This window comes from Eschscholzia californica, unplaced genomic scaffold, assembly GCF_041429995.1.
Source record: "Eschscholzia californica isolate CP2 unplaced genomic scaffold, dmEscCali1.0.p SCAF_5, whole genome shotgun sequence".
In the NCBI taxonomy this organism is placed as follows: Eukaryota; Viridiplantae; Streptophyta; class Magnoliopsida; order Ranunculales; family Papaveraceae; genus Eschscholzia; species Eschscholzia californica.
Genome location: NW_028238472.1, coordinates 1,430,721 through 1,502,809, shown reverse-complemented (window position 1 = coordinate 1,502,809; position 72,089 = coordinate 1,430,721). Strand labels below are relative to the sequence as shown.

The window sequence follows — 72,089 nt, the reverse complement described above, 5'->3', positions numbered from 1 at the left end:
TGATGGAGTTGCCCGGGGGTGGTGTGGAAGTGGTGAAATGTTGGTGATGGTGGTGGAATGGTGGCAGAGGTAGTGAGGTGATGGCCGGAGGTAAGGGTGGGAATCGGGCGGGTACGGTCGGGTTCGGGCTCCTAATTTCGCGGGTTCGGGTGGATCGGGTTCTATATTGTTGTGTCCGATCGGACTATTGGGCGGATCAGCCTGGACACATGCATTATTGTGTGCCTGCAACCCGGTTTTGCCCGAAAACAAAAAAATTAATTAAAAAAGTTAGTAAATTAAACTGAATTTATTAATATTTTTCTTTTGGAATTTTTTTTAGGGTCGTAAACCTCTTTATTTATCAAATACTTGTCGTACTTAATCAACCTTTGAAATTCAAACAACACCATCAACAAGCATCTTCAGCGTCGAAAAATGAAGAACACTCTTCATCTGCATAATACGGAAAATCCACCCCACATAAATTACCATCCACATAAACCTTACTACTGATAAGATGACAATAAGGATTCTAAGAGCATCCCCAATGGTTAGCATAAAAAAAACACGAAAAAGGAATCTTCACCAAAATTTTAGTGTTTCCAAATGTTTGAATCCAAAGACAAAACACTAAAACTCCCACCGAATCACTGTTCATCACACTAAATGTCATTTTTATCATTTTAACACTCATTTTTTAAATAAAATAAGATTACATAAAAACTAATTGAAATTACACGACTTAAACTACAAATTAAAACTAATACGATATTTTGATAAAACTACAAATTGAAACTAATACGATATTTTACTAAAATTACGACATTTTACGAAAACTACAAATTAAAGCTAATACGACATTTTACTAAAACTACAACATTTTACGAAAACTACAAATTGAAACTACTTCGTCAATACGGGAGTAAATCATCGCCACCATAGTCACTTCCGCACCCACCGCTGTAGCCACCTCCATCTTCACCTCCATATGCACTTCCAAACGAGCTACCACTGACTACACTATTTCGTTTCCCAAGCAATATTTCTTCTTGTTCCCTACGAAAGTATTCTTGTTGTATCGGATCCAAAATAGAATTGACGTCCATTTTCATAATGTTATACTCCATCTCTTTCCATTCTTTATCGATTTTTTTCGTTCATTAATAATTTTTCCCATCTCAATTTCATGGCCATTTTTAATAAATTTATCTTTCACAACATTCCTTTCAAGTCGTGCAATAATTGAAATTTTTGGTACTGAATACCTGAGAACTCCTAATGCTAATGATATTGCAAGGCTCTTGCAAAAAGGAGAAGAAAGAGGTTTTCCTGACATGTTGTGGAGTCTTGATTTGCAAGCACTGGGTTTGGAAAAATTGTCATATGGCTTGGGTAAGACAACACAATAGACGTAGTGGAAATCCAACTATAATTTTAGAGGCAGTTGCCTCTTACGACCTCTGGATATGGCATGCATACTTTGGAATACTGGGTTCTAACAATGACATTAATGTACTACAGTCTTCTAATTTATTTGCAGATTTACCAGAAGGTAAAACTCCTCCAATAAAATATAATATCATGGGAAAAGAATATAATACAGGATATTATCTTGCCGATGGTATATATCCGAAATGGTTGACTCTTGTTCAAACTATCTCTCAGCCTCTAGGTTTGAAGAAACAACATTTTGCAATAATGGAAGAAGCATGGCGCAAAGATGTTGAACGTGCATTTGGAGTTCTTCAATCTCGATTAGGCATTATCAAGGATCCAATGCGATTTTAGGATAAAAATGTCCTCCATGATATAATGTTTGTTTGCATTATAATGCATAACATGATTGTAGAGGATGAATATAGCGATCGTACAATACCCAACATTTTCTCTGAAATTCCAACGGTAGAAGTTGTTGAAAATGAAGCTGAACGTTTCAAACGATTCTTAGCCAGGCACAAACAAATTAAAGATAAAAAAGTTTATTTTGAACTACGAGACGCTCTTATTGATCATCTATGGAGAAAAAAAGGCAATGATGAACATTATTGATTTTTCAATAAGTTGGTCACTTTGGGACTAATATTTATAGTAATGTCTCCGAGAGCCCGGAGCACACAAAATGGAAAACGGTGGAGATGATAATCATAATACTTCGATTATATGTTATTAAGGGTATAAATAAAAATATGTAAGGTAGTTTTTTTTTTCGAATAATTTAGTGAACTGTTTAATTTTCAGTTTTATTATAATTTTTTAAGCAATTCAAATTTTTACTGGGAGCAAACACACAAAAAGTAACATTAAAAGAGTAAAAATGTAGAAAACAAAAAGAGAATGGGGGTTAAAACTAAAAAAAAAATGAAGGATAAAAAAGAATATACAAACCCCCTGGCCACCACCCCACAAATCTAGTGAGGGTGAACAGTGTCCGACCAAATATGCTCTGACACTAGGGTGGCTCCCCAACTGGTGATCTCCAGTGCCATTGGGGATGCTCTAAGTAGGTAGGTTTCACTCCATCCTCTGATACCATTTTAAGCTTCTGGAGGAAGGGTTTCCTCAATCTCCTCCTCTGAAAGATCAGAAACTTCTTCAGAAAGGGTTTCCTCCTCCATCTCCTCCTCCTCCTCCTTTAACAGTTCGGCATATTCTTCAGGAACGTCTTTCTCGACCTCATCCCACAACAAACTGTCGTCCGTAAATTTCTTTATTTCCTGAATAACTTCTAGTGCTTGATCTAACTCATGAGCGGAAACAAGAATATCAACAAACCTACGTAAAGCCCGAAAATCATCACAACTCTCGTTCTTCGGCATAATACGAAAAATCATCCTTGCTTCGGTTAAATCATGTTCGAGACAAAACCCCTTAAGAAGATGAATATAAGTTTCTGGAGTAGGTTTCACTCCCTTTGATAACATTTCCTCAAACAAAGAATATGCCTCGAAAGGTCTCCACAATCTACATAAACTCTTAATCCTAATTTCATAAATAATATCAATGTCATCAAGATGATCTTGTTTTTTTTCCATAATTTGTAACACTTTCTGAACATCAATTAACTTATTTTCCTTAAACAATCCATCAATTATATTATTAAAAGTATCAGTATCTGGTTTACAGTTATTTTTCTCCATTTCAGCTAAAATTGAATAACAAGAACTAGAAGAACCAGTTTTAAAAAGAGTCTTAAGAACAACATTATAAGTAAACAGTTCAGGCTTAAGATTATAAATTTTGGGGAATTCAAGAAAAACCATCTTTACCTCCTCATATCTTTTTGCACGAATACAACATAAAATAAGATGTTGTAGGGTTCTAGCTGATAGAGAAATACCCATTTCTTCCGTTTCCTGAAAAGTCTTGATAGCAAGATTGATAAATCCAGTTCGACCATATAACCTAATAAGATTAGACAAAAATTCTTCATTTTGAAGATTAGAACGAGATTTTAATTCTTCAAGAAAACGAGGAACTCCATGAAAAGGTTTGCGATCTTTGTGTTTTGATATTACAATTGGAAAAGAGGTTCCTCCGAAGAAACCATTGGGATGATGGATAAATGCGTTTCGGAGGCAATCGATAATTTGTTCTGGATCATTTTCATCGTGGATTGGTGAATCAAAATATTGGGGTTCTTGATAAGTAAGTTGTGTTGAATAATCACGATGAAGAATTGATGAGAAATAACGAGACTTGATGGGAGAATTGAGACGGATCATGCGGGAAAGGGAAGCCATTTTTTAGGGTTTTAAGAGAACAGTAGGTCGGGCAGAGAAGTGAACTCCTAGGGTATATATAGGGCTGGAAAAAAAAGTGTGATAACCCTAAGCCTTAAGCCTGTCATGGCCATCCAAGTCCGTTAGAATCTATTGGTACCCGAAATCCGAAGGCAGGTTCAACCCAACTGATCCGGTGGAATTAACATAACGTCGGATTTTGAAGGGTTACCCGACATCCCATCTGAGTCTGTCTCGTTAATATTTACCTAATATAACCCGCTTACTAATCTCATACATTTACCCATCAATACCTATGTCTAATGTGTGTATGTTTGTAAATATGTATTTAAGAAAAAGGGTTATTTTCCAAATAGCCCCTAATTATGTGACCGGTTTCCTGCCTAGTCCCCTATTTTATCTAAAATACCTGGATGACCCTCTTTTTCAGATTCCGTTATAATACCGTTAACTAGTCTCTGCCACCTCATTTCTCAAATAACCCCTAACTTTGTGACCGGTTTTCCGCCTAGCCCCCTACTTTATCAAAAATACCAGGATGGCCCCCTTTTTCAGATTCTGTTATAACACCGTTAACTAGTCATCACCTCTCTCTCGTCAAACTCATCGCCTCTTTCTGCAACCTTCAAACATAATTTTTTTTTAAATCTCATATCTCTTTCTAAAAAAAAATTTCCTCTTTCTTTAACCCCTCTCTCACTCCCTCTATACAACTCAGTAAGGATTTCTGGACAATATCAGTAAGGATTTCAGGACAATATCCTTAATTAAAAAATAAAAAGTATACTCAACCCGCCTCTAGGGACTCCCACTTGAATCGCCTGTGACTGTGAGAGAAACAAGATTTTCTCTCTCCTCTCACATGTCCAGTCACGTGGAGAGAGAAACCGTTGTTTCTCTCACAGGCAGTTCAAGTGGGAGTCCCTAGAGACGAGTTATGTAGTCTTGTTGATTAAAAAAGGATGTTTGTCCCGGTCAACATTTTTCATTTCTATTTTATTATATAGGTCTTTCTTAAGAAAGATAAGAAACTCCTATAAGTTTGAAGCTCTAGACTTTAACATCTAAATAAAAAAGTATAAATGAAAATTAAAATCGAAATTGGGTTGTCAATGAACATAAGGCCAATCAAAGTGCAGCTCGCAGTCAGGACTTGAACTTTCAACACACCAACCCGTTTTAGATGAAGAACACCCGTATAAATGTTATTACTTACTATGTAAGTTTTAACCATATTCAAGAAAAAACTAAAACATGTGCATAAGTTTTTCATGAACACCAGAAGTTAATGAACATCTTTACCATAAGTTTTCATGTACTTATCTCTACCATGAAACTAAGCATACCATAAATTAATACAATAAGTTTTCATATACTTATCTCTACCATGAAACTAACCATACTATAAATTAATGAACATCTTCAATACCAGAAGTGTTCATGTACTTATCTCTACCATGAAACTAAGAATACCATTTTTAAGCTTCTAATTGAGGAAGGCCTTCCACAATCACCTTCCATGAATTCGGCATTCTTCTTAAACCTCTTTATTTATCAAATACTTCTCGTTCTTAATCAACCTTCGCAACTCCAACAACACCATCAACAAGCATGTTCAGCGTCGGAAAATGAAGAACACTCTTCATCTGCATAATATCGAAAATCCTCCCCCTGTAAATTACCCTCCTCATAAAACCACCTACTAATAAAATGACAATAAGGATTCTAAGTAGGTTTCACTCCCTCCTCTGATACCATTTTAAGCTTCTTGAGGAAGGGTTTCCTCAATCTCCTCATCTGACAGATCGGAAACTTCTTCAGAAAGGGTTTCCTCCATCTCCTCCACCTCCTTTAACAGATAGGCATATTCTTCAGGTTTCCTCCATCTCCTTTAACAGTTCGGCATATTCTTCAGGAATGGCTTTCTCGACCTCCTCCCACGAACTGTCGTTCGTAAATTTCTTTATTTCCTGAATAACTTCTAGTGCTTCATCTAACTCATCAGCGGAAACAAGAGTATCAACAAACCTACGTAAAGCCGGATAATCATCACAACTCTCGTTCTTCGGCATAATACAAAAAATCATCTTTGCTTCCTCTAAATCACCTTCAAAACAAAACCCCTTAAGAAGATGAATATAAGTTTCTGGAGTAGGTTTCACTCCCTGTGATAACATTTCCTCAAGCAAAGAATATGCCTTGGAAGATTTCCGCAATCTACAAAAAATCTTAATCCTAAGTTCATAAATACTATCAATGTCATCAAGATGATCTTGTTTTTTTTCCATAATTTGTAACACTTTCTGAACATCAATTAACTTATTTTCCTTAAACAATCCATCAATTATATTATTAAAAGTATCAATATCTGGTTTACAGTTATTTTTCTCCATTTCATCTAAAATTGAATAACAAGAACTAGAAGAACCAGTTCTATAGAGAGCCTTAAGAACAATATTATAAGTAAACAGTTCAGGCTTAAGATTATAAATTTTGGGGAATTCAAGAAAAACCCTCTTTACCTCATCATATCTTTTTGCACGAATACAATCTAAAATAAGTTGATTTAGGGTTTTAGTTGATAGAGAAATACCCATTTCTTCCATTTGCTGAAAAGTCTTGATAGCAAGATTGATAAATCCAGTTTGACCATATAAATTAATAAGAGTACAGAAAAATTCTTCATTTTGAAGATAAGAGCGAGATTTTAATTCTTCAAGAAAACAAGGAACTCCATGAAAAGGTTTGTGATCTTTGAGTTTTGATATTGCAATTGGAAAAGAGGTTCGTCCGTAGAAACCATTGGGATGATGGATAAATGCGTTTCGGAGGCAATCGAGAATTTTTTCTGGATCATTTTCATCGTGGATTGGTGTATCAAAATATTGGGGTTTTTGATAAGTAAGTTGTGTTGAATAATCACAATGAAGAATTGATGAGAAATAACGAGACTTGATGGGAGAATTGAGACGGATCATGCGGGAAAGGGAAGCCATTTTTTAGGGTTTTAAGAGAACAGCTGTTTTTGATCTTTAGGTCGGGGAGAGAAGTGAACTTCTAGGTTAGAGCATGTCCAACCCCAGCCGGGCTAAGGCCATAAATTCAAATTTATGGCCTCAGCCCCCCGCTCCAAGCCCAGCCGCTTGGAGCGGAGGCTGGGGCTCGGTGTTCAGTCGCCCCTAACATTAGGGGCGACTGAACACCGGCCCCAACGGTCACTTGGGGGGCATCCCCTAGCTGTTGGATTTGCTCCAACGGCTAGATCTAGCCGTTGGAGCAAATCCAATGGCTAGAAATGGATCCAACCCCTATAAATAGGGGTTGGATCCATTTTCATCTATCACCCTCTTCTCATCACTTTCTTTCTCTCATTCTTGCAACTTCCTCTCCATTTCTATCTCTCTTTCTTTCAATTTTTTTTTTGATCTTTTCACTTGTTCACCTATGGATCCATTAGACATCAATGAATTCGATAACCAAAGTTATATGGAAATGTTGTCCCCTAATTCTACTTACCCGTCGGCTCAATTAGGAGTTGATGATTATGAAGTATGTGAGGATTCTTGTGTGCAAGGAGGGACGTCTTCGACAAAGATAACTAAACGGGAACCGTATAAGCCGGATGAAGATATTTTACTTACTAATTGTTATTTGAAAATCACATTTGATGCGGTTGTCGGAAATAGCCAAAAATATAAAGTATTTTGGCAAAAAATATCGGATGAATATAATGCGAGTGCAAAGTTTCAACGCACACTTAGAAGTTGTAAATCTCGTTTCAGTGAGATAAGCTCGGAATGTCAAAGTTTTATATCGACTTTGAGGATAATAAATAAAGTTCCAAAAAGCGGAGAAAACGATTATGACCGGGTAATTGTTTCTAACTTTTTAATTTCTTTTTTCTATCTTTTCACTTCAATCATATAATATACTTATATATATATTTTGTTTATTTTAGTTACAAAGAGCTATCGAATTGTATAAAAAAAATCATCAAGGTAAAGGGTTTAGGTTCCTACATGTTTACAAAATTTTGATGACACACAACAAGTGGATGGCAGACATGCCAGGAGAGTCAACATCCGGTAAAAGAGATTCTAATACCAATCCATCGGAAGAAAGACCAATTGGCCGTAAACAAGCCAAAGCAAATGCAAGAGTTGGCGAACCATCCACACATTCTACCGCTTCAAAAACTCTCAGTGAGGGATATTGGGAAAAAAGAGACGAAGATTCCCAACAAAGATCAGTAACTTTGAGTGAAGCAGTACGGGTTCAACAAGAGACCCTAAAGGTGCAACAAGATTTTCTACGGGTGCAAACAGAGGTGGCGAACCGACAATATGCGATGGACTTAATGAAGATTGATATTAGGTCTCTCGACAAACATGCTCAACAAATGCTTTTAGCGGCGCGAGAGGCTTGGTTCAACGGTGCACCACGAGACCCAAGAAACCCCTTCTAGTTATTTTTAATTAATTTTTCTAGTGTTGTTTAGTCGTATTTAAGTAGTTTTAAATTTTTAATCAATTATTAGTTGTAATCGATGTTTTTTTAATTGAATTTTATTAGTAAATTGGGAAATTCCAAATTCAAATTTTCGGTCTCAAGAGAGGCTGGGGCTGGAGCTGAATTTTAGAGGCTGAGCTGAGGCCAATAATTTTAGGTGAAAAAGTGGTTTTTTCGGCCTAAGACAGGCTGGGATTGGACTTGCTCTTAGAGCAAGTCCAGCCTCCGCCACCCGTTCCAAGCCCAACCGCTTGGAGCGGAGGCTGGGGCTCCTCCTTCAGTCGCCCCTAATGTAATTCTAATTAAAAAATTATAAATAACTTAAAAATCAAAATACATTTTTTGTAATTCTAATTAGTTTTAATTTTTTTAAAAAAAATCTGGAAAAACATAAATATTAGTAATTAAAATATATCCCACCAAATGTCGGTCCCCGAATAAATTTTTTTTCGAAAAATAGTTCAAACACGTATTTTATATATACATAAAATCACACACGTTTTTCGCACACCAACTAAAAGTGCACACACGCGTTTCCCACGTGAACAAATTTTTGGCCTTAAGAGAGGATGGGTCTGGAGCTGAATTTTATAGGCTGAGCTGAGGCCAATAATTTTAGGTGAAAAAGTGGTTTTTTCGGCCTAAGACAGGCTAGGATTGGACTTGCTCTTAGAGCAAGTCCAATGTGGTGGGGGCTGGGGCTCCCAATTTGAATTTGGGAGCGAGCCCCAGCCCCAGCCCCAGCCCTTGGCCTCCAACCCGGGAGCCCCGGGGCTGGGCTCCCGGTGGGGCTGGGAGCCCCATGCTCTTGGGCTCCTTTTTAGCAAGTCCAATGTGGTGGGGCTGGGGCTCTCAATTTGAATTTGGGAGCCCAATTTGAATTTTATTTTTAAACTAATTTTTTTTTAATATTCTTATTATTTTAAATACTATTTTTTTTAAGTATTTTTCTCTAATTTTTGTTTTTTTTGTGTTTATCTTTTTGAAATTATCTCTCTCGAATAATATCACATTTTAATTTATAGTCGAAATTTAAAATCAAAATTTCGCACACATACTTCACACACGTATAATATATTGATTTGGGAGCCCCGATTGGGAGCCCGACGTTGGAATTGAGAAAAGTCCCGGGGCTCCCAAAATTCAGGGGATCCCAAAATTGGGAGCCTGAGCCCCACATTGGACTTGCCCAAGGAGGATAGATAGAGGGCTGAGAAAAAAAAGTGTGATAACCCTAAGCCTGTCATGGCCATCCAAGTCCGTTAGAATCTATTGGTACCTGAAATCCGAAGGCAGGCTTAGCCCGACCGATCCGGTGGAATCAACATAACGGGGATCGGATTTTGAATGGTTATCCGACATCCGGTCTGAGTCTGTCTCGTTAATATTTACCTAATATAACCCGCTTAATAATCTCATACATTTACCCATTAATACCTATGTCTAATGTGTGTATGTTTGTAAATATTGATTTCCTGGGTGGCTAATACGTGGACAACTATTTTTTTTATATGGACAACAATTTTCGGGCCCGTTGCGAGTCAATTATGCTTGACTTAGTTGACTTTGATTTAATAAGGGGACAACTCCATAAAATCTTAAATACTAATAGGTACTAACTTGTGGACCATTAACAAAATAATAATTCAAAATTGAAAACCTAAGTTGTCTTCTATCTTTCTTCTTCTTAGTCTTAGTCTTGTACTGCTACTAAAAGTAAACTATAGTTTCTACCACTTCCTTTTATTTTTTATCAAACCCTAGATGAATGAAGAAGATAAAACTCATCAATCTACACTTCCCTTATTTTTTAGTAAACTATAGTTTCTACCACTTCTCTTTGTTTTTTAGTGAACTATAGTTTCTACTACTTCCCTTTGTTTTTTATCAAACCCTAGATGGGTTTTAAACAAACCCTACATTGATGAGGTAAAATTCTAACTTTTTAAATTTTATTTTGTATTTTCGTTTGGGTAGTTTGAAAGAATAGAAAACGATTTCAAGGCAAAAAATCGAAGTGAAGAAGAAATTCCCAGAATTTCGTGAGAAATCCACGAAAATATGCTACATTTTCGTGGCAAGTTTCCTTCTGTCTTGCCAAATTTTCGTAGGAAATCTACGAAATTGGCAAGTCAGATTTTTTTATTTTACAAAAACTCAGAAATTAAGATCTCTCGTGTTTTGTCGATTTTCCACGAAGCACGAGCAACTCTACTTGTTTGTAAAAAATCTAGAGTTTTGAAATTTTTGATTTCTGGGTTTTAAAAGTTTAATGGATTTTAGGATTTTTAGATCTGATCTTTCTGGTTAGGAATATCCTTCAACAATTCCCTTCCCTTTGTTTGATGTCATAATCTTCTCCAAAAAAATTCTCTCTCTAGAATTTTGAGTTGATGATGAAGAAGAAGTAGTAGAAGAAGACCAAACTTACTTAGGATTTATGGGAAAAGAGGGAGGTGTTAAAATAATACATCTAATTCTAAGAGGACTTGAGTGAATATAATAGAGAGTTGTCCCCTTAAAAACTGGTGTCCATATAAAAAAAATTAATTATTTTGGTTGTCCACATAAGATAGTTGTCCATATAAGAAAAACGGTTGTCCACGTATTGGCCACCATTTCCTGTCGGCGACCTTCGCCGGTGAAGATGATGAGGTTGCGAGAAGATGTGGTGGTAAAGAGAGGCGATGAGTTGGATGAGAGAGAGGTGATAACTAGTTAACGACGTTATAACAGAATCTGAAAAAAGGGCCATCCGGGTATTTTTGATATAGGGGGCTAGGCAGGAAACCGATCACAAAGTTAGTGGCTATTTGGGAAATAACCCTTTAAGAAATGCTTGTTTAGGTTAAAAAAGTTCTCATAATAACTAAAAAAAACCTACTACATTTTTTTTCTATAAACTATAAGTTATGAAAATATTAGGCTTAATAACAGGTTATGTTTAAAATAATTTGGGTAATTATTATTCAGATAAAAAACATATCATGATTTCTTCTAAATTTCAGAATATCCTTTTTATTTTTTCCTCGCTCTCTCTCTCTCTACTTGGCTCGATTCTAAGGAAATCCTAAATGGAGAATCTCTCGTGCTGAAGATAGGCGGTTGAGGTTGAGGTTTTCCGTCGTGATATCTTCATTCCTTGATGCATATGTTGTTCTAGGTCTTCATCTTCTATTATTGTTCGCTTTATATGAAGAAATTATCTATTTAGACTGCCGAAGTTCTGATTATACGTTTCCTAACTCGTTCGTTTGTTCTTCATCCAGCCTTCATGTTCACATTCATTTTCTTTACTGCTAACCTAATATGTTCGTTTCTTCATCTTGATGTTTCTGTTCACTTTTTTTTTGTAAATCAAATTGATTAATCTTCATACCGAAACTCAGATTATATATTTGATGTTAACCTATATTTTTGTTGTGTTTTGATGAATCTTTAAACATAGTTTAGTTATTTAGTTTTGATGTGTTCCGCAATTTTTGTTTGCAAAGCGTGTTTGCAAAGCGTGTCTGCAAATAGTGTTTGCATTTTGTAACATTCTTAACTTATATTTTTCTGATGTTGTAGGAAATGGATTTAGCTGAGTCCTCTACTGCTTCATTATGTGTTACTCAAGTTGTGACTTAATCTATGTTATCCCAACATCCTCCTAGGTCTGATGCCATGAGATCTGTTTTCACTTGTGTTGGTCAGAAATTTGAAGGAGGTGCTGATCAATTGAAGTTTGTAAAATAGGTAATCCACAAAATTTGATTTTGGTTGTCGAATAAAGAGGAATCATGCTAATGGGTAGTAGTAATATGTCTAGTTGACGGTTGTGGGTGGAACGTTCATGGTCGAATAAAGAGGAATCATGCTAAAATAGGCATTCCATGAAATAGGTATTCCAAGTTATTATCATATCTTTATTCGATCTATATTGAATTGGTGAAGGATAATACCTGTTGTCATTGCTTGAAAAAGAGAAAATCCAGTTTCTCTATGTTTTCGAACTGACGAATCGATCATATCGAAATATAAGAATCTTTTGGTTTTTCTTTCTTAAAATGACTCTCTTAGAGGTATCAGACCTCTCCATTCACGACATCTAGTGGAATTCTTCCTTTAGTCATCGAACGGTTGTGTATGCATCTATGCCATTAATCTCTTCGAAAGAGAAAATTTATAGATGTTCATAAAAGATTTTACTGATAATCATATCCTGCATTTATCCTTAGTCGTTGAGGTATCAATGAACATTAAGAATGGGATGATCTCAGACATTTTCTTTGTTTCGAATCTGAGAACGTTTCTCGGATTCTTTTTCCAATCAAGGAAATAACTTTCGTTTAGTTCCTTCTCAAGGAATGAACAAAGGTTAGAAAACTATTTTTAACACTCATATACAATACATTTAAAGAGAAAGCAGAATCCTAAAACTTATAATCTTAGCAAAAATAGTTTTCGCAACATTATTCAACGAAAATCGTTCGTGGTTGAAATAATCCAAGACCCCATTTCTTCGAAGTTAAGCGTACTAAGACACTGCCCTTAACCTCGTCGCCCTGGGTGAGTAACTCTTTACTGGTCATACTCTTATGACTCTTGGTTGATGAATAACACATTTTTGTGTTAAATTCATCCTTTGCCTCGAAATCCAAAATGTTTTTGCTGATTCGTTGAGAATAACCATGTAGACGTGTAGACCTCTGCCAAAGGTCCACCTGTATTGTCCCGAGGCAAAAAATGGCACTCTGCGGAGGCAGATCCACCATCGATGAACAAGGGTGCAACATGTGTCGTAATTTGGGTAAGCTTTACTCAAAATTCTTTTTAGGGACTTTTACGTTTTTGTCATATATGCATTATTGTGAACTCTAATATTATTATCCACGACATAAAACGTAAATAAATAAGTAAATGCGCGTGAGAAAATAATTCAAACAGATAAGATCCTAGTATGACCCTTAACCTAAGTGATATAATCTTCTTAGGTAACTTCTTGTTTGGCCTTACTTTGTCTGGATCTCCATCTTCGAACCTCCATTGATTTCTCCCACTCGAACCAAGATCTAATCCTTCGGTTCTTCAATGGAATCTTTAGACCATAAACTCTAATTACAAGACTGAACGATTCACGGATCGTATAAAACTTGAAATTAAAATTAATTGTTACATCGGGTACACGTTTGTGCTTAAAAACAAGAATAAAAGATCTTCTATTGCCATACTAGTCCCCGCATTCACATTCATACATACACAACAACATGACATTCATAATATTTAAAGCATGCCTGGTATATAAGATTCGTCTCTAAGGTCAAATGTAGGTTTTCTATAATCTAAATAGTTAATCGGGAGAAAATATTACCATCTATATGCCAAACAGGCCCAATTTCGTAAAATTTGGAGTAATAGGCCGTTTTAGTTTTATCTTTAATGTTTTCCAAAATTAATTTTAGGAAAAGTTCCGTTTGGGCCCTCAGACGGTCCGGGTCAATATCGAAAAAATCTGTGAGAAACCGAGAGAAAAATCGATGAAAAGACGGAAAACTCCCACTCCGTCCAAGCCCAAAAAAATTTAGCCCACAATTCGAGACGGATCTCGGAATGGTCCGGGAAAAGCCTCGGTTAAGGCTCGAGGCATTCTCGAGTCAAGGCCCATAGGGGCTAGGTCAAGGCATGCCTTGGCATGGACCGAACATGTTTTGGCCGGTGCCAAGTGCCCCTTGGCCTAGGCCAGACTTGTTTTGGCCCATCATGGCTAGACGCGTCTGAAGCAGGCAGTCCGTGCGCGTCTCAGACACGTCTCATACTCCCATTCCGTCCCGATCAACGTCAGCGTCTGGCCCAGATGCGTCCTGCGTCCTGGCAAGACATAACTGCTGCTGTCCCATTTTTTTCTATTTCACCTATTATATTTTGATGATTCATTCATTCAAAATCCATATTTCAAAACTTTTATTAAAAAAACTTAAATCCTTTAATTTTCTTTTCGAAAACTATTTCCAAAATCGAAAATTTGAGGCCAAATCTATTGAAAACTCTTTTCAAATTTTGAGATCGGAGGAATCCCCTCTCGGATTTTTCCTTCATATCTCAATTCTACTGCTTTATTTACAACTTCCGTAAAAATGTTTGGAATATTCCGAACTTAGAGCAATAAAACAACCCTTTTTTCATGCATAATGGTTTATTATGTTAAAATTTAAAAGTTTATTTTGGTTGGCTTCATGTATTTATTATTGTTATAATATTATTATAATTATTGTTGTTATTTCTGAAAAAAAGTAAATTATTGTTGTTATTATTATTATTATTATAAAAGCTTGCAGATTATGAAACAAGATTTGAAGATGATAAACAAAACAATCTTACCTCCCTCTGTCAATATAATGAGATAACTAAGAAAGTGAGAATTTCTACTTTTTTTTTGATGAGACGTGACAATTTCTACTTAACTTCACAAAATTCATCTCTTCTTATCTCTATGTTATGAATTTATTGAAAATCATTCTTACATATACTCTTACTTCCACTTGATGATCAATTACTCTTTAAGTTGTAAGCTCCATTCGGGGACCCTATCGTTTTTATCAGGTATTTCTCATCCAACTAACACCACCATCAAGATCATATTTGTCAGGCGAGAATAGTATTACGACCACAAGTAAACTTGTAATACTAAAGTACCCGTTTATTAATTATTATGTCCACTTTGATTTGTCACTGCCCATACAAGTTCTAGTAAAATTTTATACGTTGTGTACTTTAACTTTTTTTTTTTTTGTTGAAAATTGTGTACTCTAACTTGATGTGATATTATTCTTCATCAAAAAAAAAAAAAATTGATGTGATATTATGAATGGGTTTGAAATCTAAGTAAAAGACTGATGCTGCTTGTGAAGGGTGGGCCAACAGCACTAATCAAGGGCCTCTATAGAACTACCCAAACCTATATCTACCTGGTTACGGAAAGAGTAGTTTCTAATTTTCTTTTTCTTTTTTTAGAAAGGAAATAACATCAATTTCTGATTATAAAAGAAAGGGGATGGAGAGTAAACAAAAAAAACATACCAACCGTTAGCAGCTAGGTTTCCTTTTCTTAATACAGAAAAATCTGAACATTCTCAATCAAACCCTAGCTTCTCTCACTGATCTTGTAACAAGATGGATACATCTGTAGCTAAAAGAACCAAGAATAATTATGGTGGTTTTGTTTTTGATGAAAATATGGTAGTACATGAGATACTACCAAGATTACCAATGAAGTCACTTATTCGTTTCAAATCCGTCTGTAAACTATGGAATTCAGTTATTCCTAACCCTAGTATCATGATGGTACTAAAACATCTACACCAAAAATCGACCGGAAACGAATATTCCATATTGACAGGTGAGATTGAGAGTTGCACACAAGGAGAAAAACTAACAACAATGGTAGCTTCCATTGACAGTACTACAAAGATGATGGTATCAAACCGTCACGATAAAGCGACAAACTTTGTTAATGGTTTGGTTTGTTTTAATGACTCAGGGTTCAACAGTGATCCTAGTTTATATAATCTCATTACTGGAGAAGGAACACCATTGTTGTTATCCCCGGAACTAAAGAAAGAAATGGGTGATAGACTTTCTGACTATCAATTGGGATTTGATTCTGTTACTAATAAACACAAATTAGTTAGTATCTGGTCGAAACTAAATAGTTCTGGTAAATTTGAACAAGTTTGTGACGTCTTAACCCTTGTAAGCGGCGACACAGTCAACAAGAACAATAATAGTAAGATTAATGCATGGAGAAGGATCGATCAAGTCATGCCAGATATAGCTGAAAATCCTTCTATTCATGTGAATGGTACTATATATTGGAGCACTAGTAAACTCAAACATGGTTATTGGAGGCGGGATGTATTCATAATTGCATTCGACGTCGGAAGTGAGAAGTTTAGATATATTCAAGTCCCCAAGTTTATACTTGATTTGCCTAGGATACATTCTAAAAGAAAGTATCATCAAATAGAACGTGCCCCTAACCTGAATATTGATTTATTAGAAGTGGACGGACGTGTAGCTCTTCAAATCAAACCGAGTAATTATATTGTCAAGCTATGGTTGTTTGACGACGACAAAAAGGAAAATACAACGACAAGTGACGAAAATTGGACTGAGGTGACTATCAACCTACCTTTCTTTTGCCCCGACAATTTGGATCTTCGTCTTCATACAATATTTGATCAAATAGTCATAAGAGCTTATGATCGTACAAGATTGAATAATTTTAATGAACACGAAGATATGAAGAAAAGCCATAATGTCTATCAATATATTTTTGATAGGAAGAAAAATACCTTGACAAAGTTTGATATTGGAGGAATCCCCTCTTGGATTATTCCTTCCTATCTATATTCCGCTACTTCATTTACAACTTTCGTAAAAATGTTTGGAACAGTCCGAACTTGAGAAATATTAGTTGTTTTAGTGACCATAAATAGAAGGAATTACCAATTTTTCAAGCATTATTGTACTCAGAGTGAAACTTAAGTGGCTTACTTCTTAGTCTTTTGTTATTAAGAATGATTAATGTACAATGATACTTAATGATAATGATACTTCTTTTTATTACCTGAAAACTGCTTTGATATTTGAATAGTTATAGGTTCGTGTAACCAACGTTGTTGCTTGAACAGGATTGCTTCTCATTGTTAGCAAGTTCTGAAGCCAGAATTTCGTATTCATTTTATTGAATAATTTGATTGAATTAAGAAAAGGGAAAGAATTTACAAACCCCTAGGGGTTAAAATAAGCAAAAAATTACAAGAAGAAGATAAAAGCATCCCAATTCTTAACCATATCCACAAATTTTAGATTAACGCCCGGAATGGATCTGCTCCAATGGAACAGGAAGCATTTCGAAGAGAAAATGATATGCTCTGCTGAGCTAGTTTTGTCGCAGAAACTGACCTCATTCCTGGCTTTCCAAAGCACTTCAATTTATTGAATTTGACACCAGTTTGCTCTCGTTCCGAAATTGTAGATTGGTAGTCATTATCACTTCATCGAGGTAAATCCATATCTGGTTTTTGATCGAAGAAGAGCATATGGTATGTGATTGAATATACCAGCTAGGGGTGAAACTGAAGACCACGATGACCGACCGGTGAAAACCGAAGCAGACCGGACCAAATAAAACTGTAATCGTCTATACTTTATACATATATTTGCCTGAATAGTCCTAACTGTGGCTTAGGGGATTGGACGGGTATGTGTTTGTTCTGTTTTTCATCTGTTGAAGTTTCTCAGGTTATCAAGGTCATGGTAGAGGCTGCGAGTGCTAAAAGATTTGGTCCGAAGAAGTTAATGTTAGGTTTAGACATTCAACTGTAATACTGTCCCTGGAATCTTGTCCCGTTTTGTCCTCCCATATTGTATTAGCAAATAGTAACGATTGTTCACGTCTCCCTGACCCCATAAGAACAAGAAAAGTATGCCTATATTCCGAATTTAACTCTTCAGTGAAGGTACCACAGGAGAAGATTATTTTTTTACTAGAAAATTTTCTCGTGAATCTTGTGCAAACATGTATGGGCCTCTGAGAAAATCCGCCTTGGTGATACGAACTTGTATGCAAAAATTAAAAGAGACATTTCTGTATATGGTGATGAATGCGTATTTGGAGGTGGGAAAGTGATAAAGGGATGGAATGGGTCAAGCTTCGGTCTATCCATCATCGGATTGCGCAAACGCTGTGATAATTAATTATACGGGAATCTAGAAAACACATATAGGTATCAAAGATAGAGTGATTGTTGGTCAGGGAAAGCAGGAAATCCAGATGTAGTGGATGGCGTTCGCTTAGTATGATATCAGGGTATATACTTCTATCGTTAGCACTAGAGTAAATATGAACTCAAATCTTTGTTCTTGCATATTCGTATTCTTCCATCTCTTGAATTCAGGTTATTGGTGGAGAAGGACTTATCGTGTCTGCAGGCAGGGGGCCGTAGATTGTCATGTCCACTTTATCTGTCCTCAGTTAGTAGATACGGCAATATCAAGCGGTTAGGCATCCTAATTCTAAATCTGAACTCTGTGGTATATAAGAAAACTTTGACACTTTATTCTAAACCATAGTTAATCTACTTTGACATAGATCTTGTAAGGAATTCATGTTAGCGGGTAGCTTCACCTGTGATTCCATTGTGAACTGTCTGATATACGAACAGAGTCCAGTTCCCGACACTTCTAAGTTGTAATCACCAGTCTTCCCACAAAACGTCACTACCGTGTTGTGAATACTAGTACAACAATCCTTATACCCATATTGGTAGAGATATTATGAAAAGCTTTGTCCAATTACCATGATTCTCATAATGCTTGAGATATTCTTAATACGATTCTTTACATTCAATTGCCAAACGGATAAAAATGACAAATAAATGTTCGGAAAAATTTGTCAAAACTCCCTAGGCCAACTTTTTCGTCTTTTCTTTTTGACAAAAAGGATCACCATTTTTGTAGGCATTAACTCCCTAAGTAATGTTTCCACCACTGCTTTGCACATTTTTGGACATAGTAAGTTTTGCGCAAGCTCGGCAAATAGTAACGATTGGTCGGCTGAAATAATAAAAGTGGGAGCAATGGGTTTAAAGCTGCATGAGGAAGCACCCCTGCTGCAATAGATAACTGTTTGAGTGTTGCTTACTAATATGACATTCAAGTACTATATTTCAAATCTTTTGAGCGTTCATGATGTTGTGCTGCTGAAGCCTTCTCCAATTCTTGTTTCTGTTTATCCACTGATAATTTAATTTGTCTGACCTCGTTTTGTAACATAATATTATTAATTTGCGCCTCTGACAGTTTCTTCGTCCAGGAATGTTTCTGCTCTTCGATTTTAATCTCAAGAAGACCAATCTGTATTTGCAGATCTGTCACACACTGCAAATTTAATTTTGATTGTAGCTTCCAGGTATATTCATCTCGTGTAAATTTAATTTTGATAGTAACGTAAAAATTTATACCTCGTTCTTCGTTCTATATATTACGGTCGTAAAAATTAAAATTTCGTTTCGGAAAACAGAACTCACTATGGGTACAAAAAAAGACTACATTTGTGTCTATTTGTTATAAAACAATTAAACAAACCAAGCGAGTACCCACCAACCAACAAAACTCTATCTCAAAACTCGTCCGAACAAACCACTGGAAGTAAATTGTGGTGCCAGAGACTTCTCCACAGGTTATTATCCGAAGAAAAAAAAGCTCAAAGATTTGGACAAAAGACGGGCGAAGTTAAAGGATCAGTTGATGCTGGAGTCACAAATATAGGCCAATTTTAACAGATGGATAGACCAAAACTAAGTAGCTAACCAGTGTTATTACAACATATTTAACCTATTAGGTCCCTCAAAAGGGAACTTTTAGTAGGTGAGGCTACAACCTAAGTTAGCTTACTATGGAGTTCAACCATGATCCCTGTTAATATAACATCCATACAGGAAAAAAAATCACCATTGTTTATATCACTATTATGAAAGCAAAAGATCAAAGGAAGGGGTGGTAGCTTCAACTACTCAGCCTCTCGATTTGGATTAGAGATCATGTGAATGGTACTATATATTGGAGCTCTGTTAGGCTTAGTTGTTGCACATGTTTTGGTAAGGTATTCATGGTTGCATTTGATGTTAGGAGTGGGAAGCTTAGATTTATTCGAGTCCCCAAGTTTATACTTGATCAGTCCAGAAAACACTTGGGAGATGCAAATTGTTCTAGCCGATTATTGATTTATTGGAAGTAGACGGATGTATTCGATTATTGATTTATTGGAGTAGAGATTTTTTTTAGAGAGAGAAAGGAGGAAGAAGAGAGAGAAAGGTGATTTTATTTTATTTTATTTTTTTAATAAGGTGGCGGCAACATTCCGCCGGAGAAGAAGGGTGAGGTGGAGAGGAGGTGGTGTGATGGAGGAGAGATTAGATGAGGTGGACAAACAAAAAGAGAAAATATAAATTACAGAAATGCCATCGGGGTAGAATTGGAAGGTTGGATAAAATTTGGGGCCAAATAAGAAATTTTTTGGGCCAAAACGAACTGCCGGACACTTATGGGGGCCAAAACGGCGAGTTGGTCACAAATCGGGGGCCAAAACGGAATTAACCCATCTTCTTCTGCACACATAGTGAGCCCACGGTTATTTGAACGTAAGCGACAGATTTGACTAGGAATCAGAGGTGTAAAACGTTGAAAGTTTTTGTTGGAGCAGACCATCCTTTTAGCTCCAAACTGATGATGTCCAAAATTGCCTTTAGGTTATCATTCAGATAATGAAGAATCAACGAACCAAACAATGAATTTCTCTTTGTAATTTGAGGAACAAAACCTGCAAAAAAAACTTAGAAACCACTCTGCTGCTCAAGTTAGTAGTGTGCTTTTGTAGTTAAAGAATTGGATTGAAAAGCTGATTGTAGAAGTTAAACCTTTGATGATTGATTGGGGCGAATATGATATGTTTATATAGGCTTAATTGACCGACTATGATGATCGATTGAGATGATGCGGTGGTGAAACACCGGCTTAGATGAAATCACACTTTGATGGTCAAAAGGATAACTTTTCTTGTTTGCATACCTTTCAGATTTGATAGATCCTCCTTTTGTAATTCGCGGATCTCATATAGAAGGTTGATTTTAGTCTTTCACGCCCCTTAGCTATGTACAAGCTTTCCTTAGGGCTCAGACGGACCTCGTTTGTTTAGTCGATTATTCTTTTATCTTTTCTAGCCCTCATATTAGGTCAGGGTTTAGGTTGGGTAAACCTTGACTCAAATTCGCCTTCCCATGACTTGAGGCAAGACGGGCTTATCGTCTGAGCTGATTTTCAAGACCTCACTTACTGCTTTAAAATCCAGAGGAGAGCCTTAACAAGAGTTGACTTGGTTTCTTTTAGAACCATAGAAACAGGCAAGGCACATAAGAAATTCGTGTCGACCTCCCACTTCTACGGCTTAGGTGATAGATCTCTTTCGAGTTCACCTCTCTAGTGACTTAGGCATGAGTTGACCTATTAGTTTCTTGGTCTTTTGTGGATTTTTTGACTTGGTCAAAGTTGCTTACTTTTTTTCCATCTGCAATTCCCATATAAAGTAGATATAATTAGTGAGAGAAGTCTCATAATGTATCATGCACCATAATGGGATTTTACTTATTAATATCCTAAATACATAATTAATTAAGATAAACTTTTTTAGTTAAGCAATTTCCATTCAGAGTAGTTGAAAGCTGGTAGCAAGGGGTCTCTCATGTCTTTGTTTCCATTTACAAATTCTGATTGTATCTATAAATATATACTTACTATTAAATATTAATGGCCTTTGGTATAGGAAGAACAATGTTTAGTAAAGGCAGTGCGCTAGAAAGGTCATTTTTTGTATTTGCTCTTCTTTTACCAAATTAGTTGAAGGAGAGTGTTATAAAGATCATTTAATAAATAGTGCTAAAATATAAGGACTTCGATAAAAATTAATAATAAATCTAATATTTTATTCACTTTTAGTTTTCTCTCACATAAACAACTCAACTCTAATATCGTCACTACTATCAACATCATCATTAGTATTAAAAAACTTGCAAAGTTTACCAACACTATAGTCTTAGTTTCAAGTTTTTAATGATGCCTCAAGATTCCATGGATGAGGAGCCACCATAAACGAAGAAGGAGGCAACCTACATCAAGAAAGAATAGTACTTTGACTTGAATGAAGACATCGACTCAAACAAAACCATCGACTTAAACTAGGACTTCGACTTAAACGAAGATATCGACTTAAACAAAAACATATATAATGAAGATAATGTGTCTCAGGTAAAGAAAAATCATTTTCTTGTCTTCCTCTATGATTGAACAAACGTTTTAGGATTTAAGGTCGTTTTTGATTCGTAAAGGATTTTCGGTTGGGTCGACTGAAAAAGACTACAAATTTCGGTAGGGCCGGCTGAAAAAGACAACAAATTTCGGTCGGGTTCGCTGAAAAAAATAATAAATTTCGACCGAGCCAACTGAAATTATTTTGTTTTTTCATCCGCTCTGGACGAAATTTGTTTAAATTTTCAGTTGTTTTGGATGAAAAGTTTCACTATTTTCATTCATGAATTTTTATTTATGCTAAGCGAAATTTCTTTTATGAAGAAGAACTCTTACCTTTTTCTTCATTGCAATAGTGATAATTAAAATCTTCAAAAGTTACTTTAATCAGTGTTAAAACCCTAAAAATGTATGGAGAAATCAAACAATAACAAGAATTACAAACCCCTCTATGGGGATGAGTGTTGTCTAAGCCATCTGGGGTTTTGGTTTCCATCTGTATCTCTCTATCTCTCTCTTTGATCGAAACGAACATATTAGGGTTTTATTCTCTCTTTTGGTTGAACAGGTTTTAAGGGTGTTTATCTCTCTTCTCTCTCTTTGATCGACGAACAGATTTTTGGTCGAACATGATTTTTCTCTGTTCTCTATCTTTTGGTAGGAAATAGTTTGAGGGGACGGACCAAAGTTTAAAGTTGGAATATTTCATAAAGTAGTGTTTATCTCTCCCTATACTAAAAAGAATGCTCTCCATATCTAATACACTGCCTTTACTAAAAATTGCTCTTCTTACACCAAAGGCCATATTAATTTATCAGAAAGACTTGACTAATTATATTTAACCATTTTAGGTGCTTAATTAAAGCAGTTCTAAATCATCTATAAATATATACTTACTAGGTATGACCCGTGCCTCCGGCACGATACAAAAAAATCCATTGAACATGTATCTAGATGAATTTATGTGGCCATGTAATATATTTGGATGGACTTTTTCATGATTTCTCACTGAGAAATAAACCTTAATTAGTTTTAAACGGATAAATAGTTCAGTTTAAAAAGTAACAGTACAATCTAATTTCAATATTGAAGAACTTAGGGAGGGACATGGTGATGGGTAGATTAAAGTAAGTACCAACCAATTAGATCATTACAACTTAGTTACATATAAAAATATATCTAAATATAACAACACGGTAAAAGAAAATTTCTGAAGTACAATAAACTAATAAACTACGGGAGCGTAAACATTGTTAAAATGTCCGTGTAAATATAAATACCATACAACAAACATGAATTAACTTCAGTTTAAGTTCCACCATGGTGCACAACAAAAACTCAATAAGAAACAAACATCTTATGTGTTTAACATTATGTTATAATGCTATACATAAATATATGCAATTTTGAGAAATGAAGCTTCATGTATCTTTCTATGGATCATCACCCTTAGTTGTTCACCTCGCTTCCACAGTAAAACTCAATAAGAACAAAAATCTTATGTGTTTAAGTTTTCTCTTATGCTGCTATACACAAATATATGCAATTTCTGTACCCATAAGATATGAAGCTTGATGTTTCTTTCTATGGGTCATCACCCTTAGTTGTCCACCTCACTTCCACCCAAATATATAAACTTAAAGTCAATACTAAGAACTGATCATAACAGGTAATAAAACACTATTAAGATGATGGGTTAAAAATAATTTAGGCTTTATTAAGATGACATGATATTTATCCAGCTAGAATTGTTAAAGAGATAAGGGGTTGATCTATGGGCTTCCTAGACGTTTAGCTCTTACACTTATAAATTATTTACTTTAGAAGCTTGAATTCGTTGATAGAGGAGAGATAAAAAAATTCATTCTAGAATTGTGTTGGGCCACAACCAATAACATTATACCTGGAAATTATTCTCCCATTATTATTACGTTCCAATGGGTATTATTATTTAGTGGTTAGTATAAAATGAAGTAGGTTAATTGTCTAGGCAGGAGTCTGCTACTACTGATTTGACTACCAACAACGCCAAACACTTTGAGTTCCTCCAAAGATGATACCGTTAATACTACAACAAACAATTAAACTCCACCCATTCTGTAATCAATCTCAAGCCTCGCTTAAACAATATTCATTGTAAGCTATGCTGTAGTAGGTAGCGAATTAAGTTAGAAATTCTTTACTTATCTTGACATTAAAAGTATATCACTACTTATCTACTCTCAATTCAAAAATCGAAACTCTTCTTCCACTTGTTACAAAATTGATATCAACTCCATTCAAAAGATTAATATTAATTGACAGAAAACCAACCGAATCCCTTGTATGAGAAATTTGCAAATGAGAAATTCGTATTTTTCTTTTGTATTTCATTTTCTAGTAAGTTTGTTGAAGATTTACCACCACATAATATTATAAATATAATCAGTGCCTTCAAAGCACGTTCACCCAAACACAAATATAAACTCAAGAAACAAAGAGGAATAGCATACCTGTTACTTCTATTTGCAGAATCCTTCCAGTGAATCCAAGCACAACAATCATAACCAAACATAAAATTTGCTCCAAAACCTAACATAGTTAAACATCTACTAAAGAAATATAAAAATGGAGATGAAACTATAAGAAATTGAGATGAAGAATAAGCTACAGCGATCATGTAACAAATAATCGAGAAAATTAATTAAGCTCGAAGAAGAATAAAATATGAATAAGGAGCTAAATTATCTTGTCATGCGAATCAAAATACATGGACACCAACATACAACAATGGATAGGTTATAGAAAATGGAAGGAGAAAATTCAAGTCATTTTTTGAAACCTAAATCTCTACACTCAGATATGTCTCACCCAATCCATCCTTCCCTCTAACATGAATGACGGATCATTGCACTGGTTGCAACTTCGGGACGACGGTGTCTTGAACTTACTCTTCTATCTCGTTTGTGTTACCTTCCTAGATATGTAAAGAAATATCGCTTAATTGAACCATGGTGTTTGGCTACACTTCTTTGAGAGCATCTAGATGATATTACAAACATTTCTTCGACTTTAGTATCCGATATATTTGCCACACCAAGATAGAATTCAAACATTTCTCATTAACGTAGATGATATTACATATCTTAGTTGACAGATAATTATATATTATTAGATGGAATAAACCTATAGAATTAGCAGGGAATTGCATACCTTCCTCGTCAATGAAACCAGGCCGGCTTATGCCCTTTTTAGTTGATTGCCTGACATTATAGGTTGATCTAATGTTTTTTAGCAAATAAATATATATTATTAGATTAAAAAACTAACATAATAGAAGTAACCACATACTCTTAACAAGGGTTTTATCTCAGCCACATTCTCATTGTTGTCCTCCTTCTGCAAAATCTATCAAAATTTTACTAACACTTTGAAGTTCATCCAATTACACATAGAAAGCAATTAAGGAATACCAATACCATATAACCAAATCTTGTAAGTATAAAGATATAAAAGAATAGGGAACATATATAAGTGAATCTAGTTGGTACCGTATGAAGATGCTAAGAATTATTGGTCACAACTCCACACCTATATATTCATACAACCACACCTATATAAACTAAACAAAAATCAAGCTGAGTTTTGTTATTCAAAAGAACCCAACTTCTCCAATGGCATAATGATGATAGATTCCAAAATTTGACGGCTCTCCAAATTCTAGAACCTAGATCAATTGAAAATACAGATTTATTGTAATCTGAAAAGGATTTCAATTTAAACATCAAACAGACCTACCAAAACCCTAAACTTAAATCTGAAAGTAAAAAAAATAGAGAGTTAAAATCATTACCCTAAGCATCTTGAAGTCGGGACAACAGAGTAAAGAGAGGGAACACGAAATCAAACTGACGACCTTTTTTAGACCGATCAGAAAGGAAAGAGACGTAGAAGTCTAAAGGGTAACGGTGAAGGGTACTTCAATGGAATTCAATTCATATTAAATGAGGGGGGTATTACGTTTCATGGATGGAGAGGATTTGGTGCACAAGGACGTTTTTCTTTGTGTTGGTGAACTTTCTTTTTCAGGTAGGTGATGAATCAAACGGTTTAGATGTTAGAGCAAACAGACAAACGACCAGATTAAATTAGACTAATTTAACGTGTTTTCATGATCTAAACGTTGATTTGAAACGAACGGCCAGATTTATCTCTGGGTTTGTCTTTGGTTTGTCCAAAACTTTGTCCTAGTCAGCACTCGTCATTCTGTTTTATATAATAGGTAATTAAATACTTATTTAATACCAAGAGTAGTTGACTAGTTATATTTAGGTGGTTAATTAAAGGAATTTTAGATCGCCTATAATTAAATATTTATTTAACACGAAGACTTGACTTGGCTAGTTATATTTATGTAGTGAAGTAAAAGAGTTTTAGATCATCTATAAATATATATTTGTAGTTAAACATTTATTTAACACGATTTCATGACTAGTTTGATTTAGGTGGTTAACTAAAGGATTTTTAGATAATCCTACCATACCAATTGGTAATTGATTCTACCCCTCAATAATGGAATTTTAGATTTCCTATAATTAAATATTTATTTAACACGAAGACTTGACTAGTTATATTTAGGATTATCTTTTAAATGAGCCCCAACTTTGTGACCAGCTTCCTGTCTAGCTCCGACTTTGTCAAAAATACCCATATGATCCCTTTTTCAATTACCGTTAACTTTTTCGTTATTCTCTCTCCTTCATCTCATCTCCTCTCTCTGCCAAGTCACCTATCACGCCACATCATCATCTTCTCTGGCAGGCTTCGCCGGGCAGTCAAATTTCCGGCCGGCGACATTCAAACCTAAAAAAAATAATTTCTCTTCTTCCTCTCTCTCTCTCTCTTGCCCTCTCTTCTCACTCTCTTCCCCTCTCTTCTCACTCTCTCTCTCTCTAAAATGGCCGGTGAACGGGGAAACCCTTCGCCGACCGTCGGTCTGGTTATCCCAGACCTTCGAAGGTCTGGTTTTCACATACCTTCGAAGGTCTGGGAAAAACCCAGGCCGACGAAGTTCTGGGATAACTAGACCAGATCCCGATCTAGGTTTTTCCCAGACCGACGGTCGGCGAAGGGGGGAGAGGAAGAAGAAGAGAGAGAGAGAGAGAGGAAGAAGAAGAAGAGAGAGAAAGGAAAAAAAAGAGAAAACAATTTTTTTTTTAGGTTTGAATGTTTTCGCCCGGAAATGTGGCCGACCGGCGTCCCCTGCCAGAGAAGATGATGATGTGGCGTCATAGGTGACTTGGCAGAGAGATGAGATGGAGGAGATAGAGTAACGGAAAGTTAACAGTAACTGAAAAAGGGGTCAAATGGGTATTTTTGACAAAGTAGGGGGCTAGGCAGGAAGGTGGTCACATAGTTGGGGGCCATTTGGAAAATAACCCTTATATTCATGTAGTTAAGTAAAAGAGTTTTAGATCATCTATAAATATGTATTTTTTTTGTTGAAATGAATTACATTAACATTAAGAGTCTATTACAGTATCCAAAGTACAAACACAAAATTACAATACATAAAGTAGTAAACCAAAATAACAAAGCTGAAGAAGTGCAGAAAAGAACTTCGCTTTGTATAGCACTATTCATTCTGTGAGTTGCAAGGCTGGCTTCTCTTCTTAAACATGAAGAAAACTTTGATCATGATAGTCCGTCTGGTTGTATTAAAGATAAAACCCTTACCTAACTTCTGGTAACACTTAACATGGATTAAACATACACCCATAGTTTCAAGAAGAAACAAAGGTGTCTGCAATATGGAACCATAGAATGATTCAGGGGTATCCCACCAGTATTCTCTATACTCAGAGACCATATCTGATCGAATTCTACAAAGTAGACACAGGTCAGACACCTGGAAATTGGGATCGCCGTTATAGCCCAAGTATAAATACTCCGCTAACCCGACAAATGCACGCAATAAAATTGCGAAAAGGGGTGGAAGTGAACATGTTACAGAAATAGTCAACAGAGTTAAATCTATAAGGTCACCATAGCCCAATGCTATCATCAAAAGGTGAGTAAGAGTATAAGCAAGAGAAACTTCATGATGAGGATAGAGATTTATATTCGAAGTCTTGTGTCGGTCTGGGTCAAACGGAAAGTTAAGATGAATGAAGTTTATTTCAGACCTGATTGAAAGGCATAAGGGTTCAGCAATAGGATGATTATTGATCTTAACCTTATGCCAGATAATTAAGATGAACACAAGCTTAACTCTGCTCATGGAACTAAGATCGTACAACAACAAAAGATAAACGATAATAAAGAATAAAACCGGATCTGTGATTAAGGATAACAGTGGAGAAATTATATGCTACTTGAAAAGTATATGATTAAATCGATATTGTGTTGTAGAACCCTAAAGTACAAGTACAACTGCCTAGTAACTATTAAAAGGTGAAAAGGGGGAAATACTGCCCTGATTCAGATCCGAGTTAACTCCAGCCACAGATTTTCGCGGCACACTGATGTTGTTGGCTCTTAGTTCATGTCCCTGGTTGATGAAAGTGAGATATTTGTTGCTGATTTTTGTTTTTGAGGCTTTGATTTGATCTTTTTTTGGAGTAATTTGGTAATCTGAGTTAGAATAGCTAGTTGCATGTGAGTTTTGTGGTTAGATTGATAGGATTTGAATGGAGATTATTGAGATTTAGGGTTTTCGTTTTGGGTGAAAAGGGGGTGGAAAACGGGACTTTCTCTCTCCTCATTCACATGTCTTCCCCAACCCTAGACGTGTCTCTATAAATATGTATTTGTAGTTAAACATTTATTTAACACGACTTCATGACTAGTTTGATTTAGGTGGTTAACTAAAGGAGTTTTAGATCGTCCCACGATATCAATTGGTAATTGATTCTACCCCTCAATAATTAGTACTTTAGTTTACCACCTTTAGACACTTTTTTTTTTTTTGTTAAAAGACCTTTAGACACTTGTACTCGACTAAATTTATGAAACTGTGCATGTATTATCTTCTCATCTCTCCCGACATAAGAGAAAGTAGAGAGAGAAAGAGAGAGAGTATTATCTAATGGATTCAATGTCTACAACTCTCCCATATCTATGGGCTCGATGTCTTAAAATGTCTTGAAATGTCTTTATAAATGTTTAAGTAAATTTTGTATATGAGTACCCACCAATGTCTACCTCCAATGTCCCCTTAGTTTAATTCAATTTTTTCATATCTAGTTTGGTTTTGATATTAGATTTACATACACGTTCTCTCTTTAGAATTTTTGTTTTCTTTGATATGGCGAGGTAGAAGATGACGCAGGAGTAGTTTTAAAATTTTAGTCGAGGAAAAGTACATTGGCCACTAAATTTACTACTTCACGGAAAATTGTGGGAAAAGCATGTGGGAGGGGGTAAGTTAAATTACCCATTAATAACGAGGCTAAACTCAATTAACAATTAGTATTAGGAGTGAAGTAAATAACTACTGCACGGGAAATTGTGAGAAAAGAGCTTGATTGTTTAGAGGGAGATTTTATGGGCCCCTCAATTTTGTTAAAAGGCTCCCCCCAATGATAATTTACCAAGTAAAATGGTTCATAGGGAGGCCTTTTAACAAAATTGGGGAGGCCTTATAAAACTTCCCTTGTTTAGATTACTAATAAACTTAACAACTGTATTAGTAATATTTTATTTAAGTCAAGAGACCTATGTGTGATGATTAATTATTTTAGTTTATATTTATTTAAATATTTTATACCATTATTGCAAAATTGACTTTCATCTAATGTAGGAGTAACTAAGTCTATGGTTTTCTATTTAAGTATTTTATACTCCGTATCATTATTGCAAAATTGACTTTCATGTAATGTGATTATGTTAGTCTAGGGTTTCCTATTTAAGTATTTTATATCATTATTGCAAAATTGACTTTCATGTATTGTGATTATCTTAGTCTAGGATATCCTATAAATATGAAAAATAAAAAAGAATGACTCTTTTTTTGTGATGAAATAGAGAATGACTTGAATGTAAGAAATGAACATGTTCTATGTATTATATAAATATTTATTTGAATATTGGAAGATCTACATTTTATCAAAATTTTCGGTATAACGGACACGCTATTTTGTATCGTAGCTAAACAAAAATTTATAATATTTTCTCAAAACCGAATTAAGTTTCTCTCGACAGACTTAACGCGTAACTTATCTTTTATTTTCAAGAGTTGATTTTGTGGTTTGGAAGTTCTATATTAAGAGAATGTATTTTCTTATATAATGGTGTATTTAGTAGGTGACGTTGTTATAGTAGCTTTCAAGTTTTGTCGCCTCCACTAGGGCAGCTCATTGCATAGTAATATAAAATTTTACGTGAATTAATTAACCAAGAGTTTTAAATTAAGGTCAACTAGGGTATATCCCGTGTCTTAGGGCACAGACACTTTTATTAATCAAATTTTACGAAATTTATTGTTAAATTTTATTGAGAGACAGAGAGATTTTATTAGTTATTATTTTTTTGTTTCTTTTTTCCAAGGGGCATTGAAAATTGGGGCCTTATATAAGGCTTAGAAAATTTTTGTAAAAAAATGTTAATGGGAGGAATAAACCCTTGACCTCTTACACATAACTCAAAGCCTTAACCATTGAGCTGCAACTCAATTTGTATTATGTAATAGTATAGAATGTTATTAAAATATTAAACCCTCCGTCACGTTGGGGCCCGCCCCTGAGTGTACCACTAATCAAATAGAGTAATTTTTTAGGTAATGTCCTTTATTGTTAAAAGTAATGTATTTTGTAAGTTTGTCTTGGTCAATTTATTATGACCAAGTTTGATTAAAGACAATGTTATCTTTGATGGTTAAGTTCACCCATCCGACAAAAAGTCGTCTGCTGACAATCTTCGGTCGGTCCACCGACGACTTTAATTTAAAAAAAAATCCTTCTTCATCTTCTTCCCTTCCCCGGAAATAGAGAGAGATGAGAGGGAAGAAGAAGGAAGGACAAGAAGAAGAAATAAATAGAAGAACAAGAAGAAGGAGAAGAAGAAGAAAAAAGAAGAAGGAAGGAGAAGATGAAGAAAGAAGAGAGAAAAAATTCAGTCAAGAACGCCGGCCGGCGACAACCTGACGGCAATTGACGTCGTTAGGTCAAATATTGCTCGAGGCATTCCCTCTTAAACATACATTGCCTTTAACCAAACTAGGAATTTCCTTTAGCAAAATTACCTGTAACAACTTTAGACATTGGATATAAAATCTCCCAATCAGATGTAAGAGGAATTAATCTACTCTTCTGAAGTCATGCAACTCTATTCAGACGATCTATTATGTCGACTAAAAGTTGTTACGAATCTACCTTAAAGTGTTACTTCATAGAATCGAACTGTGACCACTCAACGAGTTGTGTCACACTCCTACGCCATAACCATAGTGATATCACGAGTAGCATCACTTTTACTTTCATCACGTTTCTATGTTATACTTGGTTGCTAACTTGACCTTCCGAGCTTCTTTGGTCGGTACCACTTTGGTCTCTTTGGACTTCACTTTTCTCTTCGTCTTGTGCACCTTTACCAGTACTCATCTGCATCTAGATACTCGTCTACCTAACTACCTAACAGGACCCTCCCAAACATTTGGAAGACCTCAATCCAAATTAAAAGGTTGGGGCCCTATGTATATATACTAGGGTATAACCCGTGCCCTACGTGCACAGATTTTCTATTAATTATATTATAGAAGAGTAATAAATGTACAGTAAAAATGATAAAGATGTTTAAAATGGAAATATGATATATAGAGAGATAGGTTTAAATATATATACATATACAATAGGTAGTTATGGGAGATTGTTGTGGTCGTGGGTAGTTTTGGATGAGGTAGTTTCAACCGAATTTGATAGAGAGATTTTAGGGAGAAAGTTAAGGGATTATTGATTGTGGGTAATTGAATTGGTAGAGAGATTGGGTAGTTAGAATCGAATTGGTAGAGAGATTTTAGGAAGAAGAAGATGTGGGCAGTTTTTTGTTATTATTTAAGACATAAATAACTTTTAACATATATCTAATTACGAAATTTGTTATAAAAATCTGACGGATACGAATATCTCATAGATAAATCGTACGGTCCATCTCAAAAAAAGCCATTGCGCTATATATAATAGACATAATATATATATGTTAACATAAATATGTTAGAAAAAAATTTCGAATACTTTTATGGGAAGATTTGAAATGTTGACCTCTTATACATGATCTAAAGTCTTAACCATCACGCTAGAACATAAATCATGTTCCAAATCTGTTTGGAATATAATTATTATTTCAAAACTGACATACAAACTAAATTCAAACATGAAGCCTTTCTTTATGTTGGGGCTAAAAATGGTCGATATGGTTGCTTTAGGGTCGGGCCGCCCCTCCTACCCGATTACCAGGACCAGCCTTCCTCTTAATTCCCCGTCAACTTAGAACCCACCGTCTAAGATGTTGGTGTCCACGTACAACTTTTTAACCGTGTGACTTTATACTGTCCACAACTGTGATAATGCAAATAGAAAAACAAACATTCTATGCATTTGAAGAGATTATGGTATATTAAAAGGACAAGTAAAAGTTCTTTTCTTTTGCTTGACTCCTTTAACAAATGAGTTATTTTATTATTTTATATATGGCTACTTAGTTTACGATCAACTACCTGTGTGGCCCCTAAGTTTTACAAAATATTGAAATGGTCCCTTTCTTTTGTTTATCCTTATTTTATGGTCTAAAAACTGTCACTTAGTAAGAGTTTAAGATGTATGATTTAAAACATTATCTTTTTTAATAAGGAGAAAGAAGATCATGTAGAAGTGTCTGATTACAATAAACTCATTATGCTAATTAAGACATTATATAAGAATCAAACCTTAGCTAAGATTCCTCATCTTCCTATTCGGTTAGAGAAAAGAGAGAGGGCTTAGAGAGCATTAGAATATCATGGAAAACTATGAAGAAGAAAATCTATTGAGTGAGAAGAAGGTAATGAAGATTAAAGGAAAAGTAGAGCTTATGAAGAAGAACACCATGGAATATACTGCCCCTGGTTCTTCTTTCATTGATAGAGTTTTGGAGGTGTTCGGTAAAGGTGTCTCATTGCAGCTTATCTCTGCAGATCATTGTGATCCAGGTAGTACTAAGTTATTGAACGACTTCCAACTCAACTAATATTATGGACTATTTCCGTATGATATTATATCGTTTCTCCACTTCGATTTTCCATGTGGGACTATTCTTGACCATCTAATTACATTGGTTTAATTTAATAGAAGTTCAATTAGATCATACTTCTTCCAATGTTAAAACATAATAAATTGAGCTTAACTGATAGAATCAGGCAGAACAATTGATACATAAGGGGGTTGAATTGAGCCTAGGTCTATTGTCGTGGTTGATATATAGAGCGAAATTCTTGAGTTTTTTTTTATACGTTCGGATCAACTATCTAGCTAATAAAATCTTGCACTTCGATCTTAGGGAATAACTATTAACATGCTCGAATATGTTTTGAAATTTGAATAAATATAGCAGATGGAGAGAGAGGGAAATTGGGAAAAGAAGCATACTTAGAGAAATGGATCACGAAATTTTCGTCAACCAAAGCAGGATCATCTGAATTCGATGTAACATTTGATTGGGATGAAGAGTTCGGGTTTCCAGGGGCATTTTTAGTAAAAAATCATCACTGGCACGAGTTCTTCCTCAAAACCTTAACACTTGAAGAAGTTCCAGGATTCGGTACCATTTATTTTATTTGCAATTCGTGGGTTTATCCTACTTATCGTTACAGTTACTGTAAGAGGCGGTTGGTTTCAATTTGTTAGAGGCGGTTTGTGATGGATTGGCAATAGGCGGTTTCACTTTGGCGGTTTGTGATGTTTCTAAAAGATTTAGAAACCAATGCCTAAAACCAATTTCCTAATTCCCAAATTGGACCGGCTTATAATAATATAAATAGGGGTCTTGAGTTCTTTGTAACACACCAACACAAGCAACAACAACTCTTCTTTAGAGAGAGCTAAAGAGAGAGAGCAAGAGTGAGAGAAATTTTTCATAGTTTTTGAGCGGTGTTAAATTTCTCGGTCGTCGAAGATTTAGTATAGAAGGTTATTACTATACGGTACCATCTTGGGACGAACTTGCGGGTTGTGTTAGTCGTCTTCATCTATCCTTCAATAAAGATTTCTTGTTCGCCCGAGGACGTAGGCTTTAAAGCCGAACCTCGTTAAATTCTGTTCGCATATTTGATTTTGACTTAGCTTTTCGATTAATCTTCATAATCGGATCAATTTCTAGGATAGGTTCGATAGCTTCCGCGACTTTCAGTTATAACAATTGGTACCAGAGCCTTGTTGAGATTGAACGAAGAGAAGATGGGATCGAGAAGTGGTACGGTCAAAGCAGGGAAATATGAGATAGAGAAGTTCAATGGGAAAAACGATTTTTCTTATTGGCGGATGCAGATGAAGAATCTGTTAATCTCGCAGAAATTACACAAGACGTTGACGGGAAAGAAACCAGGAGATATGTCAGATGAGGATTGGGAGGAGTTAGATCTCGAAGCACGGGCTACCATTATGTTGTGTCTTGAGAGGGACGTGGCGTTCCTAGTAGACGGAGAAACAACGACGGCGGGTGTGTGGTTAAAGCTAGAAAGCAGTTTCATGACGAAAACTTTAACGAATCGGGTCTACTTAAAATCCAAATTATTCACATGTAGAATGGAAGAGGGTTCTTCTATTCAGGAATATGTGAATAGGTTTGACAGGATTATCTCAGATTTGAAGGATATTGATGTTAAGGTTGAGGATGAGGACCAAGCCCTCATATTGTTACTTTCATTACCTAAATCCTATGAGAACCTTGTTCAAACTTTGATGCTTGTTGGTGATAGTCTAACCATGGAAGAGACGAGAAATTCGCTATTAGCGGATGACCTTCGTAAGGTTGCTACTAGCAGTATGGCGTCGGGTGGAGTAGACAAAGAACAAGCACAAGGGTTGTTTGTAACGAGGGGGAGGAGTAATGAAAGGGGAAAGGGAAAGGGCGGGAAATCTAGATCCAAATCTAGAGGCTCTTTCAAGAAAACGTGCTTTAGTTGTGGTGAGCTTGGCCACTTTAAAGCGGCTTGTCCAAAGAGAAAGTTGAAGCAAAAGAACGAAGGCTACAAGGAGAAACAAGAGATGCAAGAGGCGGGATATGTGTCAGAAGAGGCGGATGAATGTTTCTCGGTGACAGAGGTGTCTGAGAAAATCTTCGATAAGTGGATGCTTGATTCAGGGGCGTCACACCATATGTGTCCAAATAGGGAGTTGTTTACTACCTATAGGAGTATAGATGGTGGTACAGTTTTACTGGGTGATGATAGTATATGTAAAACTGTGGGACTCGGAACAATACGTATCAAGATGCACGATGGAGTGGTGAGAACATTGACGGACGTAAGACACATACCCGATTTGCGGAAAAATCTAATTTCCCTTGGTGTGTTGGAGCGAAGCGGCTGTAAGATAATTATAGAGAATGGCTCCATAAAAGTAGTTAAGGGTTCTTTGGTAGTAATGAGAGGTACTCGTTACGGTAATTTATACAAACTTTTGGGGACAACAATTACGGGAGATGTAACAGTAGGAATCAGTGGAAGGGATCCAACGGCTAGTACGAGGCTTTGGCATATGCGCCTTGGGCATATGTCAGAAAAGGGTCTATCTTTGATGTGCGGGAAAGGCTTGTTGAAGGACATGAAGAAGCCTTGCATGGAGTTTTGTGAGCATTGTGTGTTCGGGAAGGCACACAGGGTGACGTTCTCTACAAGCAAGCACAGGAGCAAAGAGGTATTAGACTACGTACACACCGATGTCTGGGGACCGGCAAAGTTACCTTCCAAGGGTGGTTCCAGGTATTTTGTTACATTCGTTGATGATCATTCGAGATTTGTCTGGCTTTATTTTCTGAAGCATAAGAATGAGGTATTCAACACATTCCTGGTGTGGAAAGCAATGGTTGAGAACAAAACTGGTCGAAAGCTGAAGACGTTAAGGTCGGATAATGGGACCGAGTACACGGATGGGGCATTCAAGGAGTTTTGTAATCAGGAAGGCATTGTGAGGCACTGGACAGTAGTAAACACACCTCAGCAGAATGGAGTCGCAGAGAGATTGAACCGTACACTACTTGAGAAGGCTAGATGTATGCGCTCCAATTCGGGACTAGGCGTAGAATGGTGGGCAGAATCTGTTGCTACAGCTTGTTATATTGTGAACAGGTCTCCACATTCTTCTTTAGATGGCGGCATACCTTACGAGGTGTGGTCAGGTGAACATGCAGATTACGGGAGACTTAAGGTTTTCGGTTGTACGGCCTATTACCATGTTAAAGGTAACAAACTTGACAATAGAGCATAGAAGACAATTTTCTTAGGATATGCTACAGGAGTCAAGGGTTATCGGCTATGGTGTACGGAAGACAAGAAGTTTGTAATCAGCAGAGATGTGGTGTTTGATGAGTCATCTATTGTAGCTATGGCGAAAGCTACGGTGCCTAGTTGTGGTGATGTTGGGTCTACTAAAGCTCAAGTAGTGGAAGTAGAAGCCGAAGACCAACGGGTTTCTAGGAATCATGATCAGGTGGAGCATCAGGATAAAACTCAGGATGAGGAAATTGATGAACCCGATCATGAGGAGGTTCAAGGGGAAGGTACACAAGTTTTACAACAACAACAGCAGGATGTTTCGGTACACACTAGGCCGAAACGGTTATATAAGCCGGTACAGAGGTTAGGGTCAGACAAACCTCTTAGGCATTACGGGCAGGCAAATGTGGTTGAATATGCACTCTCGGTGGAAGACGACGAGCCGGTCACCTTCAAACAAGCTATCACCGCGGCGGAAAGAGAGAGTTGGTTGGTTGCTATGCAAGAAGAGATGGAGTCTCTTCACAAGAACCAGACATGGGAGGTTGTCCCATTGCCCGAAGGTAAGTCTGTTATTGGTTGTAAATGGGTGTACAAGAAGAAAGAGGATTCTTCCGAGATCAAGGGTACAAGGTATAAGGCAAGACTAGTGGCCAAGGGTTATGCACAGAAAGAAGGGGTCGACTACAATGAGATTTTCTCACCGGTCGTGAAACATACTTCTATTCGGGTGTTATTGAGTATTGTTGCTCACAGGGATCTTGAGCTGGAACAACTCGATGTTAAAACCGCCTTCTTGCACGGTGATTTGGAAGAAGAAATTTATATGGCTCAACCTGAGGGATACAAGGTTGAGGGCAAAGAAAATCAAGTATGTCGTTTGAGGAAATCTCTTTACGGATTGAAACAATCCCCTCGCCAATGGTACAAACGATTTGATTTTTTCATGCTAAAGCATGGTTTTCGCAGAAGTGACTATGATTGTTGTGTATACATCAAAAAGCTTCGCGAAGGTGACTTTATTTATCTCCTTTTGTATGTGGATGACATGCTTATTGCTTCTCGAAGCATGGTGGAGATAAATAAGTTGAAATCTCAACTCAGTCAAGAGTTTGAGATGAAAGACATGGGCGCTGCAAAGAAGATACTGGGAATGGAGATTAAGAGAGAGCGGTCAAGTAAGAAACTGTACTTGAATCAGAAAGGTTACATCGAACGAGTAGTTTCTCGGTTCGGGATGCAGAATGCGAAGGCGGTGTCAACACCTTTGGCACCACACTTCAGGCTCTCGGGAAAACAATCTCCCACTACTACGGTGGAGAAGGATCATATGGATCGTGTACCGTATGCTAGTGCAGTTGGCAGTTTGATGTACGCTATGGTGTGTACTCGTCCAGATATTTCACAGGCGGTCAGTGTGGTTAGCAGGTTTATGGCAAACCCGGGGAAGACACATTGGGAAGCTGTGAAGTGGGTCTTGAGGTACTTGAAGGGTACCGTTGATACGGGTTTGTGCTTTGGTGGAGACACATGTCAGGTAAGCGGTTATGTTGACTCGGACTATGCTGGCGATCTAGATAGAAGACGATCTACTACTGGTTATGTATTTAGGGTACATGGTGCTCCAGTTAGTTGGCGATCGATGTTACAATCTACAGTTGCGTTATCTACTACGGAGGCCGAGTATATGGCTATGGCCGAGGGTGTGAAGGAAGCATTGTGGTTGTGGGGTCTTCTGGATGATCTAGGGATTAAGCAAGAGTGCGTGGATGTATGGTGTGATAGTCAAAGTGCGATCCACTTGGCGAAGAATCAGGTTCACCATGCTCGCACTAAGCATATCGATGTCAGGTATCACTTTGTACGAGATGTCATAGAGGAAGGTGATGTTTCTCTTATGAAGGTACACACAGATGAGAATCCCGCGGACATGTTGACTAAAGTGGTGACGTGTAGCAAGTTTCAGCATTGCCTGGAATTGCTACAAATCGGCTCGTGTTAAGTTGCCCGAAAGGGCGTAATGGCGACAAGATAATCTTTATGTGAAGGGTTGGTGGAACTACGGTAGGCTTGATCCTGTAAAAGGGTACGTAGGCAACCATGGTCATATGGTGCAGTCGGATGAAGTTACAAGAAGCAGATATGTCTTACAAGGAGTTTCCTGGTGTTCGTCCAAAATTTGAAGCATATCAAATTGTGTACGAGGTGGAGAATTGTAAGAGGCGGTTGGTTTCAATTTGTTAGAGGCGGTTTGTGATGGATTGGCAATAGGCGGTTTCACTTTGGCGGTTTGTGATGTTTCTAAAAGATTTAGAAACCAATGCCTAAAACCAATTTCCTAATTCCCAAATTGGACCGGCTTATAATAATATAAATAGGGGTCTTGAGTTCTTTGTAACACACCAACACAAGCAACAACAACTCTTCTTTAGAGAGAGCTAAAGAGAGAGAGCAAGAGTGAGAGAAATTTTTCATAGTTTTTGAGCGGTGTTAAATTTCTCGGTCGTCGAAGATTTAGTATAGAAGGTTATTACTATACGGTACCATCTTGGGACGAACTTGCGGGTTGTGTTAGTCGTCTTCATCTATCCTTCAATAAAGATTTCTTGTTCGCCCGAGGACGTAGGCTTTAAAGCCGAACCTCGTTAAATTCTGTTCGCATATTTGATTTTGACTTAGCTTTTCGATTAATCTTCATAATCGGATCAATTTCTAGGATAGGTTCGATAGCTTCCGCGACTTTCAGTTACAACAGTTACAATCGTGTTTTCTTCAGTAACAAGGTAAATACATGTACGACTATTCTATTTTCGCACATCTTTATAGTTTTTAATGTTTCTGTGCCTAAAATTTTCAATTTTTATTGCCACATAGGCTTTTCATTTCGTTTTTGCTATTAAATAACCTTTAGTTTTTTATGCCTACTCGATAACAGTTAAAACTGAAATATTTGTTGCTTGAGTTCTGTCTAGACATTGTTATGTGTCCAATAAAATAACTTTTATGAGTCGTGTTTTTTCTTTCGGTTTCGATTTATCCAAACATTACACGAGACTATAAATGAAGACACCCCTTTTTAATTGTAATTTTTTCATGAATAACTAAAATACCCTTGTCATATGTGACCAAAACACCCTTAAAAATTTATAATTTTTTTTTTATGAACTATGATAGTTTGGTCGAAGAAAAAAGTATATTTATTAATTTTTATGGGCCGGAAAATACCTTTTCACTCGTTTTTGAATTTCAAAATGTCATAAGGAATTACCTAGCATGAATGTTTTCTCTAGGAATCTCCCTTTGAAGGGGTCTCCATTATTTCATTAAGCAACTAAGAATTGAATTCATATACGTTTTTCGCAGAGTTACCTCACATCTCAAACACCCAAACCTCTACAAAAGTACAGGGAAGAGGAGCTTCAAAACCTAAGAGGAGATGGAAGAGGAGAACTCAAGGAATGGGATAGAGTCTATGATTATGCATTATACAATGATTTAGGATCTCCAGACAAAGGCCCGAAATATGTTCGCCCGATTCTAGGGAACTCGACTGAATTCCCGTACCCCAGGAGAGGAAGAACAAGTCGAAAACCAACAAAAAAAGGTCTTACAACTTCACAAAATACCATCTAGAATTCCTTGTTATTTTTCGGGGTTTTAACGCGTATTTTTTTTTCGTGTAAACAGACCATGACTCTGAGACAAGATTGTTCCTATTGAGGTTAGACATTTATGTTCCAAGAGATGAACAATTCAACCCTCTTAAAAAGTCGGATATTTTAGCAAACTTGATTAAGCTCGTATTTCAAGTCTTGCTCCACACCGTGAAAGGAAAATGGAATAGAACATGGAACGAATTCGATACGTTCGAAGATGTTCTAGGTCTCCACAGAGGAGGATTGCACCTTTTTCCTGGAACGATTTGGCACTTTATCCGTGATGCCATTCCTTTACGGAGTCTAAGAGAAGTATTTCGTACGGATGAAAAGGTCTTGAGATTCCCCACCCCTGACGTCGTAAAAGGTAGCTTAATTTCATTTTCAGCTTGAAATGATTACTGTGTTCCTAAGGGAAACAAGTCAGATTTATACACCTCTGGTTCAGACAAGTTAAACTCAACCCACTAAAAAGAACACCACCAAATAGTATAATGATGACAAATTCTTCTTCTTGTTTGTCTCCAGCTAACTTGTTTGGTTGGCGTTCCGACGAAGAATTCGGGCGAGAAATGATTGCAGGAGTCAACCCCGTTTGTATCCGCCTTCTCCAAGTATATATATCTACATACCCAAATTTAAAATGCTAATATAATTAAGTGATATAGAACTCATCACTGTATGGCTTTTTGATTTTTATTGCAATAATTTTACAGGAGTTTCCTCCAACTAGCAAGCTTCATCCTAAACAATATGGAGATCATACAAGTTCAATAACCAAAAAAGATATTGAGAAAAACATGGATGGCCTGACAGTAGAAGAGGTACTACTAAACCCTAAACCGAGGTTGTGAAAAACTAGTTTTTGGTGGACAAAAGAGCTGATTATGTTACGTTTAATTGTGCAGGCTTTGAATATGAACAAATTATTCATATTAGATCATCATGATACTATAATGCCATATTTGACCCGTATAAATACAACATCCTCGAAGATTTATGCTACAAGAACAGTTCTTTTGTTGACAAAGGATGGGACCTTGAAGCCTTTAGCTATTGAGTTGAGTTCAGTGCACCTATACGGTGAGGAATATGGTGCAGTCAATAAGGTTTTTACACCATCCGAACCAGAACAGGAAGACGAAATCCAAGGTTCAGTATGGCATCTTGCTAAAGCTTATGCTGCTGTTAATGACTCTGGTGTTCATCAACTCATTTGCCACTGGTACTGCTTTAAAAGTTTGATTCACATATTGAAATAAATATTCTGAAATCTGACTCAATGAATACAAACTCTTAATCGAGTGATAATTTTATTTTGTGATCGATGTAGGTTGAACACACATGCAGTTATGGAGCCGTTCATTATTGCTAGTAATAGACAATTGAGTGTTATTCATCCGATATTCAAGCTTCTTCAACCTCATTACAGAGATACGATGAATATCAACGCTTTAGCTCGTCAAATTCTTATTAATGCAGAGGGTATTCTTGAGAGTACTGTATTTCCCGGAAAATATGCCATGGAAATGTCTGCTGCCATCTATAAAACTCAATGGGTTTTCCCTGAGCAAGCACTCCCAGAAGATCTCATTAAAAGGTAAAGATAACAAACATACTACTATGTTGACTTTGAGTTAGTTGTCCAACAACGTCTAAGTCTGACTTGTCTGAATCTGACTGCCTAAGCCTAATTTCTTTTAGCCAGGGACACTATAGTCATTTCATGGTATTCAAAATACGGGACTCTTACTCATATTTACTTTACATATGACTCAAATGGACTTGATTGAGTCATTTCAATCTCAAATCAAATTTCAGATCTGAATTAATTTGAAAGAACGAAACACCACCTACACTTGTTTATTATACATGCGCATTGTCGTTAAACATATAGCTTTCACTAACTTTTCAATCTGCCTGTGGTTGTTTAAGAGGAATTGCAGTTCCAGATGAAACACAAAAACATGGCCTACGACTACTGATCGAGGACTACCCATACGCTGTGGATGGGCTTGAGATATGGTTCGCTATAAAGGACTGGGTCCATGAGTATTGTTCATTTTACTACCCAAACGATGACTTGATCAAGGAGGACACAGAACTACAATTATGGTGGGAAGAAGTTCGAACCAAAGGCCACGGTGACTTAAAAGATAAAAAATGGTGGCCCAAGATGGAAACATTATCAGACTTAACTCAAACTTGCACCATTATAATATGGATAGCTTCTGCACTTCATGCTGCAGTTAACTTTGGGCAATTCCCTTATGCTGGTTTGGTTCTTAATAGGCCCACTATGAGTCGTCGATTCATGCCCGAACAGGGAACCAAAGAGTACGCGGAACTTGAGGTGAACCCCCACTTAGGATTTTTGAAAACAATCACTAGTCGATTTCAAACACTTATCGGAGTTTCGTTGATCGAGAGTTTGTCTAGACATTCCATGGATGAAGTGTACCTTGGGCAAAGAGAGGGTCGAGATCCCTGGACTTCAGATAATGAACCACTACAAGCATTTGAACACTTTGGTAAAAGATTAAATGACATTGAGGATGATATTATAGATATGAATCAACAACGAAAAGGGAGGAATAGAAATGGGCCAGTGAATATGCCATATACATTGTTGATTCCAGGTACTTCAGATGAGAGCAAAAGTGGTGGAATCACAGCTAAGGGGATACCTAACAGTGTTTCTGTCTAAGAATCCTTTGACTGATTGTTTTTTCTTTGTTGATGTGAAGTATTTTGGTTGTTTTATTTTGTGTCTGAACTTTGCCTTGTCTTTTGGTATTCTTGTTTATGAAGTATATTTGGTTCTTGATTAACATTATCTTTACCTTCTTCGTTTGTTACATGAGATAACCGAAGGTCTGCATTGTTGGGTGCAAGGAAGATTATGGATTTATATAACTTGAGAATGAATGCTCTTTTAATTACCAGATAACTTAATTTTTTCTTTTACTAATTTTGCGAACTTCTTTTTGCTTAACTAAACACGTTACAAAACACCTCTATTTATAGTAGAGGATTTACTCCAGTGATATATCGCAACATCAGCGGAGGGTTGGAGGAGGGACCAAAATGGAGGGATGAATAGAATTTCTCTTTTAGAATATATAGAGCATCGAATTCCGAAACCATACCGCTTACAATATTATTACAACAAAAAAACATGTAATAAAATCTTATGTTTTCGCAAATTAGACTATCGAAAGACAAACAAATTAGAAATTCAGAAATCTTCACAACAAACATAAAATTTATAAAACTGACACTATAAAACATATGACTATTCCCGCCGCCATGAAACAGTTGGAAACATGTTTTCCTGACCGAAAATAAAGTGTCAAAAGAATGACAACAGATCGTCGAGAATAGTGGCACAGGCAATACTATTCCTCGCAGGTTGTTCCCGTAGAGAATGTAATTTGTCTTAGAGTGTGAAACGTAATGCCCTCGAAGAAAAAGAAAAAATTATTATTGGCGGGAATAATTTCTTTTCCGGCCAGTAATTTATCTTTGATCGATCTAGCTTCCCATGATTTGGACAAGAAATAGATAAGAATCATCGGAGAAGTTTGTTAAAATTAACTAACTCATCATTACCTTTAGTCAACCATAATTTCCAAACTAATTAATGAGAAGGTTTCATAATGCGTCGTGTACCTATCACAATGGAATTTTAATATTATTACTCTAAATAAAAAAATGTATAAGATGATCCTTTTTCTTTATTATCACAAGCTATATTCATAGTTGTCAATTGACTTGTTAAAAGCTAGTAGTAAGTGCTCCCTCATGTCTTTGTTTCCATTTACAAATTTTCACAGTATCTATAAATTTACACTTACAATTAAATATTTGTTTAACACGACGTCGTGACCCAGTTGATTAGGTGGTTATAATATTTAATAAATATTTAGACCATACCCCGTGATACTAAGTGGTAGTTGAGTCTACTCTTCTATCATTGCTGGTAATTTAGTCTCCCTCGTTATATTATGAAAAACTGGTTAACTCGAAAGAGAGAGGGTAAAATCTAGAGAGAAGAGAACAAGTAGACCGAGCTCAACTATCATTTTTTTTAGTTTAATTCAGTCTTTGCATTTCTTGTTTGGTTTTGATATTAGTTTCACACATACACGCACTATATCTCTAGTCATTAAAATTCTGACGTCACAGGAAACTGAAGGAAGAGGTGTGTGGAAGCCTGGGAGGGATAAGTTATATTAGCCATTATTGAGGGGGCTGAACTCAATTACTAATCATTATGAGGGGAGTATCTTACAAAAAAATACGGATTTGCGACGGAAAAATACCGATGGTAATTAGCTACCCGTCGGTAAAGCACACATTCCCGACAGGTAGGGAAACCGTCTGTATTGTATACTTTTGACATGGTTTATTACAAAACCGTCATTGAATGTGCCAAGTAGAACTTCAAATGAAAAAATAAAGAGGATGGTTGTTCCCATTACCACTTCCGTAATACTCAACAGCCATATTAATATATTAATTAAGTGATCAGCACTTTGCATGTGGACGATTAATTATTTCAATTTAAATATTTTATATCACTATTGCAAGTTTGATTTTCATGTAATGAGATTATATTAGTCTAGAGTTATGAAAAAGAATGACTTGAGTGTAAGATATGAACATGTTCTAGTATTATATAATGATTTATATATAATGATTTATTTGAATATTCGAAGATCTACATCTTATCAATTTTTGGTGCAATCTACATGTGTGGGATCACCGTAGCCTGACAACAATTTATTATACTTTTTCAAGACCGAGTTAAGTTTCTCTTAGTTCAACAAAAAAAAAAGTTAAGTTTCTCTTTCCCTACTTTTTTTTTGTTGAAATCTCTCTTTCCCTACTTAACTCGTCATTCATCTTTCTTTTTAATTTCAAGAGTTGACGTTGGGGTATAGAAGTTTTAGACTTGAAAATATTTTTTATTTTTTTTTTTTTTTTTGAGGAGAGAAAATATTTTTATATGATGGTGTATTTAGTAGGGCGAACGTTGTTGTGGAAATGAACTTTAAAATTTAGACGACTCTGCTAGTGCAGCTCATTGCATAATAATCAAATCTTAGATCAATTAATTAAGGGTAAGTTTTAAACTAAGGTCCACATTGTTATTATAGTGCACAGCAGGGGCAGCAGGTGCGGATCCATGGTGGTGCAACCCCCTGGATCCTCCTGAAAAAAATTATATAATAATAGTAATTTTTCATTTTAATGTACATAGGTATATCTAAATATATATTTTCTGATATAAGAAGTTAACACAAAGAAGCCTTTAGTTGAGTGGTTAGATTGCTGGTTGGAGTGTTGGAGGAGTCGTGAGGACATGTGGTTGAGTCTGTCGAGAAGCATTTTCATTATTTTTTTTACATTTAAACCTATATATACTGAATCATGTGTATAGATGACACCAAGCCGAGTTAAGGCGTTGATTTTTAGGTGAGTGGAAGCGTGAGTTAGTGGGTTTGAGTCTCACTACAAGCATTTTCATTGTTTTTTTACATTTATGTGTCTAAACCTATATATGCCGAATCATGTGTATAGCTGCTGAATCATGGCTCAATGGTTAAGTTGTTGTTTTTAGGTGAGTTGGGCGTGAGGCAGTGGATTTGAGTCCCACATTAAGTAATTTGAAGAATTTTTAACTTTTAATATTTCAACTATCTTGAATTCCTATAAAATTCAATTCATCGCTACCATAAACCTCTATAAACTTCAATTCATCTACAGTACATCCTATAAAATTCCATTCATCTACTATAACTTAACTCAATTCTCTTCCTCTAATTCTTCTTTATCTCAAACTACACCAAATCACTTCTCCTTTGCTACTACTACTACTTCTTCATCTAATCAAGTATTCAAGCTCAACTAGCAATAAGGGTAATATATTTTAACAAACAAGAACATTGATGGAAACTTAAAGAGATAAATTAAAACATATCATTTAGTTTATTTGCTTATCACATTAGCACTAACTTTGTCGGTTGCAACTGCCTCCGTTCGAAGAATTTTTTTAGCTATGAAGCTAATTAAAACACGTTTAAGAAACAAGATGAGTGATATGTGGTCGAATGACAGTTTATTAATTTTTATTGAAAAAAAGTTCTTAGTGAAATTGACAATGAGTCGTTATGCAAAAATTTCAAAATATGAACTCTCGTAGAGGTCAATTGCATTTGTAATGGTTGATGTATTAATATAATTAATGAATATAAATATTTGGTTAATTACTGTGTTTGCAAAAAAAAAAAATTATTTAAGTATGTAAACCTGCACCCCCTAAGTAAAAATCTTGGATCCGTCCCTAGTGCACAGTGACAAAAAATTAAAGGAATTGATTAGGTCTTTGAGATGCCAACAATTTAATGCACGTTTTTTCTACATTCATTATTTAATGCACGTTTGACCTGGCAAGGAGAAAAAAAGATTAAGTGAGGGATAAAAGGTGAAGAAGATAAAAACATGGGGGTGTTATAATGGAAACAACTGTGATATTCCCGACTACCCTGTAGGGTGAATCCCGATCAGATGAGGTGGTCAGACCAGATTTAGAGAGATTATGGTCTATTATAGGGACAGGTAAAAGTAATTTTCTTACCTGTAAGTAATTTTCTTATAGGTAAAAGTAATTTTCTTATATGGCTCTTTAGTTTACGATTAACTACTTGTGTGATAGTCCCACATCGCTCACGAGAGTGTCCGGAGTCTGGGCTATAGGTGTACGCTCAAGCTTGATAAGTATCGAGGCCTCGAGTGGGAACAAAACCTCATACCACAGTAGGTGGTGGTTAAAGCGGGGACAATATCGGCAACCGCTAAGGCTTGTGGCGTTACAAGTGGTATTAGAGTCGAGGACGACTCTTCGCTGAGGGTGAGGGAATGTGATAGTCCCACATTGCTCACGAGAGTGTCTGGAGCCTAGACTATAGGTACGCTCAAGCTTGGTAAATATCGAGGTCTCACTACAAAAAAACGGACTTTTTGTGACAGGGTATTTTCGCGGAGTGCTAGAAGACCGTCAGAAAAAGCTCTATCTTCGACGGATTTCACATATTCCGTCGAAAATACTATGCAAAAGTGACGGTTTTTCTCCCAAACTGTGCAGAAACATCTACGTTGGGGCAATTTTAAGTGGTGGCAGGAAACACTTATTCCTGACGACTTATTAATTCGTGGGAAAAAGTCTTATTTTCGACGACCCACGACTATTTTCCGTCGGAATTGGAAAGTTTTTCCTGGCGCAAATATTTTCCACTAAATTCCCAGGAAAATTTTCCGCGGAACCTTGTTTCGACGGAATGTGCGTATTTCGTCGAAAATATTTTTGCCCCAATCTCTCACTAGTTCTCACTTTAGGAGTCCCTCTCTCTCGAATTCTCACTATCACTCTCGATCGAATTCAGTTGAAGAAATGGAGTTCAGTTGTCTTCTCCTCCATCAATCTTGACCCGAGGTGAAGATTCTTCCCCGACATTACTGCCTTTTCGTCGCAAATCGGCAAGGCCCCCTAAGTTTTACAAAATATCGGCAAGGCCCCCTAAGTTTTACCAAATATTGAATGGTCCCTTTCTTTGTTTATCCTTATTTTATGGTCTAAAACTGTCACTAGAGTAAGATTTTAAGATCTATGGTTTAAAACATTATCTTAATTAATACATTATGGAAAAAAAAAGATCATGGAGAAGTGTCTGATTATTATAAACTCAACATCTTAATTAGGACATTATATAAGAATCAAACCCTTAATTAGCTAAGATTCCTCCTCATCTTCCTGTTTGGTTTAGGAAGAGAAAGAGAGAGAGAGTTAGAAAATCATGGCAAAGTGTTTTGGCTTTAATGATGAGAAAGATGAAAGCCTATTGAGTGACAAGAAGATAATGAAGATTAAAGGGAAAGTAGAGATTATGAAAAAGAACAGCATGGAATATACTGACCTTGGTGCTTCTTTCATTGACAGAGTTTTTGAGGTGTTTGGTAAAGGTGTCTCTTTGCAACTTATCTCTGCAGATCATGGTGATCCAGGTAGTACTATAGTCTCTCTTAGGGTTGTACTTCTCATACAAAGTTAAATTTCCCTACAACCATAAAGTTTTTTTCCGTTTCCATGTGGGACTATTCTCTACTATCAAAATATAGGGGTTCAACCCAAGTTGAATTAGATCATATTTCTTCCAAACTTAATACTAAAACATAACAAATCTATATGTAAGGGGGTCGTGCGATTGAGCCTATCTAGTATATATGTTAGTTACGGGGCTTATAGACCGAAATTCTTGTTATTTTTGTTCCGACCAACTTTCTAGTTAATAAAATCTGGCTTTTAATAAATAATAATAATAATAATAACAATGGGTTTAATTTGGTTTTGAAATTTGTATAAATGTAGAAAATGAAATGAGAGGAAAATTGGGAAAAGAAGCCTACTTAGAGGAATGGATCAAGAAAATATCATCAGCCAAGGCAGACTCATCTGAATTCAATGTAACATTCGAATGGGATGAAGATTTAGGGTTTCCAGGGGCATTCTTAATAAAGAACCATCACCACAATGAGTTCTTCCTCAAAACTCTAGTACTTGAAGAAGTTCCAGGATTTGGTTCCATTCATTTTATTTGCAATTCTTGGGTCTATCCTACTTATCGTTACAATTACAATCGCGTTTTCTTCAGTAACAAGGTAAGTATATCAGAATTTTGTGTTAAAAAACAACCTGTTTGCACGAATCTCTATAGTTTTTTATGTTTCTCTTGTTTGAAAATTTTTATTTTTTACTCATATGTAGTATTTTCATTTGTTTTCTCTTATTAAATTACCTTTACTTTTGTTATTAAAACTAAATTTGTCGCTTGAGCTCTTTTTCAACAATGTTTGTATCAAAAGAAATTTTTTTTGTAAATGTTCTACAGCGTTATCCAAACATTACATGAGACTATACATATACTCATTTTCTATGGGTTTTTCCGGTTTACCTTCTCGTCAAAATGATAATTGAAGAAGCCCCTTTTTTTAATTGTAATTAGCCCCACATCCTCTAACAAGTATATTTCGCCAAATTGAGTTAATTTTTTTTATGCATAACTAAAAGAGTTATTTCTTTTTCGGCCCCCTACTTTGTAACCAGCTTCTTTTATAGCTCCCTGTTTTTTGTAAATTCAAATTTGATCTTCTTTTATTAACATCGTCAGTTAACTTTTTTGTTTACATAATTGCCCTTTTTATAAAATTGATTTTGTAAATTCAAAATCGACCCCTATTAAATTTGGGTTGATTCCCAAAAAAAATTAATTTATTAAGAACAACAAATTAGGGGGTCAAAATGGAATTTGTTTTAAAAAAATTAGACACCTCATCACTCCTCTCTCCATTTCATCACTCCTTCATCGGAGAAGATGATGAGGTGGCGAGATACATGACGTGGAGGAGAGAGGTGATGAAATGGAGAAGTGATGAGGTGTCTTTAATCTTTTTAAATCAAACTCCATTTTGACCCCCCTAGTTTGTTCTAAATAAATTGAATTTTTTTTTGGAATCAACCCATATTTAATAGGGGGCAATTTTGAATTTACAAAATTAATTTTATAACAAGGTAATTATGGAAACAAAAAAGTTAATCATTAAACTTAATTGACGGTGTTAACAAAAGGAGGTCAAATTTGAATTTTTGAAAAACAGGGGGCCATAAGGAAGTTGGTCACAAAGTAGGGGGCCGAAAAAGAAATATACCCTTATAATATTTGACCAAAACACCCCTAAAATTTATCATTTTTATTTATGAATCGCGATAGTTAGGTCGCACAAGAATGGAAGTAAATTAATTTTATGTCAAGGTAAGTTAAAAAAATATTGTTTTTTTTTTTTACGAAAGGTAATGGGGGAAAAATCTTTTCACTCTTGTTGTTCGTTTCAAATGCCATATCCGAATTACCTGTCGTAAATCCTTTTTTTTCCATATTTCATAAAGCAGCTAAGAATTGAATTCATATCTGTTTTTTGCAGAGTTATCTCACATTTCAAACACCCGAACCTCTACGAAAGTACAGAGAAGATGAGCTTCAAAACCTAAGAGGAGATGGAAAGGGAGAGGAACTCAAGGACTGGGATAGAGTCTATGACTATGCATTGTACAATGATTTAGGATATCCCGACAGCGGCCCAAAATTTGTTCGCCCAATTATAGGAAACTCGACTGAATACCCTTACCCTAGGAGAGGAAGAACAAGTCGAAAAGCAACAAAAACAGGTCCTAAAACTTTACTAAAAAACCATGCACCTACAATTTGTTGTTAATTTTCGGGGTTTTAACGCGTACTTCTTTTCGTGTAAACAGATCCCAACTCTGAGACAAGATTGTTTCTATTGAGGTTAGACATTTATGTTCCAAGAGATGAACAATTTAACCCTCTTAAAAAGTCTGATATTTTAGCAAACTTCATTAAGCTCATAACTCAAGTCTTGCTCCATACCGTCAAAGAATCATTTGATAAAACACCAACGGAATTTGATACATTCGAAGATGTTCTACGTCTCCATAAAGGAGGAATTCACCTTACTCCTGGAAATTTTTTGCACTCAATCCGTGATGCCATTCCCTTCCAGGGTATAAGAGAAATTTTCCGTTCTGACGAAAACATCTTAAGATTTCCCATCCCTCATGTCATACAAGGTACTTTTATTTCAATTTCACATATGAAATGATTAATGTGTTCCTAACAGAAACAAGTCAGATTTAGACCCCTCTGATTCAGGCAAGTCAGACTCACATACTGAAAAAAACACCACCAACGAGTAGGATGACAAATTCTTCTTCTTCTTTGTCTCCAGATAACGAGTTTGGTTGGCGTTCTGACGAAGAATTCGGCCGTGAAATGCTTGCAGGAGTCAACCCCGTTTCTATCCGCCTTCTCCAAGTATATATGCACAAACCTAAAATGCTAATAAAAGCCTAGACTCATTTTAAATTCTAAACTAAATCTTGAAAATGGTTCTTGATTCTTATTTAAATACTTAACAGGAGTTTCCACCAGTTAGCAAGCTTGATGCTGAACAATATGGAGATCATACATGTTCAATAACCAAAGAACATATTGAGAAAAACCTAAATGGCCTCACAGTAGAGGAGGTACTAAACCCTAGATCCTAAACTCTAAACCCTAAACCGAGGTTTTGCAAGACTGGTTTTGATGGATAGAAGAAGTTGATTATGTTACGTTTACTTATGCAGGCTTTGAGTACGAACAAATTATTCATATTAGACCATCATGATACTATAATGCCGTATTTGAACCGTATAAATACGACATCCTCGAAGGTATATGCTACAAGAACAGTCTTATTGTTGCAAAAGGATGGGACCTTAAAGCCTTTAGCTATTGAGTTGAGTTTGGTGCACCCAGATGGTGAGAAACATGGTGCAGTCAGTAAGGTTTATACACCATCCAAGCCAGAACAGGAACACGAAATCGAAGGCTCGATATGGCAGCTTGCTAAAGCTTATGCTGCTGTTAATGACTCTGGTGTTCATCAACTCATTTGCCACTGGTACTACTTCATAACTATGAATAATTTGTTTGTTTGTATGGTTGATTGAATCTGACTTGCCTGGGTGGCCGGGTCTTACTCTTACTCGCTTGAGTTTGAGTTATTTTATCAGGGGTTACCTAGTCATTTCAGATTATTTCGAATGATGGCTTTGTAATTCACACTTATTTTATGTGTGTCACAAAAAGACCACAAATTAGCCCGAGTCAATCAATCTAACGAGTTAAAAGCAGATTGAAACAAATATTCTGAAATCTGACTCGAGTCAGTACAAAATCTAAATTGAGGGATAATTGTTTTTCGTGATTGATGTAGGTTGAACACACATGCAGTAATGGAGCCGATCATTATTGCTAGTAATAGACAATTGAGTGTTATTCATCCAATATTCAAGCTTCTTCAACCTCATTACAAAGATACGATGAATATCAATGCTTTAGCTCGTCAAATTCTAATTAACGCGGATGGTGTTCTTGAGAGGACTGTATTTCCGGGGAAATTTGCCATGGAAATGTCAGCTGCTATCTATAAAACTCAATGGATTTTCCCTGAGCAAGCACTCCCCGAAGATCTCATTAAAAGGTAAAGAAAACAAACATACTACTATGTTGAATAACACGTGGTTTCCATCGCATGAATCTGACTTGTCTGAGTCCGATGCTTCAAAGTCTGACTTGTTTGAATCTGAATGCGCGAGCCTAACTTGGTTTAGTTAGGGACACAATAATCATTTCATGTTATTTCAAATAACGGACTCCTAACTCATATTTACATTATGTGTGGCTCAAATGGACATGATTGAGCCATTCAAATCTTGAGTCAGATTTCATATCTGAATTTGAGACAAAGAAACACCACCTGCACTTGTTATACATGCATTGCCGTGAAACTCATATTTTTCACTAACTTCTCAAATTTTGCGGTGTTGATTTAGAGGAGTTGCAGTTCCAGATGAAACACAAAAACATGGGCTACGACTACTAATCGAAGACTACCCATTTGCTGTGGACGGGCTTGAGATATGGTTCGCTATAAAGAAATGGGTCCAAGAATATTGTTCATTCTACTACCCAACCGACGACTTGGTCCAAACGGACACAGAACTACAATCATGGTGGGAAGAAGTTCGAACCGTAGGCCACGGTGATTTAAAAGATGAACCATGGTGGCCCAAGATGGAAACATTATCAGACCTAACTCAAACTTGCACCATCATCATATGGATAGCTTCTGCACTTCATGCTGCAGTTAACTTTGGACAATTCCCTTATAGTGGTTTTGTTCTTAATAGGCCCACTATGAGTCGTCGGTTCATGCCCGAACCCGGATCCCAAGAGTACGAGGAACTCAAGACGAACCCGGAGCTAGGATTCTTGAAAACAATCACTAGTCAATTACAAACACTACTTGGAGTTTCATTGATTGAGAGTTTGTCTAGATATTCCTTTGATGAAGTTTACCTAGGGCAAAGAGATAATCCTGAGGATTGGACTTCAGATAAAGAGCCACTAGAAGCATTTAAAGAATTTGGTAAAAGACTAGTGGAAATTGAAGATGGGATTATTGTTGGGAAAGATAACCTAATTAACTTGTTCAGTAATATGAAGATAAATAATGCGAAAGTAAAAGTAGAGACACCAAGATTATTTAACGTGGCAAAAAACCCCTCCAAACTAGAAGGTAAAAAACCACGGGACCTAGTCCAGAAATCTTCCACTATAATTAAATAATGGGTTACACAATTCTTCAAGATGTGTAGAAACACTCTTGGACAACTCTTCACCAAACCTATGGTGGATAAACTGAACAAAGAAACAAAGAAATAAAATCTCTTACTCCTTTGGATTTGAACAAATCCTAGATTACTAAAGGTTGAAGAAGATAACCACAAACTAAATTGCTTCACAAGATTAATAATCTTCTTTTCTTCAAACCAATATTCTGCTCTTTCAATCTCTCTTGAAAGAACCACTTCAGAAATCTCTCTTTCTCTGACTTCTCTTTGTTCTGGAAGTTGTTGTGTATAATCTCTTCCCTTTCATTCCCTATTTATAATAATAAATAAGGAGGTTTACCAATAGAAATAGGAATTCCTTTTTAGGCTTGAAAAAATAGAAGTTTCTATTTTTTCCCCAAACAAGGAATAAGGGAAATCCTATTCCAACTAGGAGTCCTTTAATTATAAGGAGGGACCCCAACAAACTCCCCCTCCCGACTTATGAAGAGGGACCTACCATCCCCAAACCTGCAACACTGCTACATAGCTCATGTTTGCCTTTGGGTAATGGTTTTGTCATCATATCTGAACCATTGTCTTCAGTATGGATTTTCTCGATCTTCAACACCTTTTCTTCAAGAACATCTTGGATCCACTGGTATCTCACATTTATATGCTTGGACTTGGAATGGAAACTAGAATTCTTACTGAGGTGGATGGCACTCTGACTGTCGCAATGAATAACATAATTATCTTGTTTCATACCAAGTTCTTCTAACAGTCTCTTCATCCATAACATCTCCTTGCAACATTCTGTAATGGCAATATATTCTGCCTCTGTAGTAGATAAAGCTACACACTTTTGTAATTTAGATTGCCATGACACTGCTCCCCCTGAAAGTGTAAATAAGTAGCCTGATGTGGACCTTTTAAAGTCTACATCTCCTGCCATGTCTGCATCTGTGTAACCGACTAATACTGGCTTATCATTACCAAAACATATACGAGCTTTAGACGTACCTCTAAGATACTTCAGAATCCACTTCACTGCTAACCAATGCTCTTTGCCTGGATTAGCAAGAAATCTGCTTACTACTCCAACTGCAAATGCAATGTCCGGTCTTGTACACACCATTGCATACATCAAACTTCCTACAGCTGAAGCATAAGGAATTTTCTCCATTTCTTCTTTCTCACTTCTAGTTGATGGACACTGATCACGAGTCAACTTGAAGTGACTGGCTAATGGACAACTCACTGGTTTTGTCTTGTCCATATTGAACCTTTCTAGAACCTTCTCAATGTATCTTTCTTGTGATAGCCAAAGTTTTCCAGCTTTCCTATCACGAGAGATATGCATGCCAAGAATTTGTTTTGCTGGACCCAAGTCTTTCATATCGAAATACTTGTTTAGTTCCTTCTTTAACCTGCTAATTTTATTAGCATCCTGACCAACAATCAACATATCATCAACATAAAGTAGAAGTATAATCAAATCTCCATCAGGAAATTTATGAACGAAAACACAATGATCTGAAGCCGTCCTGTGATACCCTTGATCCTTCATGAATGATTCAAACTTTTTGTACCACTGTCTTGGTGCTTGTTTCAGCCCATATAAACTCTTCTCTAACTTACAAACCAAGTGTTCCTTACCTTTAACTTCAAACCCAGTTGGTTGTTCCATATACACATCTTCCTCCAAGTCACCATGAAGGAAAGCGGTCTTGACATCTAGTTGTTCAATTTCTAGGTTCATACTTGCAGCCAATCCCAATACTAACCGTATCGAGGACATCTTCACCACCGGAGAGAAAATCTCATCAAAATCAATACCCTTCTTCTGCCCAAATCCTTTCACCACTAGGCGTGCCTTATACCGTGGTTGTGAATTTCTTTCTTCGGTTTTGATTTTGAAAACCCACTTATTTTTAAGAATTTTCTTATTCTTAGGTTTTTCAACCAACTTAAAAGTGTTGTTCTTATGCAATGATTCAATCTCATCTTGCATAGCTTTCAACCACTCCTTTTTGTGTTCATCATTTATGGCTTCTTCATAACACTGTGGTTCTCCACTATCTGTAACCACCACATACTCGTGTGGAGGATACTTGGTAGATGGTGCTCTCTCTCTAGTCGATCTTCTCAATTCAGCTGGTGGTTCATGTTGAACTTCCATTCCTTGCTCAACATCATCACCCATAGGAACATCTTCATGAGCTTCATCTTCATGATTTTGTTCTTCACCTGCATTATCATGCATAACCTTAGAAGATATATGTGGATCTAGATCAATGAGATCATTACTATGATTCTCATGCTTCTCAACTTTCCCGAAGTCCTCAATAGTTTGATTTTCAAGAAAGACCACATCTCTACTTCTAATAATCTTCTTATCGACTGGATCCCATAACCTGTATCCGAACTTCTCATCTGCATACCCTAAAAAGATGCATTGCTTGGCTTTATCATCAAGCTTTGCTCTTTGATCTTTAGGTATATGCACAAAAGCCCTGCAACCAAACACCCTTAAGTGTTCATAACTGACTTCTTTCCCAGCCCACACTCTCTCAGCTACATCTCCATCTAATGGTGCTGAAGGTGATAAATTAATCAGATAACATGCAGTACGCATTGCTTCACCCCAGAAACTTTTAGGCAACTTAGCTTCTGAGAGCATACATCTGATCCTCTCCACAATAGTGCGATTCATGCGTTCTGCTACACCATTTTGTTGTGGAGTTTTGGGAACTGTCTGTTCATGTCGAATACCATGGGTTTTGCAATACTCTTCAAACGACCCGATGTATTCTCCTCCATTGTCAGTGCGAATGCACTTCAATGATTTTCCTGTCTCCCGTTCTACCATGTTGTGGAAATTCTTGAAAACTGCAAGTACCTGATCTTTGGTCTTTATGGCATATGCCCAAACTTTCCTGGAAGCATCATCTATAAAAGTAACAAAATACAAAGCACCACCAAGTGTTTTGACCTTTAAAGGTCCACAAACGTCAGAATAAACAAGCTCCAAAACACTGGATTTTCTTTCAGATGCATTCCTTTGAAAAGAAACTCTATGTTGCTTTCCTACTAAACAATGAGAACAAGTGTTTAAATTTATACCTTTTACGTTCGGTAAGTCTTGTCGTTTAGCAAGGATTTGAAGTCCTTTCTCGCTCATGTGCCCGAGTCTTCTATGCCAAAGATCAGTGGAAGAATCTTTTTCAACTGCATTCAATTCTCCTTTACACAGTTTTACTTGAGTCCTGTATAAAGTACAACACTTCTTCCCTCTTGCTATCACCATTGACCCTTTTGTGAGCTTCCACTTTCCATCACCAAAGTGACTGTGGTACCCTTCATCATCTAATACTCCGGTAGAGATTAGGTTATATCGAAGATCTGGTATATGCCTCACATTCTTAAGAATCAATGTACTTCCTGTGCTCGTCTCAATTTTCACTTCTCCAATTCCTACGATTTTTGAGAAACCTAAGTTTCCCATCCTGACTTTGCCAAGGTCACCAGTTCTGTAAGAGTTAAAGAAATCCTTACATGGAGTAGCATGATACGAAGCACCTGAGTCAACCAACCATGTTGTTTCTAGTTCTGACTCAGTCATACTTAAGCAAGTGTCTCCACAACCTGAGAGTAAGATAATGTCATCACCTGAGGCAACTGCCGCAACATTATCTTGTTTTTCATCATCCTTTTTATTTTCCTTCTTTGGGTTCCTGCAATCACTCTTGTAATGACCCATTTTTCCACAACCAAAACATCTAACTTCTTTCTTTGGTTTTGATCTCCCCCTTGACTTATCACGGTTATGAGGTTTTCTACTTTTACCTCTCCCCCGTCTTTCTGTAACAAGTGCCTCTGAATGAGACTCATCTGACGATGATTTCCTTCTAGTTTCTTCATTCAACAAACTACCTGTTACGTGATTCATACGCATTATGCCATCAGGAGCAGAATTGCTAAGAGACACCACCAATGTCTCCCAACTATCTGGTAAAGAATTTAGAAGAAGTAAGGCCTGCAACTCATCATCCAAAACTAACTTCATTGCAGAAAGCTGGTTTACTAGACTTTTCATCTCATTCAAGTGTTGAGCAATTGAGGTTCCTTCTTTATATTGTAATTTTCCTAGCTTTCTGAACAAGTAAGCCTTTTTGGCAGCTGTCTTCTGATCATACAATTCTTCTAATTTCCTCCATAGACTATAAGCGGAAGTCTCCGTCGATACATGATGAAAAACACTGGGTTCTACCCATTGTCGAATAAATCCAACAACCTTACGATCTAATACCTTCCAGTCTTCTTCATCTATCTTCATCGGTTTTGTACCGTGATTTTCAATGGGTGCAGCTAGGTCTTTGCAGTATAACAAATCTTCCATTTTTGCTTTCCACATCAAGTAGTTTTCTCCATCTAAACTAATCATTCGATTAGTATTCACTTCCATATTTCTGAACAATAAATCCAACCTTAGCTCTGGTACCACTTGTTGGCAAAGATAACCTAATTAACTTGTTCAGTAATATGAAGATAAATAATGCGAAAGTAAAAGTAGAGACACCAAGATTATTTAACGTGGCAAAAAACCCCTCCAAACTAGAAGGTAAAAAACCACGGGACCTAGTCCAGAAATCTTCCACTATAATTAAATAATGGGTTACACAATTCTTCAAGATGTGTAGAAACACTCTTGGACAACTCTTCACCAAACCTATGGTGGATAAACTGAACAAAGAAACAAAGAAATAAAATCTCTTACTCCTTTGGATTTGAACAAATCCTAGATTACTAAAGGTTGAAGAAGATAACCACAAACTAAATTGCTTCACAAGATTAATAATCTTCTTTTCTTCAAACCAATATTCTGCTCTTTCAATCTCTCTTGAAAGAACCACTTCAGAAATCTCTCTTTCTCTGACTTCTCTTTGTTCTGGAAGTTGTTGTGTATAATCTCTTCCCTTTCATTCCCTATTTATAATAATAAATAAGGAGGTTTACCAATAGAAATAGGAATTCCTTTTTAGGCTTGAAAAAATAGAAGTTTCTATTTTTTCCCCAAACAAGGAATAAGGGAAATCCTATTCCAACTAGGAGTCCTTTAATTATAAGGAGGGACCCCAACAATTATAGATATGAATAAACAAGGAAAATTGAGGAATAGAATTGGGCCAGTGAATGTGCCATATACATTGTTGTTTCCAAATACCTCAGATTACAGCAAGAGTGGTGGAATCACAGCAAAGGGAATACCTAACAGTGTTTCTGTCTAAGAATTCTTCGATTGATTGATTTTTTGTTGATGTGAAGTATTTTTGTTGTTTGATTTTGTGCGTGAAGTTTGTTTTGTTGTTCGATATTGTTGTTTATGAAAATTTGGTTAATAATATTTGGTTCTTCATTCTATTATCTTCACCTGGTTCGTCCGTTCCATGTGATAACTGAAATACTGAATGTCTATCTTTGTTAAAGGAAGGTCAATTAACAGCGATAGCAATTTACTCAGATAATTCCTCGTACGTTTGAATGTATCATTTTCTGACGTGCTTTACGATACTGCATGTTTTTGGAGGTGGTTGAGTCTTTCTTAATCATTTGTAACATACTTGGTTGATTAAAGCTAACATCAGGTACGCGACAAAATTATTTGTTCCCTAAGGTACTCCAGTTTTCTACTCATCCCGCTTACGTTGTACTTTTAGGATCACATAAAGACGTTCATGCTGATAATGCATTATACACCGCGCATGCTACTGCTATGGCTTGTTATATAATGATATTGGCCACGGCAGAGATATCCCAATGTGTGCATGGCACTCGGCTCGCAAGTGTGGAAGGTGAAGAACTGAAGATATGTTTCGATGCTAAAGTTCCTTTCCTGAGCTATGTAGTTTTGTTTTCAAGGAGTTCTACGTCGTGCAAACTTACTTTATAGACTCATACTAATATTGGCCACACTAGAGACAGTTCTCTATTATGCTCGAAAAATATAGAAACGAAAATGTGATTACTCAAGTTTCTCTAATAAGCTACATAGGTTTGTGTTGGAGAACTGTAAAAATGTCATCCCACAAAATTTTCCCTAGGAAGTTAGCAATCCCAGGGATGCCTGTAAGTCTGTCAATGAATATGTGATTATTCGGCATCCGATTCGTATCCATATTCGATTGTTTTTACAAAAATCGAAATTTCCGACATCTGATGGGGACTCGAATATTCCTTATCAGATATTTGTTTATCAGATATGAATTCGGATACACCAATATCCAATCCGATAAATTTATGTAGCCGATAAGTAATATATAACACTAATAAAATATAAATTTTATTAATAATAATATATAAAATGGACGGTTGAGATTTATTATTTAGATCTAATGATTCAAAACTTAATATTTTCCCATTGGGAATTTGTTTTGTCTTAGAGATACTCGTTAATTTCATTGGATTTGGATATTGATATATAATATCCGTCGAATAATTATAAGATTTTGGATGTCGGGTAGTTTATCAGATTCAGGTATAACAAACTCAATGGAATTACATTGACAACACAAGAAGAAAAAAAACTCACTAAATGGTCTAATTCAAACCTAACATTCCTTCTTCTACTTCTATCATAAGCTAAAATATAGAGAAATTGAAAACCTAACCTTCCTTGGAAGTGAAGTCGGAAAAAAAGGCAAAAAGATAATTTTCACTTTTATGTTTTCGAGAAATCGACTACGATCTACGATGTGATGAGCACAATAACCGCCAAATTTAAACCATAACGAAAGGGGCCCAAAACCCGTAATAATGAAAGAGGCTTAAAGCTCGACAATTATTATATTATTTACTTTATACATAGCCTGTATTACATGAGTAAATCTTGATGGCAAATTGCTTCCCACTGAGACTCGATCCTACGACCTCATGGTTTTAAGAGGGATGTTCAACTGCTGCATCAAAGGGTGGTGGACAGGAAAAAGAGAAATTAGAGAAACATGGAATAACAAAAATATAAAGAGTTATTTCCTTTTTGGCCCCCTACTTTTGACCAGTTTCTTTCTTGGCCCCTTATTTTTTATAAATTCAAATTTGGCCACTTTTTTAAGTAAATGTCATAATTGTCCTTCCTATAAATATATTTTTAAATGAAACTAATTAAAAAACATCTCTCCACCGCACCTTCGAACATAAAAAAAATAATAAAAATTATGTTTTCTCTCTAAACACTCTGGCGATGGGGTTTTCCTTCACCAGAGGTGTGGTTCAACAGATCTGAACCAGATCTCCGGCGAAGGGAAACCCCTTCGTTGGAGTGTTTAGCGAGAAAGGAGATAATTTCTTTTTTATGTTTGAAGGTTGCTTGTCGGAAAATTTTCCCGCCGGCGACTTTCGTCGCAGAAGAAAGAGGTGAGGCGGAGAGATTTTTTTTAATTATTTTTATTTTGAAAATATATTTATAAGAAGGATAGTTATGATATTTATTTTAAAAGAGAGGGTTAAATTCGAATTTATGATAAATAAGGGATCAAGAAGGAAGCTGGTGAGAAGGGGCCAAAAAAAAAAATAACTCTAAAATAAATTGTAGTCATTTCTCTCTCCAACGTGTCACCTTCTGGAGATATCCACATTTCACACCAACACAAGCACTCCTATGTTGATTAATTAGGTTAGGTTTCTAATTTGGGGGAAGAACCTTGTCTTTTTCATGAACTATGTTCTTCCCCAATTTGATTTTTTTTTTTTGTGTTTTATGGGAAATTAGGTACCAATTCTATTTATAATTGAATAAAATATGATCTTTTTGTAAATTTAGGGTTTGGGTATTTAACTGAATCTCAAATTTTGTTGTTTTTGATTGATTTTATAGATGAATTTTTGTTTGGGATTTTGCAGTTTTATGTCCTCTCTATCTTTCTATTACCAGAAGCATCCAGTGAATTCACAAAGGGTAAGCAACAAACTTGTTATAATATTTATCTACTTCATATGTTGTGGTTATGTTGAAATAATAAGAACTCAAATTTTAGTCCTTGTGGGATGAGTTCACCAGTCAAGGTTGAAATTTGTTAGTTTTTCTACTAATGAGTTTAAGCAGAGAGAGAGAGAGAGAGATGCCTAATAGGTAAATTGATCTTAGACATGAAATTAGGGTTCATTGTTGAAGGGGATGGTCCGAGTTTGTCTCATATTAGTTGTGGGAGGGGCCGTGGTCCACCTTACAAGTGTGAGAGAAAGCCTCGCCTCTTGAGCTAGCTTTTGAGGGTGAGAGAGGCACTAGTGGGAGGTGAAAAGGCCCAACACCACACCTAGCTCTTACTTGTGTAGACAAGATGGATTAGTAAGCAGGTCAAATCCCCTAAGGATTTACTAATATTCTAATAACATATCTTAGGATTTACTAATACCATTAACATATCTTCGATTCACGGATAATTTAATATTTGATATTGGTTTATTACCAACAGGGAAAGTGATTCTGGAGTCAGCAATTCTAACAGCAGTGGTAGTTATAAGCCTAACCCTGTACACAACCTGGGCTGCTAAAAGAGGCTATGATTTCAATTTCCTGGGACCTTTCCTATTTGGTGCACTCATGGTATTTGCTCTTATTCAGGTAACATTATTTAGTCTTCTTATTTGGTGCCTTTAGTAGGAACAAAACCTCATCCGTGTTGGGCTTTAGTTTGGGTGTCGAAGAGAGACAATATCGATAACTGCTTATACTTCTACTTATACTTGAGTCATTACGGACGCTATTTTGATAACTCCGTCCAGTGTCAACTTGAATTTAGTAGGCGTAGTATCTAAATAAATACGATTAGGGAACGATAAAGAGGTCTGATATTTTGCAAAAGAATCTCTAATATCAAGCTTGAGATATCTATATTAGTTCATAAAGACGGTATGTAGAAGTGCTATTGGAACTCCAATCACACATCTACCTTCTTGAATTCTGCCTGTGAAAGGGGGGCCCAACAGCACTAATCAAGGGCCCCTATAGTACTACCCAAACCTATAAATTGAAGTTACGGAAAGGGTGAACTCAATTTCTAATTTTCTTTTTTTAAGATTGGAAACTCATCAATTTGGGACCCAAAGGCCAAAAAGAACATACCCCCCCGTTAGTAACTAGGTTTCCTGTTTCCAACCTTCTTGTTAAAATCCTATAACCGGTTTCTTTTTCTTATACAGAAAAATCTTTACATTATCAACCAACCCATAGCTTCTCTCATTGATCTTGTAACAAGATGGATACATCTATAACAAGAACCAAGACAATTCATGGTGGTTTTGTTCTTGAAGAAGATGTGGTAATACATGAGATACTAACAAGATTACCGATGAGGTCACTTATTCGTTTCAAATCCGTTTGTAAACTATGGAATTCCGTTATTCCTAACCCTAGTCTCATGATCATACTAAAACCTCTAGACCGGAAATCGAGGGGAGATGAATATTCAATATTGACAGGTGAGATCGAGAGTTGCACGCAAGGAGGAAGATTAACAACAATGGTAGCCATTGACAGTACTATGAAGACAAAGTTATCAAACCCTCACAATAAATCGACAAACTTTATTAATGGTTTGGTTTGTTTTTTTGGCTCAGGGTCCAGCAAGCATCCTAGTTTATATAATCTCATTACTGGAGAAGAAACACAATTGTTGTTATCCCCGGAACTAAAGAATGAAAAGGGTGGTAGACTTTCTGACTATCAATTAGGATTTGATCCTGTTACTAATAATTATAAATTGGTTAGTATGTGGTTGAAACTAAGCAGTTCTAATAAATTTGAACAAGTTTGTGACGTCTTAACCCTAAACAGCGGAGGCTGCAGAGTCAACAACAATAATAATAATAGTAAGGTTAATGCATGGAGAAGGATTGACCAAGTCGTGCCAGATACAGCTCAAAATCCTTCGGTTCATGTGAATGGTACTATATATTGGAGCACTTATAACCTCAAATATGGTTATTGGACACGGGAGGTATTCATAATTGCATTCGACGTTGGAAGTGAGAAGTTTAGATATATTCAAGTCCCCGAATTTATACTTGATTGGCCTGGGAAACATTCTAAAACAAAGTATCATCAAAGACAATGTGCCCCTGACCCGAATATTGATTTACTAGAAGTGGGTGGACGTGTAGCTCTTCAAATTAAAACGAGTAGTTACATTGTCAAGCTGTGGTTATTTCACGATGAGAAAAAGGAAAATACAACGACAAGTGACAAAAATTGGACTGAGGTGAGTATCAACCTACCTTTTTGTTACAAGGACAAAATGGATCTTCGTCTTCATGCAATATTAGATCAAATAGTCATAAGAGCTTATGATTTGACAACATCACATGATTTTAATAAATACGGAGATACGAAGGAAAAACATAATGTCTCACATTATGCTTTTGATATGAAGAAAAACACTTTGACAAAGTTAGATATTGGAGGAATCCCCTCTTTGATTTTTCCTTCGTATCTATATTCTACTTCTTCATTTACAACCTGCGTAAAAGTGTTAGGAACATTCCGAACTTGAGAAATATTAATTGTTTTAGTGACCATAAATAGAAGGAACTGCCAATTTTTCAAGCATTACTGTGATCAGAGTGAAACTTAGTTGGCTTACTTCTCAGTCTTTTGCTATTAAGCATATGATTTATGTACAATGATTTATTATGTTAAAATTAAAAGATTTAGCTGGATTGATTGGTGTATTTATTATTGTTATAAGATTATTATTACACATGCTATATCTTTATATATGTTAGCTTTATCACTTATTTCTCATCCAACAAACCCACCTTCTGATAATATTTGGTAGGAATAAAATTTCCTTACAAGCCCAAGTAACCTAATAATACTCACATACCCATTTATTATGCCCCATTCTGTGCCCACCTTGATTTGTATAGTGGTGCACACTGAAAGTTCTAGTGAAATTTTATGTCATGTGATCTAACTTGATTTGATTAGGGGTGGGAATCAGACAGATATAAGTTGTATGGCGCATAGAAAGACAAAAAAGATAAGTTGTCATCTAAACAAAAAAAATCAAAAAATTGGGCCGAAGTGTTTTTAAAATTGGCCTTCAAGAGCATATTGAAAAGTTATACGGTGCCAAAAGACAAAAAGATAAGTTATCCTTTAAACAAAAAAAAAATCATGAAATATCCTCTATCCTAAATGCATAATTAATTAAGATAATATTTTTAAATAAGCAATTTCCAAAGCCGGTAGCAAGTTATCCTAAATTTAACAAGAACAAACCTAAAGTCCAACTAAACTACGGTGTGAAACTACATTATTTATACTCAAATAATCCTAAATTCAATAATCTAACGATTCCACTTCCTTGTGCGATCGAACCCGGGACCTCCATGGATTGAGTGTATGCTAACATTTTAAACCTCTAGGGCAACCAAACAGGGGCGGAACCAGAAAATAGTGTGAGGGAGGGCAAAGATGGTATCTAATAGAAGAGATCATACATAAAAAAAATTGTGGAAGTCAAAATTACTATTAGAAGTAAAATTTTAGGGAGGGTCGTTACCCTCCCCGGCCACCCCCTAGTTCCGCCCCTACAACCAAGTGTTAACAGTAGTAAGAGATCTCCCTTGTCTCTGTTTCGATTTACAAATTCTGATTGTCTATAAAATGTATTTATTATTATATATTAATTTACGAGTCTTTCTGAACAAGTTATATTTAGCCATTTAGGTAGTTAATTAAAGCATTTCTAGATCATTTATAAATATATACTTATAACTAAATACGTATTTAACACCAGGACTTACACTAGTTATATTTAGGTGGTTCATTAAAGGAGTTTTAGATAGCCTATAATGAAATATTTGTTTAACACTACTTGACTTGACTAGTTATATTTTAGGTAGTTAATTAAAAGAGTTCAGATCAAAAATATATAGTTATAGTTAAACATTTATTTAACACCACTCCGTAACTAGTTTGATTTAGGTGGTTAACTAAAAGATTTTTAGACCATACCACGATACTAATTGGTAATTGATTCTACCCTTCAATAATTAGTAATTTAGTTTACCACCTCTCAACTCTTATATTTTCATGTTTATGCTAGACAAGAATCTCTGTGACTACGATATTCCATCTCGACTAAAATTATAAAACTGCGTCTGTATTTTCTTCCCATCTTCGGCGACAGAGGAAAAAATAGTAAGAGAAAGAGAGTATTATCTATCGACTCTATGTCTTGAAGTGTCTACCCCAATATCTGTGGACTCAGATGTCTTTATAAATGTTTAAGTGAATTTTGTTTATGGATGCCCACCAATCTCTACCTCCAATATCCCCTTGGTTTAATCCATTTTTTTCATTTCTAGTTTGGTTTTGGCATTAGATTTACATACACTTTCCCTTTTTAGATTTTTTTGTTTTCTTTAATATGGCGGCAAATGCGGAGCCAGGGGAGGCGACCCCTAGCTGCAGTCAGAGAGTGATTTTTAGATTAGAAAGGATATTCGGCGGATCGAAAATAAGAGATCCGGCGATGAAGATGAGTTTCAGAAATAATATTCGTGTGTAACACGTGTATGTACGTGACGGATCGAGAAGACGAGAACCGACGATCAAGAAGAATTCAGAATATTCCTAGATATTTGAAGATATGTGAAGATACGTACTATTTAGTACAATATATTCTGAATATCTCTTGTAACTATCTAATGGTAATATTAGATAGATTTTATAGTATTTTCTGGTTTAGTAATCAGAAACTAGGAAATCCTAAACCTAAGTTGTCTATAAATATGAGACGGTATTAGGAATGAAACTCATTGAGTTATGTCTGACCAATGTAACCGATCAAACCTACAATTGTATGTGGTGATTATTAATAAAGAAGTCATTTCTCCATGGATGTAGGTCATAATTATCCGACCGAACCACGTTATATTATCGCGTCTTTACTTTATGTTCATTTATCCGATTGTAATATAATCGTGAATTTAACATGGTATCAGAGCGGGTTAATGTGCCTGATTTAAGCTTCCGCAAAATTTCCAACGTTCTTTTTTTGTTCGTTGTGACACAATTATCGATCAATTACTTTGATGATTTTTTTTTAATTCCCAAGTTATTCTTGTGATTATGTTATCTCTACAAGACGAAAAAATCACGTGAAAGAAGAATAAATCTGTCTCTACTCATCAAACATTTAACAAACACTTTCTCCTCAACAAAGGTTAGTTTTAATTTCATTTCCGAATTTTGAAAAAAAAAAATCGATTTTTTTTAGACATTAAAAGTCTAATGAAAAAGAAACTTCGGGCACCAAACTCTCAGATCTGGTTCGGTTTCAACAAACTAGAACTAATTTTTCCTCGTTCTAGAACAAAGTTTCACTCAGTTTTCCTTGAGCCCGCGAGCAAACGAACCCTTTAGAACACGCTGACCAAGTCTGCGACGTTTGACCCGTTATTTTAGACACGCTGACTAAAGTCAGCAGACTTGACATTGACTTTGGGTTGTCTTCTCTGACGACTACAGTCTTGGGTTTTCAGCCGATTGGTTTTCCCGCATCTTTTCTTCACCATACGCATACTTCCGACGCCTTGGACCATCATCTATTCCCTCCAATCGATTTCCTGTCCGGTTTGATAGAAAATCAAGTGTTTTCTTCTCGGTTTTAGTCTACCGTCGCTCACTCTCTCTCTAGAAATCTCTGTCAGCTGCAATGAGTAAGCTTTGATCGGCTATTTCTCCTCTTCGCAAACACTTCTCGACGAACCCTAGAGCTATTAGGTTCGTTTTTCCTTCGGGCGACATCATCATCATTATCTCCTTCAACCCCTAAAGTGACCGAAATACCTTCTCACCGAAACCCTAGTTTGGTAAGATTCAGAGATAATGTCACTTTCCGTTTCTCTCGACCATCTTGACCGAATCAACTCTTTTGACCCGCGACCGCATTGACCGAAGTCATGAAGATATTGGAAAACTTAGTCAACAGAGTTTGACCAACCTATTTCATCTTCTTTTTCACGATAGAAACCTAGGGTTTGACGATGAATTTTCGACGAAATATTCATTACTAATCGATCGTTCCCGTTGATTTGGACATCAATCTACTAACCATCACCGATTTCCTTTGGAGTTCGTGAGGAATCCACCCTTATTTTGTCTCGGTTCTTCGACCTACGAACCGTTTTCTCACTCTAGAAATACATAACCATTGCCGTCCATATTTGGTTAAAATCAATCGGCTTTTGGACATGATAATCACCTAATGTACATCGATTAGGGTTCTTCTAGTACCGTAGTTGTGTTTCCAACTCTAATCCAAAAGGTCTTAGTCTCTTCAAAGAAATATCAATTTTGGAAAACCCTAACTTTGTTAGAAATTTCAATTTCCCCCAATTTCATCTGTGACGGTCTCTTTTCCAACAGTTGGTTAATAGGGACATTTTTCTGTCACTTAAATGTTGACCTACTTGTTACAGTATTTTTTGCGACGAACATCACTGTCGCCACTTTTATTGACTTTTACCACAACTTTTTGTTGTTAGCAATATTATATTTCCTTACGACATTTTCTACTGTCACTTATATCCATCTGTGACACAATTCTTTTGTCACATTTTCTAGTTCGATATGTGCTAGTAAATAGATTAATTTCATCTATTTTCTTTCCGGATTCACTCGTGACATTTCCAACATCATATTTTGTCTATGATGACTTCTCTTTCTTACCAACTATATTTGGCATTTTCTCATCGCGAATAGAATATCTCTATTTTGACTTTTAATTCAGATTCACCCGTACTATTTTTCATGTCATACTTTGTTTAAGATAACTTTTATTCCTTTCCAAGTTATGTTTTTGAAAATTTCTTTCACCTGATAGAATATCTCTATTTTGATTTTTAATACCGGAATTATATCAGCGATCTTGCATTTTTGTTGGCAATGAATTTCATGTCGACCATCGTTTTGGTTGTTACTTATCTAATATTTTTGGCATTACGACAATGACTTCTTGTCGATTTTAAACAAAACAACATTATTTTGTTACTCATTAGGTCACTTCTTGACCATTTTCACCCGACAATGATTCTCTTGTCGACATTCAACTTCACAACATTTTTGTTGACATATTCTTTCCCATTATTCCTATAATGACCAACTTTATTTACATGAAAACAATACATGTAATTTCGTTGTCATTGATATTCGTTCAATTTTTTACCGTATTTACCAACTTTTTATTTGTGACTTAATCCTTCAATCATCTTCACAACGCATCCACAATATAAGAGTTACAAGAAGACGAATACGAAGAATCAACAAGTATTTTTTTTCTCTACAAGTCGGACACTCAAAATTTACGTGCTCCAACTTGCGGGGAGTTATAGGATACGTGATATAAGACGGATCGAAAATAAGAGATCTGGCGGTCAAGATGACTTCCAGAAATAATATACGTGTGTAACACGTGTATTTACGTGACGGGTCGAGAAGACGAAATCCGACGATCAAGAAGAATTAAGAATATTCCAAGATATTTGAAGATATGTGAAGATATATGTAATATTTAGTATAATATCTAATGGTAATATTAGATAGATTTTATATTATTTCCTAGTTTAGTAATCAGAAACTAGGAAACCCTAAACCCTAAGTTATCTATAAATAGGAGAGGGTTCTAGGAATCAAACTCATCGAGTTTTGTCTGACCAATGTAACTGATCAAACTCACAATTGTATGTGGTGATTATTAATAAAGAAGTTATTTCTCCGTGGATGTAAGTCATAATTATCCGACCGAACCGCGTTATATTATCGCGTCTTTACTTTATGTTCATCTATCCAATTATAATATAATCGTGAATTCAACAGGGAAATCTAGAGATAACAGAGGAGACAACCAGGGTGGGTGTGTGCTACCTCTATCACCTAGCCGACATAAGTTCGAATCCACTCTCCCACTTACCATCTTTTATTTCCATTTCTTAAATTAAATCCATACGGGTCCATATTTATGGATCTAATACTTTTTCAACCCTTGTTTTGTGCTAAGACAAATTTTACTCCATTTGTTAGGTCTCATCAAAAGTATGTTATAGTTATCTTTTTGTCCCCAAACTAGCAATGATCACATGAAGTGTAAATTGTTAAGTTTAATTTCTCTTGTGTTCTTTATATTTGAACTATTAACGAAGTTTTGCATGTTCGGCAAAAAGTTGATTCTCAAACTACTACTTGTCATTATTTATACATTAGAGATGAAATTTTGCCTTTCTGAGTATTTTTTTTTGTTAGTTCGGGGCAATTTTAAATCCTAGCTTCGCCTTGTATGGCGGGGTAGAAGAGAAGATGATGTGGGACTAGTTTCAAAATTTTAGTCGAGCTTGGTCACTAAATTTACGACTTCATGGAAATCTGTCGGAAATGTATGTGGGAGGGGGTAACTTAAATTACCCATTAGTAACAGGGCTAAACTCAATTAACAAATAATATTAGGGGTAAAGTTGAAAATCACTTGTTTGCCGGATAATGGGTGAGTAGAACTCCCAAAAAGAAAGGAAAAGAGCTTGAATGTTTAGATTACTTGTAATAAACTTAAGAGGTAATTTCTAGAAAGGTCAAAATAATATTGAAAATGAGTAGAAAAGCATCAAACATTTGAAAATTATTATTCAGGTCAAAAAGTGTGCAAATACTAAAATACCCTTTTTGTCATTTTGTGTAACTAAAATTTCTTTTTTTAAAACTTTAACTCGATATAACTTTTGTTTGAGATGTCGGATTTTTATAAAAAATATATATTTAGAAATGATTTTTCATTAGCTTTCTAACAAGATCCACTTTCAATACTTTTTTAAAAAAAAAACCTATAAAAAACGGCGTTTTTTCCCTTTACGTTTTTCTGCAAACGTGTTTGCAACAACCTGTTCTGCAAACGTGTTTGCAACAACCTGATTTGCAAACATGTGTTTGCATAATGTAAACTGCAAACTGTGTTTACATTATGAGACAAAATAAATTTTAGTAAAGAGAGAGGAACTCTTAATGTTATATAGTAATTGAGAGATGAAATGAGGAAAATAAGAAGTTCTATAAATCTTTAATATAACTTAAGATTACATAACAGTAGAGATAATACATGATAATCTTCGTGGTACCTTAACAAAAAAAAACCATATAGCGTTCGCCATAACCGAGAAACTTCCCTCGAAAGAAAAAATAATTACCCATCCAAAAGCGAAAAACCTTACTTAGCCACTGCCTTTGCTTCTAAACTATATCGTTGTGTTTTGGCGGCTTCTCTCGTCATGTCCAATCTTCAAACTCAAAGCCAGTGGCATTGTGAAATGGAATTAGGCTTCAAGTACCACCAAAGATCAAGCTAGCTTGAAGTCTCCGAAAACAAATCCAAAGATTTTTCTAATCCATAAATGCTTACTACCCTTGTAGTGAAGAGACTTTTTGTTCTTCCCAACACCATTATCCCCTGCACCAAGAAAAAAGAATTAACAAACATTCGCCGTAATTTAAGTATTACACCAAAGCCTAAGTACTCCATTACACCTAATTCTTTTCCCCTTCTTCCTTAACCCAACAGAAAGTAATCGAATTTAAGAATCCATCAAAAACATCTTCTTCTTACGTGTTAGCTGTGACTACTTCTCATGCATCAACAAACCAACGATTTTATTTTCAGATAGAACTAATAAGAAGAAGAAGATGGAAGAAAGCTCCAATTTGCTACTAAAACAACTTGGGAAGAGAGGCTCTTCCCATTAAAGTAACAGTAATTCTGCCATCACTAGTGGTAACTTGGAAAGAGAGGCTCTTCCCATTAAGGTAAGAGCTACTCTGCCAATTTTGACCCCAGTTTCTTGACATGGTTTGCCATCATGTAATAGACCCTTTGATCGACACAGAATGAACGTCTCCGGCACCTGCAACGTTTGTGACCAATACCAATTTGGAGTAAGAGTGGGCATTAATGGTGAACCTTATTCCTCCTTGCTGCACACAGGGTACCATGCCACCACAACCAACAATAAACTATTAATTTCAATTTGAGATATATAGTTAAATGTAATTCAAATGAATAACTTTTTGCCTTCTGAACCAGCAATACTCGTTTTGAATGTGTATCGACCATTTATGAAAGAAGAAGAAAAAGAAGTATCATATCCATCTACATGGGATACATCATTCTCAATTGTTAGCTTCAAACTCATACTTCAAGTGAAAACGTTGGGTTGTTGGCCAATCAACATATTACGAAGTACATAACAGAAAAGGAAATCAACATTTTGTCAAGGAAATCCTCTTAGACATTTTCACAAACAGATTGTGTGCAAAAACTTAAATTGCAATTGTAACATGGAAAAAAAGATCAAATACCATATTAATCAATAATATATAATAACCACCAACATATTTGATCAAAGTAACAAAAATCAACAGAAAGAACAAGATTCATGCTTCAACATATTTGAGTAAGAACTATAAATCGAATGAATAAAACAGCAAAATAGCTAGATATTACCTTTACCAACGGCGAATAAGAAGAAACTACGACCCTCTCTACCTCACTCTCACACCGTCGCCCAGA

General features: G+C 36.0%; 3 protein-coding genes and 1 long non-coding RNA gene across 10 annotated transcripts; 3 read left to right on the top strand and 1 right to left on the bottom strand.

Annotated features, from left to right (window-relative positions):
- Positions 1 to 23,397: 23,397 nt before the first annotated feature.
- LOC147536048 (uncharacterized) lies at positions 23,398 to 26,008 on the bottom strand. Of its 2 annotated transcripts, XR_015226148.1 has the most exons (6): positions 25,909 to 26,008; positions 25,607 to 25,782; positions 25,407 to 25,454; positions 25,269 to 25,318; positions 24,569 to 24,647; positions 23,398 to 23,692 (listed from the first exon to the last, which is right to left on the bottom strand). It is a non-coding gene; the product is annotated as an uncharacterized LOC147536048 (long non-coding RNA). The 2 variants fall into 2 exon arrangements; XR_015226149.1 differs by lacking the exons at positions 23,398 to 23,692; positions 24,569 to 24,647 and adding an exon at positions 24,777 to 25,097.
- Positions 26,009 to 32,764: 6,756 nt separating this feature from the next.
- LOC147536047 (linoleate 9S-lipoxygenase 5-like) lies at positions 32,765 to 43,117 on the top strand. 3 transcript variants are annotated; one of them, XM_086641769.1, is made up of 10 exons: positions 32,765 to 33,237; positions 33,639 to 33,901; positions 39,279 to 39,302; positions 39,883 to 40,123; positions 40,207 to 40,542; positions 40,704 to 40,789; positions 40,892 to 40,999; positions 41,084 to 41,400; positions 41,509 to 41,775; positions 42,111 to 43,117. In XM_086641769.1, exons 1-10 carry the CDS (start codon positions 33,048 to 33,050, stop codon positions 42,880 to 42,882), a joined length of 2,604 nt encoding a protein of 867 aa, XP_086497895.1. In that variant the 5' UTR covers positions 32,765 to 33,047; the 3' UTR covers positions 42,883 to 43,117. The 3 variants fall into 3 exon arrangements, with proteins under 3 accessions (XP_086497895.1, XP_086497896.1, XP_086497894.1); XM_086641770.1 differs by having other exon boundaries at positions 32,894 to 33,237; positions 33,636 to 33,902; positions 39,275 to 39,302; XM_086641768.1 differs by having other exon boundaries at positions 32,909 to 33,237; positions 33,636 to 33,901.
- Positions 43,118 to 47,832: 4,715 nt separating this feature from the next.
- Positions 47,833 to 58,891, top strand: LOC147536046 (putative linoleate 9S-lipoxygenase 5). Of its 3 annotated transcripts, none has more exons than XM_086642485.1 (10): positions 47,833 to 48,242; positions 48,607 to 48,896; positions 50,217 to 50,460; positions 50,548 to 50,883; positions 51,042 to 51,127; positions 51,232 to 51,339; positions 51,442 to 51,758; positions 52,074 to 52,340; positions 52,693 to 53,314; positions 58,614 to 58,891. In XM_086642485.1, the coding sequence occupies exons 1-10, from the start codon at positions 48,035 to 48,037 to the stop codon at positions 58,761 to 58,763; spliced, it is 2,628 nt and encodes an 875-aa protein (XP_086498611.1). In that variant the 5' UTR covers positions 47,833 to 48,034; the 3' UTR covers positions 58,764 to 58,891. The 3 variants fall into 3 exon arrangements, with proteins under 3 accessions (XP_086498611.1, XP_086498610.1, XP_086498612.1); XM_086642484.1 differs by having other exon boundaries at positions 52,693 to 53,323; positions 58,624 to 58,891; XM_086642486.1 differs by having other exon boundaries at positions 52,693 to 53,349; positions 58,649 to 58,763.
- A 2,241-nt stretch (positions 58,892 to 61,132) lies between these two features.
- On the top strand, positions 61,133 to 64,188 carry LOC147536045 (putative F-box protein At1g31000). 2 transcript variants are annotated; one of them, XM_086643355.1, is made up of 4 exons: positions 61,133 to 61,243; positions 61,375 to 61,429; positions 61,947 to 62,095; positions 62,674 to 64,188. In XM_086643355.1, the coding sequence occupies exon 4, from the start codon at positions 62,730 to 62,732 to the stop codon at positions 64,020 to 64,022; it is 1,293 nt and encodes a 430-aa protein (XP_086499481.1). In that variant the 5' UTR covers positions 61,133 to 61,243; positions 61,375 to 61,429; positions 61,947 to 62,095; positions 62,674 to 62,729; the 3' UTR covers positions 64,023 to 64,188. The 2 variants fall into 2 exon arrangements, with proteins under 2 accessions (XP_086499481.1, XP_086499482.1); XM_086643356.1 differs by lacking the exons at positions 61,133 to 61,243; positions 61,375 to 61,429 and having other exon boundaries at positions 61,960 to 62,095; positions 62,953 to 64,188.
- The last annotated feature ends 7,901 nt before the right edge of the window (positions 64,189 to 72,089 follow it).

Excerpts from the sequence above, each read along its gene's own strand:
- LOC147536047 (XM_086641768.1), top strand. The coding sequence starts at position 33,048 with ATGGAAAACTATGAAGAAGAAAATCTATTGAGTGAGAAGAAGGTAATG. Across the intron at positions 39,303-39,882 it reads GTGTTTTCTTCAGTAACAAG|AGTTACCTCACATCTCAAAC; the intron begins GTAAATACATGT and ends CGTTTTTCGCAG. Across the intron at positions 41,776-42,110 it reads CCAGAAGATCTCATTAAAAG|AGGAATTGCAGTTCCAGATG; the intron begins GTAAAGATAACA and ends TGGTTGTTTAAG.
- LOC147536046 (XM_086642485.1), top strand. The coding sequence starts at position 48,035 with ATGGCAAAGTGTTTTGGCTTTAATGATGAGAAAGATGAAAGCCTATTG. Across the intron at positions 50,884-51,041 it reads CATCCCTCATGTCATACAAG|ATAACGAGTTTGGTTGGCGT; the intron begins GTACTTTTATTT and ends CTTTGTCTCCAG. Across the intron at positions 52,341-52,692 it reads CCCGAAGATCTCATTAAAAG|AGGAGTTGCAGTTCCAGATG; the intron begins GTAAAGAAAACA and ends GTGTTGATTTAG.
- LOC147536045 (XM_086643355.1), top strand. The coding sequence starts at position 62,730 with ATGGATACATCTATAACAAGAACCAAGACAATTCATGGTGGTTTTGTT.